The sequence below is a fragment of the Phyllobates terribilis genome, unplaced genomic scaffold, assembly GCF_046119375.1.
Source record: "Phyllobates terribilis strain yellow unplaced genomic scaffold, ASM4611937v1 Scaffold_3__8_contigs__length_932513732, whole genome shotgun sequence".
NCBI classification, from domain to species: Eukaryota; Metazoa; Chordata; class Amphibia; order Anura; family Dendrobatidae; genus Phyllobates; species Phyllobates terribilis.
In genome coordinates this window covers 20,359,626-20,420,573 of record NW_027362763.1, presented here as the reverse complement: position 1 = coordinate 20,420,573, position 60,948 = coordinate 20,359,626, and the positions used below count along the sequence as shown (strand labels likewise).

At 46.5% G+C, this 60,948-nt stretch overlaps 1 protein-coding gene across 1 annotated transcript; it reads left to right on the top strand.

The window, feature by feature from the left end:
- Nucleotides 1–731: 731 nt before the first annotated feature.
- On the top strand, nt 732–54,364 carry LOC141258708 (uncharacterized). The gene is made up of 9 exons (XM_073673730.1): nt 732–883; nt 6,973–7,134; nt 12,334–12,468; nt 23,772–23,844; nt 33,332–33,435; nt 33,802–33,877; nt 33,960–34,036; nt 34,149–34,257; nt 51,152–54,364. Exons 2-9 carry the CDS (start codon nt 7,057–7,059, stop codon nt 52,303–52,305), a joined length of 1,806 nt encoding a protein of 601 aa, XP_073529831.1. The 5' UTR covers nt 732–883; nt 6,973–7,056; the 3' UTR covers nt 52,306–54,364.
- The last annotated feature ends 6,584 nt before the right edge of the window (nt 54,365–60,948 follow it).

Here is a 60,948-nt window from a genome sequence, read left to right as displayed (position 1 = left end):
AGCAGACAGGGGGCGGGGGCGGGAGAGGAGCAGACAGGGGGCGGGGGCGGGAGAGGAGCAGACAGGGGGCGGGAGAGGAGCAGAAAGGGGGCGGGGGCGGGAGAGGAGCAGAAAGGGGGCGGGGACGGGAGAGGAGCAGACAGGGGGCGGGGGCGGGAGAGGAGCAGACAGGGGGCGGGGGCGGGAGAGGAGCAGACAGGGGGCGGGGGTAGGAGAGGAGCAGACAGGGGGTGGGGGCGGGAGAGGAGCAGACAGGGGGCGGGGGTAGGAGAGGAGCAGACAGGGGGTGGGGGCGGGAGAGGAGCAGACAGGGGGCGGGGGTAGGAGAGGAGCAGACAGGGGGTGGGGGCGGGAGAGGAGCAGACAGGGGGCGGAGAGGAGCAGACAGGGGGCGGGGACGGGAGAGGAGCAGACAGGGGGCGGAGAGGAGCAGACAGGGGGCGGGAGAGGAGCAGACAAGGGGCGGGAGAGGAGCAGACAAGGGGCGGGAGAGGAGCAGACAAGGGGCGCGGGCGGGAGAGGAGCAGACAGGGGGCGGGGACGGGAGAGGAGCAGACAGGGGGCGGGAGAGGAGCAGACAGGGGGCGGGAGAGGAGCAGACAGGGGGCGGGAGAGGAGCAGACAGGGGGCGGGAGAGGAGCAGAACAGTCAGTTATCTTCAGTCTCCTCATGTCATCGAGAAGCTCCGCCCTCGTGTCCCGGTCACATGGTACTGACGTCACATCAGGTCCTTGTTCACCACTTTTCTATGCTGAGCTCCGCCCCTTTTGGTCACATGGTGCTGGCGTCACCACACTTTCCGCTGTGGCTTCGCTGGCGGTGCGGGCTGTTGTCTCTGGTGTCAGCCGCTGTATACAGGACGCACGCGGCTCCGGTGATTGCGGTGAGGGGCGGGGGATGGGTCTATGTGCGGTGATGAGATCGGCCGATGGCGGCGGCGCCCGACCTGCTCCGTCTGTTCTGTCCCCAACAGCCAATCTGCGTGATTCCCCCCCCCCATAAACAGCCCCCCCCCCCGATCACTGCCCCCATATACAGCCCCCTCCCCGATCACTGCCCCATATACAGCCCCCTCCCCGATCACTGCCCCCATATACAGCCCCCTCCCCGATCACTGCCCCCATATACAGCCCCCTCCCCGATCACTGCCCCCCATATACAGCCCCCTCCCCGATCACTGCCCCCCATATACAGCCCCCTCCCCGATCACTGCCCCCATATACAGCCCCCTCCCCGATCACTGCCCCCATATACAGCCCCCTCCCCGATCACTGCCCCCATATACAGCCCCCTCCCCGATCACTGCCCCCCATATACAGCCCCCTCCCCGATCACTGCCCCCCATATGCAGCCCCCTCCCCGATCACTGCCCCCCATATACAGCCCCCTCCCCGATCACTGCCCCCATATACAGCCCCCTCCCCGATCACTGCCCCCCATATACAGCCCCCTCCCCGATCACTGCCCCCCATATACAGCCCCCTCCCCGATCACTGCCCCCATATACAGCCCCCTCCCCGATCACTGCCCCCATATACAGCCCCCTCCCCGATCACTGCCCCCCATATACAGCCCCCTCCCCGATCACTGCCCCCCATATACAGCCCCCTCCCCGATCACTGCCCCCCATATACAGCCCCCTCCCCGATCACTGCCCCCCATATACAGCCCCCTCCCCGATCACTGCCCCCCATATACAGCCCCCTCCCCGATCACTGCCCCCCATATACAGCCCCCTCCCCGATCACTGCCCCCCATATACAGCCCCCTCCCCGATCACTGCCCCCCATATACAGCCCCCTCCCCGATCACTGCCCCCCATATACAGCCCCCTCCCCGATCACTGCCCCCATATACAGCCCCCTCCCCGATCACTGCCCCCATATACAGCCCCCTTCCCGATCACTGCCCCCCATATATAGCCCCCTCCCCGATCACTGCCCCCATATACAGCCCCCTCCCCGATCACTGCCCCCATATACAGCCCCCTCCCCGATCACTGCCCCCATATACAGCCCCCTCCCCGATCACTGCCCCCCCATATATAGCCCCCTCCCCGATCACTGCCCCCCATATACAGCCCCCCCGATCACTGCCCCCCATATACAGCCCCCCTGATCACTGCCCCCCATATACAGCCCCCCCGATCACTGCCCCCCATATAAAGCCCCCTCCCCGATCACTGTCCCCATATACAGCCCCCTCCCCGATCACTGCCCCCATATACAGCCCCCTCCCCGATCACTGCCCCCCATATACAGCCCCCTCCCCGATCACTGCCCCCCATATACAGCCCCCTCCCCGATCACTGCCCCCCATATACAGCCCCCTCCCCGATCACTGCCCCCATATACAGCCCCCTCCCCGATCACTGCCCCCATATACAGCCCCCTCCCCGATCACTGCCCCCATATACAGCCCCCTCCCCGATCACTGCCCCCATATACAGCCCCCTCCCCGATCACTGCCCCCCATATATAGCCCCCTCCCCGATCACTGCCCCCCATATACAGCCCCCTCCCCGATCACTGCCCCCATATACAGCCCCCTCCCCGATCACTGCCCCCATATACAGCCCCCTCCCCGATCACTGCCCCCCATATACAGCCCCCTCCCCGATCACTGCCCCCCATATGCAGCCCCCTCCCCGATCACTGCCCCCCATATGCAGCCCCCTCCCCGATCACTGCCCCCATATACAGCCCCCTCCCCGATCACTGCCCCCCATATATAGCCCCCTCCCCGATCACTGCCCCCCATATACAGCCCCCTCCCCGATCACTGCCCCCATATACAGCCCCCTCCCCGATCACTGCCCCCATATACAGCCCCCTCCCCGATCACTGCCCCCCATATACAGCCCCCTCCCCGATCACTGCCCCCCATATACAGCCCCCTCCCCGATCACTGCCCCCATATACAGCCCCCTCCCCGATCACTGCCCCCCATATACAGCCCCCTCCCCGATCACTGCCCCCCATATACAGCCCCCTCCCCGATCACTGCCCCCCATATACAGCCCCCTCCCCGATCACTGCCCCCCATATACAGCCCCCTCCCCGATCACTGCCCCCCATATACAGCCCCCTCCCCGATCACTGCCCCCCATATACAGCCCCCTCCCCGATCACTGCCCCCATATACAGCCCCCTTCCCGATCACTGCCCCCCATATATAGCCCCCTCCCCGATCACTGCCCCCATATACAGCCCCCTCCCCGATCACTGCCCCCATATACAGCCCCCTCCCCGATCACTGCCCCCATATACAGCCCCCTCCCCGATCACTGCCCCCCCATATATAGCCCCCTCCCCGATCACTGCCCCCCATATACAGCCCCCCCGATCACTGCCCCCCATATACAGCCCCCCTGATCACTGCCCCCCATATACAGCCCCCCCGATCACTGCCCCCCATATATAGCCCCCTCCCCGATCACTGCCCCCATATACAGCCCCCTCCCCGATCACTGCCCCCCATATACAGCCCCCTCCCCGATCACTGCCCCCATATACAGCCCCCTCCCCGATCACTGCCCCCCATATACAGCCCCCTCCCCGATCACTGCCCCCCATATACAGCCCCCTCCCCGATCACTGCCCCCATATACAGCCCCCTCCCCGATCACTGCCCCCATATACAGCCCCCTCCCCGATCACTGCCCCCATATACAGCCCCCTCCCCGATCACTGCCCCCCATATATAGCCCCCTCCCCGATCACTGCCCCCCATATACAGCCCCCTCCCCGATCACTGCCCCCCATATACAGCCCCCTCCCCGATCACTGCCCCCCATATACAGCCCCCTCCCCGATCACTGCACCCCCCATATACAGCCCCCTCCCTGATCACTGCCCCCCATATACAGCCCCCTCCCCGATCACTGCCCCCATATACAGCCCCCTCCCCGATCACTGCCCCCCATATACAGCCCCCTCCCCGATCACTGCCCCCCATATACAGCCCTCCCCGATCACTGCCCCCCATATACAGCCCCCTCCCTGATCACTGCCCCCCATATACAGCCCCCTCCCCGATCACTGCCCCCATATACAGCCCCCTCCCCGATCACTGCCCCCATATACAGCCCCCTCCCCGATCACTGCCCCCATATACAGCCCCCTCCCCGATCACTGCCCCCATATACAGCCCCTTCCCCCGATCACTGCCCCCCATATACAGCCCCCTCCCCGATCACTGCCCCCCATATACAGCCCCCTCCCCGATCACTGCCCCCCATATACAGCCCCCTCCCCGATCACTGCCCCCCATATACAGCCCCCTCCCCGATCACTGCCCTCCATATACAGCCCCCTCCCCGATCACTGCCCCCCATATACAGCCCCCTCCCCGATCACTGCACCCCCCATATACAGCCCCCTCCCCGATCACTGCCCCCCATATACTGCCCCCCCCCCGATCACTGCCCCCCATATACAGCCCCCTCCCCAATCACTGCCCCCATATACAGCCCCCTCCCCGATCACTGCCCCCATAAACAGCCCCCTCCCCAATCACTGCCCTCATATACAGCCCCCTCCCCGATCACTGCCCCCCATATACAGCCCCCTCCCCGATCACTGCCCCCCATATACAGCCCCCCGATCACTGCCCCCATAAACAGCCCCCTCCCCAATCACTGCCCCCATATACAGCCCCCTCCCCGATCACTGCACCCCCCATATACAGCCCCCTCCCCAATCACTGCCCCCATATACAGCCCACCCCAATCACTGCCCCCCATATACAGCCCCCCTCTGATCACTGCCCCCCATATACAGCCCCCCCAATCACTGCCCCCACATACAGCCCCCCCCGATCACTGCCCCCCATATACAGCCCCCCCGATCACTGCCCCCCCCATCACTGCCCCCATATACAGTCCACCCCGATCACTGCCCCCCATATACAGCCCCCCTCTGATCACTGCCCCCCATATACAGCCCCCCTCTGATCACTGCCCCCATATACAGCCCACCCCGATCACTGCCCCCCATATACAGCCCACCCCGATCACTGCCCCCCATATACAGCCCCCCTCTGATCACTGCCCCCATATACAGCCCCCCCAATCACTGCCCCCATATACAGCCCCCCCGATCACTGCCCCCCATATACAGCCCACCCCGATCACTGCCCCCATATACAGCCCCCTCCCCGATCACTGCCCCCCATATACAGCCCCCTCTGATCACTGCCCCCCATATACAGCCCCCCTCTGATCACTGCCCCCCATATACAGCCCCCCCATCACTGCCCCCCATATACAGCCCCCCCATCACTGCCCCCCATATACAGCCCCCCCATCACTGCCCCCATATACAGCCCCCTCCCCGATCACTGCCCCCATATACAGCCCCCCATCACTGCCCCCATATACAGCCCCCCATCACTGCCCCCATATACAGCCCCCCTGATCACTCCCCCCCATCACTGCCCCCCCATATACAGCCCCCTCCCCGATCACTGCCCCCATATACAGCCCACCCCATCACTGCCCCCCCATATACAGCCCCCTCCCCGATCACTGTCCCCCATATACAACCCCCTCCCCGATCACTGCCCCCCATATACAGCCCCCTCCCCGATCACTGCCCCCCATATACAGCCCCCCATCACAGCCCCCATATACAGCCCCCCCATCACTGCCCCCATATACAGCCCCCTCCCCGATCACTGCCCCCATATACAGCCCCCCCGATCACTGCCCCCCTCTGATCACTGCCCCCCATATACAGCCCCCCTCTGATCACTGCCCCCCATATACAGCCCCCCCTATCACTGCCCCCCTTATACAGCCCCCCTCTGATCACTGCCCTCCATATACAGCCCCTCCCCGATCACTGCCCTCCATATGCAGCCTCCCCGATCACTGCCCCCCATATACAGCCCCCTCCCCGATCACTGCCCCCCATGTACAGCCCCCCCATCACTGCCCCCATATACAGCCCCTTCCCCGATCACTGCCCCCATATACAGCCCCCCTCTGATCACTGCACCCCTCTGATCACTGCCCCCCATATACAGCCCCCCTCTGATCACTGCCCCCCATATACAGCCCCCCCGATCACTGCCCTCCATATACAGCCACCCCCCGATCACTGCCCCACCCCCCATATACAGCCACCCCCCCCCCCCCGATCGATCACTGCCTCCTATATAAAACCACACACTGATTACAGCCCTGACTGCCGTGTGCGGGGGCCGCCGCTGTCCGGCCCTGACATCTTGGTGGCCCCCTATGCGTTTCAGCACTGCGGCCAGTGTGCGCTTCTTGGGGACTTTTCTTCTGGTCTCCGTCAGTCCTGGGCGCAGGTCGGACTCCTCGTATCATTAGCTTTTACTCCGGACCCCTCGGTGCACACGGGGTCCGATACGCTGGAAGCTTTTATCCCATGTTCTCATCTGGTGGCCGGTGTGTCCCCTGATTACGGGGGAGTCCTCGTGCCCTTGTCAGTGCAGCACCATCTGCTGCGCGGGAATTGCAGGGCTGTCCCTCATTTTTCTCATTAACCCTTTCTGAAGGCCATAAGTTTTCATGTTTCAGGAACTTTAGTGCAGGTCCGCCCTCGCTTCTTGGTGTTGGACGGAGGCTCCGCTGTATTCTGATGCTGGTTTTCACCGAGCAGCGGAAACGACTCAGCGCCGTCCTGAGAATTCTCATCTATTGTGGCTTTACTACTCTTTCCATAATAAAACCGTTTTTTCTGTTGCAGAATTGTTCCACTCTTCACTTTCCTCTCGCGGTTCCTTTCCCAGGGCCTGACACCGCGCTGATATGGGGGCACAGCTCGCTGCGTGAATAGTATTCCTTTGTCTTTATTTTCTGGGGAAATGTCCTCGTGTTACTCTTCTAATGTGGAAATTGTGGTTGGAAGCATCAAGATTTCCATCACATTGTAGAGATGAGTGAGTGAACACTCCGACAACCTGTCTGTATATTACTAATGATGTCCTCTCTGTGATCTCCAGCCTCTCCCACCATCCTAAAGACGCAGGACCAGCAGACCCCTCCACATCATCCAAAACACCCCCCTTCTGAATGACCCCCCAAGAATGAACAAAGATCAGAACGAGATCACCAGAAGAATCGTAGAGTGCGCCCTGGAGATCATCTCCTTGCTGAGCGGAGAGGTAAACCCCAATATATATCTATAATCTGCTGAGCGGAGAGGTAAACCCTAATATATATCTATTATCTGCTGAGCGGAGAGGTAAACCCCAATATATATCTATAATCTGCTGAGTGGAGAGGTAAACCCTAATATATATCTATAATCTGCTGAGTGGAGAGATAAACCCTAATATATATCTATAATCTGCTGAGTGGAGAGATAAACCCTAATATATTTCTATTATCTGCTGAGCGGAGATGTAAACTCTTCTATATTTCTATCATTATCTGCTGAATGGAGAGGTAAACTCTTCTATATTTCTATCATTATCTGCTGAATGGAGAGGTAAACTCTTCTATATTTCTATTATCTGCTGAGTGGAGAGGTAAATTCTTCTCTATTTCTATTATCTGCTGAGTGGAGAGGTAAACTCTTCTATATTTCCATTATCTGCTGAGTGGAGATGTAAACTCTTCTATATTTCTATTATCTGCTGAGTGGAGATGTAAACTCTTCTATATTTCTATAATCTATGGAAAATGCCTTCTCCACCTTTTGGGCAAATACTACGGGTTTTATCTGTATGATGAAATACCGGACTTTTTATTTAATGAATCAGTGAGAGCAGTTTTCACTATCTTTGTTTTTGGATTGATTTTCTATATTTTAATGCACACACAAAGTTCATACAGTACAGACCAAAAGTTTGGACACACCTTCTCATTTTTCTGTACCACATGTGGAATTATATACTTAACAAAAAAAGAGTGAAAACAACTGAAAATATGTCTTATATTCTAGGGTCTTCAAAGTAGCCCCCTTTTGCTTTGATGACTGCTTTGCACACTCTTGGCATTCTCTTGATGAGCTTCAAGAGGTAGTCACCGGAAATGGTTTTCACTTCACAGGTGTGCCCTGTCAGGTTTAATAAGTGGGGTTTCTTGCCTTATAAATGGGGTTGAGACCATCAGTTGTGTTGTGCAGAAGTCAGGTGGATACACAGCATCTTGCAGCAGCATGCTATTCCATCCGGTTTGCGTTTAGTTGGACCATCATTTATTTTTCAACAGGACAATGACCCCAAACACCTCCAGGCTGTGTAAGGGCTATTTGACCAAGAGGGAGAGTGATGGGGTGCTTCGCCAGATGACCTGGCCTCCACAGTCACCAGACCTGAACCCAATCGAGATGGTTTGGGGTGAGCTGGACCGCAGAGTGAAGGCAAAAGGGCCAACAAGTGCTAAGCATCTCTGGGAACTCCTTCAAGATTGTTGGAAGACCATTTCCGGTGACTACCTCTTGAAGCTCATCAAGAGAATGCCAAGAGTGTGCAAAGCAGTCATCAAAGCAAAATCTTTAAATGAGAAGGTGTGTCCAAACTTTTGGTCTGTACTGTACATATAGTGTATTCTGCCCAAGTTTATCAGGTGCGGTCATTAGCTGCCTAAAGGGTGGTGCAGGCATTCTCCATTGTTTCAGTCCATACTAGTCCTGGTCAGGAGACTACGGTCAGTATGGACATCACTGTCCATCACATACTCAGACCGTCTTTCATGGACGTATGAATTTGGTTTTTAAGTGATTTTTATGCAGGAGAGGTTGGGGCTTCAGAACTAGGAGCTAAATACTTGTGGCAAATATAGGGGGATGGGATAAGCCGCATTTAGGAGATACGTGGAAAGGGTTAATGTCATTTAAATAGCTGCAGTCAGGAGGTGGGTATGAAGGGGTTAAGGCTGTACAGACTGTAAGCTGGCTGTTATGAGATGGAAGGAAGGGGTTGTGTTTGGGGCGCAGGAGCCGCCGGCAGTTCTGAGACTACAGGCACAATATGGGAATGAGGACGCAGTCTGCAGCTCACCCCGGTGCTGTAAAGCCGTCTCTCCACATTTCCAGCCGTCAGTCTGTCCAAAGGTTCAGCCCCTCCTGGAGGACTGCACACAGCCCGGTTATCTGCACAGAAGACACACCCGGGCCCCAGTGTCATGTAAAGCTGATGGCACCCAGACCCCATGGAGCAGCACTGGCTGTACTTCCCGGCTCTGCGCCCTACAGACATAAGCCGTCCACTCCTGGCATGGCTACTTTGGCTTCTTGCAGTAGGAGTAATCTCTGTTCTGTGTATGGCAGCCTATCCTCCTGAATAGTGGTTGAGCAGGAGGTAAGAGCCTCGGGGGGTGTGCAGGAGGGACAGTGTTGGCCTCAGCCCACCCACACACAATGTCCTGACACTCAGCAAGAAGACGCCTGGATAGCCTGCTCCGTGCAGCCCCCTGAGTGATGCTTCAGACTGCCGCCTGTGATCAACAACCTGATAAAGATATGCACCCGACACTCAAGATCATAGAAAATATTATTTTTTATTATGACAATTAATAAAAACACGAAACGGCCCAGACATAAACAAATTAAAAAACATATAACACTGAAAACTTAAAAATGAAGCTCAAACGAGGGGAGCGAGGGGATACCAGAGGAGGCATGTCTCTATATTCTTGGTTATAATAAATCTCAGCTGTGTGTTTGACTGTAGTAGAACATGGTCAAAGGGATAAGGATATAAAAGTGCAAGTGCTTGATATACGATCATGAGTAATATAAACATGAGAATTACCAGACACAAAAAGTGCTAGTGCATAACTATGATATTGTAATGAATTAATCAAATGATTCATAGAATTCATGATAATATCCCTTATAGACATGATTAATCCATTGGTATGATCTCCATGGGATTTACTACATCAAGAGCCCCTTAGCGTGAATAGATATTATTACACACTATGATATGAACATGATCATAATAAATAAATGAAAAGATCAACTCCACATCCCACTGCCCCCTCTCACCACTCCAACGCCGTTTCGCAGCTAGCTTCCTCAGGGAGTGTGGTGGAGAGGGGGACAGGTGCATTCTTATACGGAGGACACAGCTCTGTGTACTTACAAACGAGATGCGCCTTGTTATCGGGCGCCACCACGTGTTCATGTGGTCCGACAAGAGCTTCCGGAGCGGGGGACCTGGAGCACATCACTGAAGGGCGTGTTGCCATTCCTGACGCGCTACCATGTCAGTCCATTCCGGGCCTGAGTCCGGGTGCATGGGCACTGTGGTGCATAGCCCATCCAACAGCCATTGCAAAAGCAGGAAAAAAAGCGATAATAACAAGACTCATTAGAAAAGAGGGAGGAGAAATCTCACAGCCATTGCAAGAGCCGCCTGTGATGAGTCTCTCTTCTCATCTCACCTCAGGGCATGTGCGGCCCTGATACATTCAGAAATATCAGCTGTCATCTTATCCATGGAAATAAAAATGGTCTATGTTGAGATCTATCCACCGCTATCAGGAAGCTGGCAGGAGAGTGGAGGGAGAGACCTGCAGCACTGAGAAGAAGCAGGCAGCTGCTGGGAAGTGTAGTTTTATCAGGTAAGAATAGGGCCGTCTGTTCTGCTCTGTGAAGCTGGATGAAAAAAGGCACAGAGGTAACTGGCGGGCTTGTTTAGTCAGATTAAGATGCCCAGCTTGTTGCTTTCTCAGGACCAGAATTGCAGGTTATTAGAAAGAAGTAGAGGATATGGATGTTACTATTTGTACAATGAGTCCCCACTCATGGGATATGCCTTTGCCATTAGTAGTGGATGCGGGCTGTACTATACAGCCGCAAGGGATGGTCAGAGATTCAAAGTGTCCCATGACATGGTCCTAGAGATGAGTCGGTCAATGCACAGGAGGATGTGGGTCGCGGGGCTCTTGTCCGGCCGCTACTGATGTGTCCACTGCCCCAGAGTCCTGTGAATTTAGTCGCTCATTTATTCTAGGCACCAATAGGTTTCTTGGCGGCCCGAGGCTTATCCGCAGCCCGAGGCTTATCCGCAGCCCGGGGCTTATCCGCAGCCCGGGGCTTATCCGCAGCCCGGGGCTTATCCGCAGCCCGGGGCTTATCCGCAGCCCCGGGCTTATACGCAGCCCCGGGCTAATCCGCAGCCCCATCACATCACACCTTACGGATACGCTGCAATTCTTACATGGGAAGCAGTGTTTGGTCTTGTAAATCTCTAGCTGCCAGGCCACACAGTTGAGAAAACCTTGTTTTCTGGATGGGACTTGAGTGTTTTTTATGGCTTCTATGAACTTAACCTGAGCGTGATAATTTTTCATCAGATCTGCTAATTCTGGGCAATGTCAGAGACCTGCAGCACATTTGATGTCGCCGTGATGGTTCCCACCGATAGAATCATGGTAACGTGTCATAATGTGTCATCAGTACAAGGTTTATCGTGGAAAAAAAGCTGAATTCCAGGAACTCACAAATTTGATCAAAGCTAATGGAATTCACCACAGATTTTACAAATAACATTTGATTCTCCTGGATTGCATGTTACTGAATTGCGTGGGGTTGGGAAGGGGTTAAAACAATAGATACCGCGCCGCTCACCTATCCCACTGTTTGGTCCTTCACTCCATCCGTCCTCTTCTTTCCTCCTCAGTAAAACGGCATCTTAAGCCATCTTCACTGTGTGCCGAGACTTCAGGCCTGTGCTGTTAGGACGCATATAATGTGTATGGTCCGAGGGGCAGAATATTCTCTCGTGATCCCTCAGATTTGGCCTAACCACGGAGACTAGGTCACACTGAATCCAATCAAGGTGTTGAGTTTTGCACTGGAATCTCAAGACATTAGACGAGCAGAGGTCAGGGCAGGCTGCAGACAAAAAGGAAAGTCTAGTACACGAGCTGATGGCAAATGGATGAGAAGTAAATGCTTTTACAGAGTTCAGGAACCAGAATGATCTTCATGTTCAGGCAAGGAAAGATGGAGGGAGGTTCTGCAGCGGCTGAGGGTAGGTGCGATGGGCTCATCCTGGAACACACTGAGACCTGAGAGGAACTCACCACAGATAAGACCGTAAGTCGTAACAGGTGCCATTAAATAATACAGCCATTTTCACTACAGGCACCTTCTTCCCAGAAAAAAAAATCAAAAACAGTTATAGAATCCTATCGTCCTAAAAGACAAAATAGACCCGGCCCTAATGAGGTTAACGAGGAGAGGCGGCCGTGAGGGCAGCTGTATCCTCCTTACTGAGATAGTTATGCCGCCAACTATCAATGCAGAAAAGATGGAAGAGAATAAAATGCGAGAGATGAGATCTCGAGAAAAAGATACCTGGATACATTGTGTATATAGAGATATCCATCAGCGTCTCCCCCCACAGGAATACACAGTAGTGAGGAAGACCCCGGGGGGCCCAAGACACCACACCAAGCCGCCCCCGATCTCACTGATACCGGAGAGGAAGGAGAGGATCCTGGAACTGACCACCAAGATCACCGAGCTGCTGACCGGAGAGGTGACTGCTGGGAGATTATACACTGGAGGATTCTGGGTGATGAGAGGAGACTGCTGGGAGATTATACAGTATACACTGGAGGATTCTGGGTGATGAGAGGAGACTGCTGGGAGATTATACAGTATACACTGGAGGAATCTGGGTGATGAGAGGAGAGGAGACTGCTGGGAGATTATACAGTATATACTGGAGGATTCTGGGTGATGAGAGGAGAGGAGACTGCTGGGAGATTATACAGTATACACTGGAGGATTCTGGGTTATGAGGAGACTGCTGGGAGATTATACAGCATACACTGGAGGATTCTGGGTGATGAGAGGAGACTGCTGGGAGATTATACAGTATACACTGAAGGATTCTGGGTGATGAGCGGAGAGTAGACTGCTGGGAGATTATACACTGAAGGATTCTGGGGGATGAGAGGAGACTTCTGGGAGATTATACAGTATACACTGGAGGATTCTGGGTGATGAGCGGAGAGGAGACTGCTGGGAGATTATACAGTATATACTGGAGGATTCTGGGTGATGAGCGGAGAGGAGACTGCTGGGAGATTATACACTGGAGGATTCTGGGTGATGAGCAGAGAGGAGACTGCTGGGAGATTATACAGTATATACTGGAGGATTCTGGGTGATGAGCGGAGAGGAGACTGCTGGGAGATTATACACTGGAGGATTCTGGGTGATGAGCAGAGAGGAGACTGCTGGGAGATTATACAGTATATACTGAGGATTCTGGGTGATGAGCGGAGACTGCTGGGAGATTATACAGTATATACTGGAGGATTCTGGGTGATGAGAGGAGACAGCTGGGAGATTATACAGTATACACTGGAGGATTCTGGGTGATGAGAGGAGACTGCTGGGAGATTATACAGTATTCACTGGAGGATTCTGGGTGATGAGAGGAGACTGCTGGGATATTATACACTGGAGGATTATGAGTGATGAGAGGAGACTGCTGGGAGATTATACAGTATACACTGGAGGATTCTGGGTGAGGAGAGGAGACTGCTGGGAGATTATACAGTATACACTGGAGGATTCTGGGTGATGAGCGGAGAGGAGACTGCTGGGAGATTATACAGTATACACTGGAGGATTCTGGGTGATGAGCGGAGAGGAGGCTGCTGGGAGATTATACACTGAAGGATTCTGGGGGATGAGAGGAGACTGCTGGGATATTATACAGTATATACTGGAGGATTCTGGGTAATGAGATGAGAGGAGACTGCTGGGAGATTATACACTGAAGGATTCTGGGGGATGAGAGGAGACTGCTGGGAGATTATACAGTACACACTGGGGGATTCTGGGTGATGAGCGGAGAGGAGACTGCTGGGAGATTATACACTGAAGGATTCTGGGGGATGAGAGGAGACTGCTGGGAGATTATACAGTATACACTGGAGGATTCTGGGTGATGAGCGGAGAGGAGACTGCTGGGAGATTATACAGTATACACTGGGGGATGAGAGGAGACTGCTGGGAGATTATACACTGGAGGATTCTGGGTGATGAGAGGAGACTGCTGGGAGATTATACAGTATACACTGAAGGATTCTGGGTGATGAGCAGAGAGGAGACTGCTGGGAGATTATACAGTCATGGCCAAAAGTATTGAGAATGAGACAAACAGTAATTTTTCCAAAGTTTACTGCTTCATTTTTTGTAATGGCAATTTGCATATACTCCTGAATGTCAAAAAGTGATCAGCTTAACAGCAATTACTGTACTTGCAAAGTCAATATTTGCCAAGAAAATGAACTTTAACCCCCAAAACACATTTCAACATCATTGCAGTCCTGCCTTAAAAGGAGCAGCTAACGTCGTTTTAGTGATTGATCCATTAACACAGGTGTGGGTGTTGATGAGGACAGGGCTGGCGATCAATCAGTCATGATTAAGTAAGAATGACATCACTGGACACTTTAAAAGGAGACTGGTTCTTGGTATCATTGTTTCTCTTCAGTTAACCATGGTTATCTGTAAAGAAACACGTGCAGCCATCATTGCACTGCACAAAAATGGCCTAACAGGGAAGAGTATCGCAGCTACAAAGATTGCACCTCAATCAACAATCTATCGCATCATCAAGAACTTCAAGGAGAGAGCTTCCATTGTTGTCAAAAAGGCTCCAGGTCGCCCAAGAAAGACCAGCAAGTGCCAGGACCGTATCTTAAAACTGTTTCAGCTGCGGGATCGGACTACCAGCAGTGCCGAGCTTGCTCAGGAATGGCAGCAGGCTGGTGTGAGTGCTTCTGCACGCACTGTGAGGCGGAGACTCTTTGAGCAAGGGCTGGATTCAAGGAGGGCAGCAAAGAAGCCACTTCTCTCCAGAAAAAACATCAGGGACCGACTGATATTCTGCAAAAGGTACAGGGAGTGGACTGCTGAGGACTGGGGCAAAGTCATTTTCTCTGATGAATCCCCTTTTCGATTGTTTGGGACATCTGGAAAACAGGTTATTCGGAGAAGAAGATGTGAGCGCTACCACCAGTCTTGTCTCATGCCAACTGTAAAGCATCCTGAAACCATTCATGTGAAAATATCATTTTGGTGTCATTCTCAAAACTTTTGGCCATGACTGTATACACTGGAGGATTCTGAGTGATGAGAGGAGACTGCTGGGAGATTATACAGTATACACTGGAGGATTCTGGGTGATGAGAGGAGACTGCTGGGAGATTATACAGTATACACTGGAGGATTCTGGGTGATGAGGGGAGACTTCTGGGAGATTATACAGTATACACTGGAGGATTCTGGGTGATGAGAGGAGACTGCTGGGAGATTATACAGTATACACTGGAGGATTCTGGGTGATGAGCGGAGAGGAGATTGCTGGGAGATTATACACTGAAGGATTCTGGGGGATGAGAGGAGGCTGCTAGGAGATTATACAGTATACACTGGAGGATTCTGGGTGATGAGCGGAGAGGAGACTGCTGGGAGATTATACAGTATACACAGGATGATTCTGGGTGATGAGAGGAGACTGCTGGGAGATTATACAGTATACACTGGAGGATTCTGGGTGATGAGAGAAGAGGAGACTGCTGGGAGATTATACAGTATACACTGGAGGATTCTGGGTGATGAGCGGAGACTGCTGGGAGATTATACAGTGTACACTGGAGGATTCTGGGTGATGAGCGGAGACTGCTGGGAGATTATACAGTATACACTGGAGGATTCTGGGTGATGAGAGGAGACTGCTGGGAGATTATACAGTGTACACTGGAGGATTCTGGGTGATGAGTGGAGACTGCTGGGAGATTATACAGTATACACTGGAGGATTCACGGGTGATGAGAGGAGACTGCTGGGAGATTATACAGTATACACTGGAGGATTCTGGGTGATGAGCGGAGTGGAGACTGCTGGGAGATTATACAGTTAACACTGGAGGATTCTGGGTGATGAGCGGGGAGGAGACTGCTGGGAGATTATACAGTATACACTGGAGGATTCTGGGTGATGAGAGGAGATGCTGGGAGATTATACAGTATATACTGGAGGATTCTGGGTGATGAGGAGAGGAGACTGCTGGGAGATTATGCACTGGAGGATTCTGGGTGATGAGAGGAGACTGCTGCGAGATTATACACTGGAGGATTCTGGGTGATGAGAGGAGAGGTGACTTCTGGGAGATTATACACTGGAGGATTCTGGGTGATGAGAGGAGACTGCTGGGAGATTATACACTGGAGGATTCTGGGTGATGAGAGGAGAGGTGACTGCTGGGAGATTATACACTGGAGGATTCTGGGTGATGAGAGGAGAGGAGACTGCTGGGAGATTATACAGTATACACTGGAGGATTCTGGGTGATGAGAGGAGACTGCTGGGAGATTATACAGTATACACTGGAGGATTCTGGGTGTTGAGATGAGACTGCTGGGAGATTATACAGTATACACTGGAGGATTCTGGGTGATGAGGAGAGGAGACTGCTGGGAGATTATGCACTGGAGGATTCTGGGTGATGAGAGGAGACTGCTGGGAGATTATACAGTATAAACTGGAAGATTCTGGGTGATGAGGAGAGGAGACTGCTGGGAGATTATGCACTGGAGGATTCTGGGTGATGAGAGGAGACTGCTGGGAGATTATACACTTGAGGATTCTGGGTGATGAGAGGAGAGGTGACTTCTGGGAGATTATACACTGGAGGATTCTGGGTGATGAGGGGAGACTGCTGGGAGATTATACACTGGAGGATTCTGGGTGATGAGAGGAGAGGTGACTGCTGGGAGATTATACACTGGAGGATTCTTGGTGATGAGAAGACACTGCTGGGAGATTATACGTATACACTGGAGGATTCTGGGTGATGAGAAGAGACTGCTGGGAGATTATGCAGTATACACTGGAGGATTCTGGGTGATGAGAGGAGACTGCTGGGAGATTATACAGTATACACTGGAGGATTCTGGGTGATGAGCGGAGACGAGACTGCTGGGAGATTATACAGTATACACTGGAGGATTCTGGGTGATGAGAGGAGACTGCTGGGAGATTATACAATATACACTGGAGGATTCTGGGTGATGAGAGGAGACTTCTGGGAGATTATACAGTGTATACTGGAGGATTCTGGGTGATGAGAGGAGACTGCTGGGAGATTATACAGTATACACTGGGGGATTCTGGGTGATAAGAGGAGACTGCTGGGAGATTATACAATATACACTGGAGGATTCTGGGTGATGAGAGGAGACTACTGGGAGATTATACAGTATACACTGGAGGATTCTGGGTGATGAGCGGTGACTTCTGGGAGATTATACAGTATACACTGGAGGATTCTGGGTGATGAGCGGAGAGGAGACTGCTGGGAGATTATACAGTATACACTGGAGGATTCTGGGTGATGAGAGGAGACTGCTGGGAGATTATACAGTATACACTGGAGGATTCTGGGTGATGAGCGGTGACTTCTGGGAGATTATACAGTATACACTGGAGGATTCTGAGTGAGGAGAGGTGACTGCTGGGAGATTATACAGTATACACTGGAGGATTCTGGGTGAGGAGAGGAGACTGCTGGAAGATTATACAGTATACACTGGAGGATTCTGGGTGATGAGCGGAGATGAGACTGCTGGGAGATTATACAGTACACACTGGAGGATTCTGGGTGATGAGAGGAGACTGCTGGGAGATTGTACAGTATACACTGGAGGATTCTGGGTGATGAGAGGAGACTGCTGGGAGATTATACAGTATACACTGGAGGATTCTGGGTGATGAGAGGAGACTGCTGGGAGATTATACAGTATACACTGGAGGATTCTGGGTGAGGAGAGGAGACTGCTAGGATATTATACAGTATACACTGGAGGATTCTGGGTGAGGAGAGGAGACTGCTAGGATATTATACAGTATATACTGGAGGATTCTCTGTGATGAGAGGAGACTGCTGGGAGATTATACACTGGAGGATTCTGGGTGATGAGCTGAGAGGAGACTGCTGGAGATTATACAGTATACACTGGAGGATTCTGGGTGAGGAGAGGAGACTGCTGGGAGATTATACAGTATACACTGGAGGATTCTGGGTGATGAGAGGAGACTGCTGGGAGATTATAAAGTATACACTGGAGGATTCTGGGTGAGGAGAGGAGACTGCTGGGAGATTATACAGTATACACTGGAGGATTCTGGGTGATGAGCGGAGAGGAGACTGCTGGGAGATTATACAGTATACACTGGAGGATTCTGGGTGATGAGAGGAGACTGCTGGGAGATTATACAGTATACACTGGAGGATTCTGGGTGATGAGCGGATAGGAGACTGCTGGGAGATTATACAGTATACACTGGAGGATTCTGGGTGATGAGGGGAGACTTCTGGGAGATTATACAGTATACACTGGAGGATTCTGGGTGATGAGAGGAGACTGCTGGGAGATTATACAGTATACACTGGAGGATTCTGGGTGATGAGCGGAGAGGAGACTGCTGGGAGATTATACAGTATACACTGGAGGATTCTGGGTGATGAACAGAGAGGAGATTGCTGGGAGATAATACACTGAAGGATTCTGGGGGATGAGAGGAGACTACTGGGAGATTATACAGTATACACTGGAGGATTCTGGGTGATGAGCGGAGAATAGACTGCTGGGAGATTATACACTGAAGGATTCTGGTGGATGAGAGGAGACTGCTGGGAGATTATACATTATACACTGGAGGATTCTGGGTGATGAGCGGAGAGGAGACTGCTGGGAGATTATACAGTATACACAGGAGGATTCTGGGTGATGAGAAGAGAGGAGACTGCTGGGAGATTATACAGTATACACTGGAGGATTGTGGGTGATGAGAGGAGACTGCTGGGAGATTATACAGTATACACTGGAGGATTCTGGGTGTTGAGAGGAGACTGCTGGGAGATTATACACTGGAGGATTCTGGGTGATGAGAGAAGAAGAGACTGCTGGGAGATTATACAGTATACACTGGAGGATTCTGGGTGATGAGCGGAGACTGCTGGGAGATTATACAGTGTACACTGGAGGATTCTGGGTGATGAGCGGAGACTGCTGGGAGATTATACAGTATACACTGGAGGATTCTGGGTGATGAGAGGAGACTGCTGGGAGTTTATACAGTGTACACTGGAGGATTCTGGGTGATGAGTGGAGACTGCTGGGAGATTATACAGTATACACTGGAGGATTCTGGGTGATGAGAGGAGACTGCTGGGAGATTATACAGTATACACTGGAGGATTCTGGGTGATGAGAGGAGACTGCTGGGAGATTATACAGTATACACTGGAGGATTCTGGGTGATGAGCGGAGACTGCTGGGAGATTATACAGTGTACACTGGAGGATTCTGGGTGATGAGCGGAGACTGCTGGGAGATTATACACTGAAGGATTCTGGTGGATGAGAGGAGACTGCTGGGAGATTATACATTATACATTGGAGGATTCTGGGTGATGAGCGGAGAGGAGACTGCTGGGAGATTATACAGTATACACAGGAGGATTCTGGGTGATGAGAAGAGAGGAGACTGCTGGGAGATTATACAGTATACACTGGAGAATTGTGGGTGATGAGAGGAGACTGCTGGGAGATTATACAGTATACACTGGAGGATTCTGGGTGTTGAGAGGAGACTGCTGGGAGATTATACACTGGAGGATTCTGGGTGATGAGAGAAGAGGAGACTGCTGGGAGATTATACAGTATACACTGGAGGATTCTGGGTGATGAGCGGAGACTGCTGGGAGATTATACAGTGTACACTGGAGGATTCTGGGTGATGAGCGGAGACTGCTGGGAGATTATACAGTATACACTGGAGGATTCTGGGTGATGAGAGGAGACTGCTGGTAGATTATACAGTGTACACTGGAGGATTCTGGGTGATGAGTGGAGACTGCTGGGAGATTATACAGTATACACTGGAGGATTCTGGGTGATGAGAGGAGACTGCTGGGAGATTATACAGTATACACTGGAGGATTCTGGGTGATGAGAGGAGACTGCTGGGAGATTATACAGGATATACTGGAGGATTCTCTGTGATGAGAGGAGACTGCTGGGAGATTATACACTGGAGGATTCTGGGTAATGAGAGAAGAGGAGACTGCTGGGAGATTATACAGTATACACTGGAGAATTCTGGGTGATGAGCGGAGACTGCTGGGAGATTATACAGTGTACACTGGAGGATTCTGGGTGATGAGCGGAGACTGCTGGGAGATTATACAGTATACACTGGAGGATTCTGGGTGATGAGAGGAGACTGCTGGGAGATTATACAGTGTACACTGGAGGATTCTGGGTGATGAGTGGAGACTGCTGGGAGATTATACAGTATACACTGGAGGATTCTGGGTGATGAGAGGAGACTGCTGGGAGATTATACAGTATACACTGGAGGATTCTGGGTGATGAGCGTAGTGGAGACTGCTGGGAGATTATACAGTTAACACTGGAGAATTCTGGGTGATGAGCGGGGAGGAGACTGCTGGGAGATTATACAGTATACACTGGAGGATTCTGGGTGATGAGAGGAGATGCTGGGAGATTTATACAGTATACACTGGAGGATTCTGGGTGATGAGGGGAGACTGCTGGGAGATTATACAGTATACCCTGGAGGAATCTGGGTGATGAGAGGAGACTGCTGGGAGATTATACAGTATACACTGGAGGATTCTGGGTGATGAGAGGAGAGTGCAGGGAGATTTTACAGTATACACTGGAGGATTCTGGGTGATGAGAGGAGACTGCTGGCAGATTACACAGTATATACTGGAGGATTCTGGGTGATGAGAGGAGACTGCTGGGAGATTATACAGTATACACTGGAGGATTCTGGGTGATGAGAGGAGACTGCTGGGAGATTATACAGTATATACTGGAGGATTCTGGGTGATGAGAGTAGACTGCTGGGAGATTATACAGTTAACACTGCAGGATTCTGGGTGATGAGAGGAGAGGAGACTGCTGGGAGATTATACAGTATACACTGGAGGATTCTGGGTGATGAGAGGAGAGGAGATTGCTGGGAGATTATACAGTATACACTGGAGGATTCTGGGTGATGAGCGGAGAGGAGACTGCGTGGAGATTATACAGTATACACTGGAGGATTCTGGGTGATGAGCGGAGAGGAGACTGCTGGGAGATTATACAGTATACACTGGAGGATTCTGGGTGATGAGAGGAGACTGCTGGGAGATTATACAGTATACACTGGAGGATTCTGGGTGATGAGCGGATAGGAGACTGCTGGGAGATTATACAGTATACACTGGAGGATTCTGGGTGATGAGCGGAGAGGAGATTGCTGGGAGATAATACACTGAAGGATTCTGGGGGATGAGAGGAGACTGCTGGGAGATTATACATTATACACTGGAGGATTCTGGGTGATGAGCGGAGAGGAGACTGCTGGGAGATTATACAGTATACACAGGAGGATTCTGGGTGATGAGAAGAGAGGAGACTGCTGGGAGATTATACAGTATACACTGGAGGATTCTGGGTGTTGAGAGGAGACTGCTGGGAGATTTTACACTGGAGGATTCTGGGTGATGAGAGAAGAGGAGACTGCTGGGAGATTATACAGTATACACTGGAGGATTCTGGGTGATGAGCGGAGACTGCTGGGAGATTATACAGTATACACTGGAGGATTCTGGGTGATGAGAGGAGACTGCAGGGAGATTATACAGTATACACTGGAGGATTCTGGGTGATGAGAAGAGAGGAGACTGCTGGGAGATTATACAGTATACACTGGAGGATTCTGGGTGTTGAGAGGAGACTGCTGGGAGATTTTACACTGGAGGATTCTGGGTGATGAGAGAAGAGGAGACTGCTGGGAGATTATACAGTATACACTGGAGGATTCTGGGTGATGAGCGGAGACTGCTGGGAGATTATACAGTATACACTGGAGGATTCTGGGTGATGAGAGGAGACTGCAGGGAGATTATACAGGATACACTGGAGGATTCTGGGTGATGTGAGGAGACTGCTGGGAGATTATACAGTATACACTGGAGGATTCTGGGTGATGAGAGGAGACTGCTGGGAGATTATACAGTATACACTGGAGGATTCTGAGTGATGAGAGGTGACTGCTGGGAGATTATACAGTATACACTGGAAGATTCTGGGTGATGAGAGGTGACTGCTGGGAGATTATACACTGGAGGATTCTGGGTGATGAGAGGAGAGGAGACTGCTGGGAGATTATACAGTATACACTGGAGGATTCTGGGTGATGAGATGAGACTGCTGGGAGATTATACAGTATACACTGGAGGAATCTGGGTGATGAGAGGAGACTGCTGGGAGATTATACACTGGAGGATTCTGGGTGATGAGAGGAGACTGCTGGCAGATTACACAGTATATACTGGAGGATTCTGGGTGATGAGAGGAGACTGCTGGGAGATTATACAGTATACACTGGAGGATTCTGGGTGATGAGAGGAGACTGCTCGGAGATTATACAGTATATACTGGAGGATTCTGGGTGATGAGAGGAGACTGCTGGGAGATTATACAGTTAACACTGCTGGATTCTGGGTGATGAGAGGAGAGGAGACTGCTGGGTGATTATACTGTATACACTGGAGGATTCTGGGTGATGAGAGGAGAGGAGACTGCTGGGAGATTATACAGTATACACTGGAGGATTCTGGGTGATGAGAGGGGACTGCTGGGAGATTATACAGTATACACTGGAGGATTCTGGGTGATGAGAGGAGACTGCTGGGAGATTATACAGTATACACTGGAGGATTCTGGGTGATGAGAGGAGACTGCTGGGAGATTATACAGTATACACTGGAGGATTCTGGGTGATGAGAGTAGACTGCTGGGAGATTATACCGTATACACTGGAGGATTCTGGGTGATGAGAGGAGACTGCTGGGAGATTATACAGTATACACTGGAGGATTCTGGGTGATGAGAGGAGACGGCTCGGAGATTATACAGTATATACTGGAGGATTCTGGGTGATGAGAGGAGAGGAGACTGCTGGGAGATTATACTGTATACACTGGAGGATTCTGGGTGATGAGAGGAGACTGCTGGGAGATTATACAGTATACACTGGAGGATTCTGGGTGATGAGCGGAGAGGAGACTGCTGGGAGATTATACAGTATACACTGGAGGATTCTGGGTGATGAGAGGAGACTGCTGGGAGATTATACAGTATACACTGGAGGATTCTGGGTGATGAGAGGGGACTGCTGGGAGATTATACAGTATACACTGGAGGATTCTGGGTGATGAGAGGAGACTGCTGGGAGATTATACATTATACACTGGAGGATTCTGGGTGATGAGAGGAGACTGCTGGGAGATTATACAGTATACACTGGAGGATTCTGGGTGATGAGAGGAGACTGCTGGGAGATTATGCACTGGAGGATTCTGGGTGATGAGAGGAGATTTCTGGGAGATTATACAGGATACACTGGAGGATTCTGGGTGATGAGAGGAGATGCTGGGAGATTATACAGTATACACTGGAGGATTCTGGGTGATGAGAGGAAAGGAGACTGCTGGGAGATTATACAGTATGCACTGGAGGATTCTGGGTGATGAGAGGAGAGGAGACTGCTGGGAGATTATACAGTATACACTGGAGGATTCTGGGTGATGAGAGGAGAGGAGACTGTTGGGAGATTATACAGTATACACTGGAGGATTCTGGGTGATTATACAGTGTACACTGGAGGATTCTGGGTGGTGTGGGTATCGTTGCTTGTCAGGTGTCCAGATGTCACGGTCTCTTTCTTGGTGCAGGAGTCGGAGTCTGTGGAAGCTCTCGGGGATCTGGAGGTGATGATGGCGGAGCACCGGCCTCCTGTATCGTCAGGTAAGAGGAGACATACTGGCTTATGGTGACTTGTATCAGGTTTCCTCTTGTCCTGGTGACTGTGATAAAGGTTCGGTGTTTTTTCCGCCTTTCTCCCGTCTGTTCTGTGATTTTTGTGCGCTCTTCACTCCTGAGCTTCATTGGTGTGAGTCTCAGGAGACCGACCTCCACCGATCTGTTTGCAGTGAAAAGAACAACATATATATGAGAGGTGAACGCTTAGTTGTTCGTTTTAAGCTTTTTTTTTTATTTTAAATGGTCCAAAAATGTTTCCTCTGAGGGTCAGTCAGTGGTTTGGTGTTTGTTCATGTAGTGAAGAAGCTGACTCATAAGAAGCAGTGACTCAGTATTATTTAAACCATTCCCTTTTGTCAAAATATATATTTTTTTATGGAGGAAAAACTTAATTTTTTTTTTACTTGTCAAGCACCAAATGTGCTGAGACAAAAGGTGATGAAACAATGGCTCGTTATCGGCCTCATACGACATCATGGAAGAATTCCTGGAGAGTCGCGCAGTAAAAAGCTTTTGTTGCTTTTGTATGAGAAAAACTATTTTGGAGGCGATGAGGACCACAAATAAGAAATATCATATTTTATTCTGGCTGTCCCCTGACAAGTTTATATTTTTTTTTGCCACAGTACGGTTCACTACAGATAGGGAAAGAAAACCTGTATTTTGGTTTCGGTGGCTGAGATGAGAGTGAAGAACCTCTGGCTTATTTTAGCCATGACCACAAAGTTGAACATTTCTTGGCAGCAATAACATTTTTGGTGTAAAAATGGTAAAATTTCTTGTCCATTGCACATAGGCAGTATGGCCCGTGAAGAAGCAATGGTGCTCAGTAGATTAGTTATACGCTCACGTTTAGGATGTTCACCACCATGTTCACTTGCTACAATGCCCTGTTGGGGTTTGGGAGATGTCCATTGAGGGTGTGCTGAAGATCTAGGAGGACGTGTACAAGCTTTGCCTGGTGTTGGAACCAGACCTAATGCCCAACTGTGGAGGCTTCACCACATGTCCTGGTTTCGTTGGTTCATCAATGCAGCTCGAAACAGTGACTTAGTGAGTATTAAATGACGTGTACCGTCCTTGTCCAGAATTGCTGCTCCATGTGTCTTCGCTGAAGGACCGACACTCTCCTGTTAGAGCACTGAGCGGGCACATCTTTATGTGAGAAATAATGGTTGCTGGTGATCTTCCAGTAAGGCTAAGCGCACGCCATCATTTCCTGAAAGGCAGTTTAATTCATTAAGTGGTTACGGCAGCAATTACTCCACCAGCAACGAGACCAGGTGGGAGTTGGCTCTCAAGTGGGCACATTCTTGGCCACACAATCAAGTATGGATATCTGATGGTGCGATGGTATCTTGACTTGATACTATTGACGGTTAAACTATTGCAATAGTCTATTTGTAATACTGAAGAAGATATTGAAAAAGTGGACTGTGACTGTAAGGGAACCCTAATTAAAGAGAATTATGATCAGGCACACGAGAAGTTAATGATTAAGAATGTATGTTCCTTCATACTTCAGGCGAAATTTCAATGAGATACAAGTGAGTGTCTGTACTTGGGCCGAGGAGAGACGGAGAAATAGGTTGAATCGGAATCTGAGAGACTGATTAAAGCTTTGCGCATAGAGAAGAGAGTGGACGAGACGGAATCAGATAATGTTCAGATAAAAGGGCACATGAACCATCAAGATCTGTACTAGGAGAACTAAGCCTCCAGGAGGGAACTGACACCTCAAATGAGAGTCCTAGCACATTGAGGGTCCCAGGACATCGAGGGTCCCAGGACATCGTGGGTCCCAGCACATCGTGGGTCCCAGCACATCGTGGGTCCCAGCACATCGTGGGTCCCAGCACATCGAGGATCCCAGCACATCGAGGGTCCCTGCACATCGAGGGTCCCTGCACATCGAGGGTCCCAGCACATCGAGGGTCCCAGCACATCGAGGGTCCCAGCACATCGAGGGTCCCAGCACATCGTGGGTCCCAGCACATCGTGGGTCCCTGCACATCGAGGGTCCCTGCACATCGAGGGTCCCTGCACATCGACGGTCCCTGCACATCGAGGGTCCCAGCACATCGAGGGTCCCAGCACATCGTTACAACAAAGTAGAAAAGAAAAAACCACAATAACAAGGGAACAAAGAAGACAAACAAGGAGAGCTCCTCTTATGCTCCCTCAAAAACCTTATTGATAACTGAGCAACATGTGATAGATACCTTTGTCCCAACTAGTAGGAACAATTTCATTTTGTCTCTGACTTTCATAAGTTTTGTCGCAACCTACGTGTGAGAAGATTTTTTTATTATGTAAGTAGGACGAAGAAAGGAGACTTTGATGAGATTCCTGTTAGATTAAAGAAGAAAAGTCAGTTTAATCCTGATGTTGACATTATTGAATCAAGCAGCAAGTGTTGAAGGCATCTCTGAAAAATGGGACGTGTGGAAGAAGAAGGGAGATGTGTGTATGTCCAAGGAAGAAGTCCGAGCGGCATGGAGACTCAGAGGACACCTCTACTATAATTGAGGAAGGCGGATGCGGAAGGAGCAGCCGTGGTGATGAGCAGAGATGCGTATAGGGGATGCTATGAGACATCCTAATGACGGTAATGTATGGAAGCTATTTGGTGGAGTCTATTCTCCAGGAAGCCTCCGTGTTAGGAATCATTTCCAAAAGATATTGACTGATGAAAATTCACGGGTACCGTCATTTTATTTCTTGCTTAAAGTTCACAAAAATGTAATTCCCCATGTTGTCCAATCAGCCTATTGCTACATACAGTGGGGAAAGTAAGTATTTGATACACTGCCGATTTTGGAAGTTTTCCCACCTACAAAGAATGGAGAGGTCTGTAATATTTATCGTAGGTCACTTCACCTGTGAGAGACAGAATCTAAGAATAAAGAACAGAAAATCACATTGTATGATTTTTTAATAATTAAATTGCATTTTATTGCATGAAATAAGTACCGTATTGTTTGTGCTATGAAACGCAGTGAACCATAAGACGCACCTAGGTTGTAGATGAGGAAAATAGAAAAAAAATGTGGTCATGATGCCCTCTTATGGGGGAGAGGGTCTGCTGCTCACACTGTTATAGGGGTAATGTCCCCCATCCTGGTATATATGTTGCCCCCATCCTGGTATGCATGGCACCCCTCATCCTGATATGCATGGCACCCCCTCATCCTGATGTGCGTGGCACCCCCTCATCCTGGTATCCATGGCATCCCCTCATCCTGGTATCCATGGCACCCCCTCATCCTGGTATCCATGGCACCCCCTCATCCTGGTATTCATGGCACCCCCTCATCTTGGTATGCATGGCACCCCTCATCCTGATATGCATGGCACCCCCCCATCCTGATACGCATGGCACCCCCTCATCCTGGTATGCATGGCACCCCTCATCCTGGTATGCATGTCACCCCCTCATCCTGTATTCATGGCACCCCTCATCCTGATATGCATGGCATCCCTCATCCTGGTATTCATGGCACCCCCTCATCCTGATATGCATGGCACCCCCTCATCCTGATATTCATGGCACCCCTCATACTGGTATTCATGGCACCCCTCATCCTGGTATTCATGGCACCCCCTCATCCTGATATGTATGGCACCCCTCATCCTGGTATTCATGGCACCCCCTCATCCTGGTATTCATGGCACCCCCTCATCTTGGTATGCATGGCACCCCCTCATCTTGGTATGCATGGCACCCCTCATCCTGATATGCATATCAATCACACTCCAACCTCTCCACTATGGCCAAGACCAAAGAGCTGTCTAAGGACACCAGGGACAAAATTGTAGACCTGCACAAGGCTGGGATGGGCTACAAGACAATAGGCAAGCAGCTTGGTGAGAAGACAACTGTTGGCACAATTATTAGAAAATGGAAGAAACACAAGATGACGTCAATCTTCCTCGGTCTGGGGCTTCAAGTAGGATCTCACCTCATGGGGTAAGGATGATTCTGAGAAAGGTCGGGAACCAGCCCAGAACTACACGGTAGGACCTGGTCAATGACCTGAAGAGAGCTGGGACCACAGTCTCAATCATTACTGTTAGTAACACATTACAACATCATGGATTAAAATCCTGGAGGGCACGCAAGGTCCCCCTGCTCACACCAGCAGCTGTCCAGGCCCATTTGAAGTCTGTCAATGACCATCTGAATGATCCCGAGGAGGCATGGGAGAAGGTCATGTGGTCAGATGAGACCAAATTGAACTTTTTATATTCAATCTGTTTTATTAAACATTAACCAAATATTAATTATTATACATTTTGCAAATCAAAAAATATATTGAGTTAGAAGAAAACCTAACACTATAGAAAATGTCCACAGTTTCAATGAGATCTCCTCTTTCTATATCAATTCACATTGTAATACCTTGAACATCATATTGTTTATGTAATAATCACCAATAAGAGGTTCTTATGTTGAGGTAACTTCTATATTATGTCTGAAGAAATCATATAAAGAGACAAAAGAAAAAGAGAGAGAAAAGACCTAAGGAAGAGGGATGGGGGGAGGGGGTCCTTATGCCCATGTAGCTGATTATGAGCACAATCACATAAATCTGTTGAAACTATTAAAACAGGATATGAAAATCATGTGAATCCTGAAACAGAATCCATCCGCTCCAAACCCTTCTGAATTTATCGTTGGTTCCATTACATTCTGCAGAAAGTTCTTCCATTCTACATAGATTCACCATTTCCTTGTACCAATCCAATATGCTAGGTGGGTTTTTAAGTTTCCAAAATCGCGGGATTGCCGTCCGTGCCGCTGTTAAGCAAAATCAAAGTAGATCTTTGTTTTGAGAACCTATTGAAGAAGGGAGAATTGACAGGAGAGCTATTTGGGGAGACCTTGTTACTCTGTTACCTGTGATACGTTCTTAATTATCGAATACCTTCTCCCAAAATGGTTTAATTCTAGAACACTCCCACCAGATACGGATCATGGGCAAAATAGAACTTTTTAGTATCAACTCCACTCACCATGTTTGGAGGGACAAGAAGGATGAGTACAACCCCAAGAACACCATCCCAACCATAAATCATGGTGGGGGGAAAATCATACTTTGGGGGTGCTTTTCTGCAAAGGGGACAGGACGACTGCACCGTATTGAAGGGAGGGGGGATGAGGTCATGTATCGTGAGATTTTGGCCAACAACCTCCTTCCCTCAGTAAGTGCATTGAAGATGGGTCATGTCTGGGTCTTCCAGCATGACCATGATCCGAAACACACAGGACAACTAATGACTGGCCCTATAAGAAACATTTCAAAGTCCTGGAGTGGCCTAGTCAGCCTCCAGACCTGAACCCAATAGAAAATCATTGGAGGGAGATGAAATTCAATGTTGCCCAGCGGCAGCCCTGAAACCTGAAAGATCTGGAGAAGATCTGTATGGAGGAGGGGGCCAAAATCCCTGCTGCAGTGTGTGCAAACCTGGTGAAGAACTACAGGAAACGTCTGACCTCTGTAATTGTTACAAAGGTTTCTGTACCAAATATTAAGTTCTGTTTTTCTATTGTATCAAATACTTATTTCATGAAACAAAATGAAAATTAATTATGTAACAATCCTACAATGTGATTTTTTTTGGTTATAATTTTTAGATTCTGTCTCTCACAGGTGAAGTGACCTACGATAAAAATTACAGACCTCTCCATTCTTTGTAGGTGGGAAAACTTGCAAAATCGACAATGTATCAAATACTTATTTTCCCCACTGTGTGTTGATAGTTTTCTACAGAAAATTGTTCACGGGACTTTCCTGATCGGGTCGGATCGGCCTCAGGAACAGATGTTACACTTTTGAAATAAAGTCTCTATACTAATATCCTACTGATGAGGGGATTCTTGTAATCCGGGACAAGATGTATGAAGATCCATCTCACAAACCTCTTTTGACTAAGTTATTAGAAGTAGTTCTACTAATAATACCTACACATTGTTACTTACTTTGATGGGATCCTCTGCAACCCCAGCTGTAGTTAACATTTTTGTGCCTTATTTTTGGTGACCTGTTTGTAGCGCGTAGCCGTAAGTCAGGCCACATCGTGGCAAAAATACGTGGATGATATTTTTGTATTGTGGATGGGTCCTGAAGGCACTTCATGTGAAAGTGAAGTGATATGCCACTACTTTACAAATAACCATTTTCTTTATAAAGGGTTGTATATTGTATCCATGTTCTTGATGTTGAAGTGAAGATTGAAAATGATCATTTGGAGAAAAGTTTATACTGGAAACTAACTGATCGTAATAACTTGTTGTGAGAACATAGCTTTCATGCCCCCCTAGGAGCCATTTCACCAGAGATTACCGTGTGATAACCGAAAGGATAGTGAATACGTTTATCTAAAGGGGATGAAGAAAGATTATGTACTGGCAATAGGAGACGAAATAGGTAGAAAGTCCAGGGAAGAAATGAGGAGTGTAGGAGAGATAAAGATGGAAGCGGTTTGTTCATCCCGACCTCTGATCCTCCTCCTGGTTCCTTTAAGGCAATAATTCTGAAATATTAGATGGCACAAGACATGGAAAAATGGGATGGATAATGAATTTAACCCAAATTAGCAACACCCCAAGATAGGACTTATGAATCCACATAGTAGGGACAACCGAAGCAAGATAGAAATGGAAAACGAAAAGAACAAGAAACTTCGGAAAGACGTCCCAAATGATGAAAATGCAAAATCTTTATTGAAAAACATTAATTAAATATAAACAATGAGGATCACTCAGAAGCACACAATATAAAAAACAATCGAAGAGCATGACAACGAGGAGCAATATCCATTCATCATTTGGAGAAAATGTGCACTGCCCAATATGAGTGCATTACCTATAAGCACAATAAAGCACCACAATGCAAACCATGAAAGGATAACTCATGAGGAGGTTAATGGAGAAACCACATAGTTATGAAAACTCTGTCCAGTGTGGAATCTAGTATAAAGGCATTTGCCCAGAGCAACAAGTTAATATAAACATGGCACCTTGACTATGAGCGGAGACGCTCACTCTCAAAATGAGGTCTCCAAACACCAGCTCATACAATAAGTAATGTATCCGGATCATGTACTTACACCCACAGTGGTCGGATAACAGCTCCTCGCTCGTGCTCGACCCGACGCGCGTTTCGGCATGGCTGCCTTCGTCAGAAAGTGTTACAGAATGATGTGAAGTGTGAAACATTGCTTAGAGAGCTTCCAAGATTCATGTATAAAAAAGGGTCAGTCACCCGGTGATTGTCTAACAACGTACCGATATAAAAACGTAAAAAATGTCCAGACGGATGTTTCTATGCAGGAGAAGGAATGTGACTCCTCCATGTTCGGGATGTCAGCACTTTTCTGCAGTCATCAGAAGGGAGCGCTTGAGACGTCTGTCGCCGGGACATGAAATTCTGGTTAGAGGATTCTTTCTCTCGTAGTAGCCGCAGTATTGTCTAAGTGTCCCTGCCGTAACGTCTATGTGGGACAAACATTACGTCAAATCAGAGCCAGGTGGACTGGACATCGTTTGGCCATTAATGAAAGAAGAATAAGAGTGACCAGAAAGAAAAGACCAATCACAAATAAAGAGAACATTTGGGGAGATGACAGTGGAACGTTATGTTTCTGAAGCGGGACATGGAGTATGTGATCTCCCATGGAGGCTTCTAGGGGAGAATTGTCGGTGAGATGAATAACAAATTATTATCTGTTTATTCTGGCTCGAAACATACCGGGTTTATAGGCCGGACATACTGACCCCCGAGGGTCTTGGTGAAGCCTTCAGCCTCAATGCATTTCTGGATAGATGTAGTGGATTTATTATCAATATATTGTAGCGCAGCTATACTGTGATTTATTACATATAGAATATATGTATGTACTCCGCTATTTAAAGGTACAAGCGTTTCCTTTAACACTGAATTAACTTATCTTTTGGTACCAAGTAATGATGTCATATCTAGTGTAAGGAATAATGCCTTTTTTACATACAGTGCTCAGCATAAATGAGTACACCCCAACAGATTTGTCAGAATCCTTTTGTTTCCTGTATTCATTACACTGGTGTCCAGCAGACAGGTGATTTATAAGTCCACAAAGAAAGCTGTTCCCAGGCACCAAAAAGCTACCTAAAATGTGCCAGGGCCTATGCTGAAAAATATGAAGACTACTGGGACTCTGTACTCCGGAGTGATGAGACCAAGATAAAGGTTATAGGAACTGATAGCTTCAAAACTGCTTGGCATCATAAAGGTGCAGAATACAAAGACAAATGCATGGTACGATGAGACCTGGTGGTGGCAGGTACGGTGAGACCTGGTGGTGGCAGGTACGGTGAGACCTGGTGGTGGCCTTTTACAGTGAGACCTGGTGGTGGCCTTTTACAGTGAGACTTGGTGGTGGCAGGTACAGTGAGACCTGGTGGTGGCAGGTACAGTGAGACCTGGTGGTGGCCTTTTACAGTGAGACCTGGTGGTGGCCTTTTACAGTGAGACCTGGTGGTGGCAGGTACGGTGAGACCTGGTGGTGGCAGGTACAGTGAGACCTGGTGGTGGCAGGTACGGTGAGACCTGGTGGTGGCCTTTTACAGTGAGACCTGGTGGTGGCAGTGTCCTTATGTGGAGCTGTATGAGCTGCTGGTGTTATGGGTCTACAGGTCATTGATGGGATCATGAATTCACAGACGCGCTGCTCTGTAATGAGAGAGAGAAGATGCCGTCATCACTTTTACAACACAACAATGATGTAAAATTGTAAAATACACATCTGTTGTATTTCTGAAGTAGAACAGGGTGACTGTGAGTCAGTGGTCATGTGTCTCCTGATCTGACAACCTTACACCTATGGGGATAGATATACGAATGTCGTGTACTCAGTCACTGTCTGGTATATAGTGTAAGGTGGCTCATGGACACATAGTGGATGGGAGGTATGTATTACAGAGATGGCTGTCCTCTGTGATGTAATCATGGAATGTTGCTCTAGTGCACGTAAGCACTAAGAGGATTGTTTGGTGCACCTGGGCCAGGTTTTATGGGTAGCCGGAGAGATGGGCGGGTCTGGCTGCCCACTTACCTCACCTCTGGGTGTGGTTAACAAGTTAAAATGGAGGTCGTTGTTTTGCACAAGGTCTCTGTGTGAGGAGGAAGAAGGCTCCAAACTGAGCCGGTGTACTGGATGCTATCCAGCCTCTGTGACTAAGACCCGTTCTCAAGAGACTTTGAGAAAAGAACTGTTTACTTTGTTTTCTTGAACTAAGGCCATTTATTTTCCTTTGCTTATGGCTGGTTTATGACACGGCAATAAACCAGAATGGACCTTTTAAAGGGAAACGCTTCCTGTTTTGCCTCCTGACGTACTCAAGTGAGTAGATGTACGAGGGTCGTGTAATCACTGTGTCTGGTATGTAGATATACAGGGGTCCTGTAATCAGTCACTGTGTCTCCCACAGATGGATTCAGGAGGAGAAGTTCCCCGAATATGTGTGCGGCTCCTCTGTGTACCCAGGACAGCCCAGAGGACAATGTCCCGGAGAATCATCAGGTAGATGACAATGTGAGTGAAATACGCTCTCCTCTATGCCTTTCGACTTCAAATTAATAAGGTATGTTTTACGAGAGCTGGGGAAATCACTACAGCACAGCCTTGTATGGTGGACCTAGGATTTCTGGTTTATCAGCACATGTCGGTTCTCTAGAGCCACAGACAAAGGAAAAGTTCCCTCTGAAATATGAGCTAATAGGAACTTTATGGGCGTGAATAGAAATGTGAAACCTCCCCGCCCGTCAGTGTTATGCGATCACTATGACACGGGGGTTACAACACGAGCTGGATACGACTTACTCAAAAGGGATTCTTTCTCTCACACCGTATACAACAATACATCTCTGATGGCTTATTTCTCATTTTCTTGTATTTTAGGGTGAAAATCTGATTAATATTAAGGTTGAGGTCGCAGATGATGAAGAGGAGACTGAGTTCACGGCCGAGCAGCAGTGTAAGGAGGGGGACGTTCATGTCACCTAGATACTTCTCCCATCACCCCATGTAACAATCTCTTGTCCGGCTGTTTCCTACAGATGGACTCAGTGTAAGAAATCCCCCGGAGAGATGTCCGGCTCCTCCGTATTCCCAGGACTGTCCGGAGAGTCACCAGGTAGATGAAGCTGCGCCTCCACCACATCTATATGGGGGCGCGCTCAGAAACTTAGGGGCTTCTGGTGATGTGTCTGTTGTATTGTACTGAGCTGTTATACATGTGACATCAGGGTGGACATCTGACGATCATTAAAGTGGAGTATGAAGAAGAACAGGTGATGGACGATCAGCCGTGTATGAGGGACGTGAAGGAGGAGACTCCAGGAGATGATACCGCAGGTACGTATTAATACATTCAAAGTCATTTGGGCCATATGTCCAAGCAGCAGATTATGACTGTAAAAGGCTTGTGGGTTTTTTCTCCTGCGTGCCTTGTAAAAATGAAAAATTTTGAGCTGAAACTGTGTGTTCTTGAGAAAATGTGATTTTTATTTTTTTGTGTACACCACCCAAGTCTAAAACTCTTTGAAAACGTCTGAGAGTCACCACCTCCCTTGATAATGCCTTCAATTCAGAATAATATCCCTATACCCCAGATACTCTCGCATAGTCATCACTATCACACCAGTGACCAGAACTTTCAGCCATATTTGAGCCTTTATGCCTCAGAGCAGTCTCAGCTTCATCTGCTCCCAAGATGAATGCAGTAGAAGCAGATCCTTCCCTGGAAAGTTTGGCTCTTTTGGGTGATTGTCCGCCTGCTCTTTATCATTGGCACCACCACTAACAGCTCGGCTTTTGTGATGTTGTCCTCCATCACCCCCGACTCTTCATAGTCCAAACACTCAACTGTTCTCATCCAATGAAACCAATAAAGAGAAGAAGTCAGGGCAATGTGTAGTGTGGAAATCCTTAATCAGTAGAGTTGGTGAAGGCTGACTTGTCACCACGTAATGTGGGACGTCCTGAGATGTTGTGCCTGCTCCAAATTAAAGTGTAAAATCCGAGTACGTATAGGAGAAAAGTACCACGCAGACACACGTATAAACAACCCCTGGCAAAAATTATGGAATCACCGGGCTCGGAGGATGTTCATTCAGTTGTTTAATGTTGTTAAAAAAAATCAGATCACAGACATGGCACAAAACTAAAGTCATTTCAAATGGCAACTTTATGGCTTTAACCCCTTTACCCCCGAGGGTGGTTTGCACGTTAATGACCAGGCCAATTTTTACAATTCTGACCACTGTCACTTTATGAGGTAATTACTCTGGAGCTTCAGCGGATCCCCCTGATTCTGAGATTGTTTTTCGTGACATATTGTACTTCATGATTGTGGTAAAATTTCTTTGATATCACTTGCGTTTATTTGTGAAAAAAACAGAAATTTGGCGAAAATTTTGAAAATTTTGCAATTTTCAAAATTTGAATTTTTATGCCCTTAAATCATAGAGATTTGTCACACAAAATAGTTAATAAATAACATTTCCCACATGTCTACTTTACATCAGCACAATTTTGGAACCAAAATTTTTTTTTGTTATGGAGCTATAAGGGTTAAAAGTTGACCAGCGATTTCTCATTTTTCCAACAAAATTTACAAAACCATTTTTTTAGGGACCACATCACATTTGAAGTCACTTTGAGGGGTCTTTATGACAGAAAATACCCAAAAGTGACACCATTGTAAAAACTGCACCCCTCAAGATGCTCAAAACCACATTCAAGAACTTTATTAACCCTTCAGGTGCTTCACAGGAATTTTTGGAATGTGGATGAAAAAAATGAACATTTAACTTTTTTCACAAAAATGTTAATTTAGACCCAATTTTTTTTATTTTCGCAGGGGTAAGAGGAAAAAATGGACCCCAAAATTTGTTGTACAATTTCCCCTGGTCACGCAGATACCCCATATGTGGGGAAAAACCACTGTTTGGGCGCATGGCAGGGCTCGGAAAGGAAGGAGCGCCATTTGAATTTTCGATTGTAAAATTTGCTTGAATAATTAGCGGACGCCATGTTGCGTTTGGAGAGCCCCTGATGTGCCTGAACAGTGGAAACCCCCCACAAGTGACCCCATTTTGGAAACTAGACCCCCCTGGGAACTTATCTAGATGGTTGGTGAGCATTTTGAACCCCCAGGTGCTTCACAAATTAATCCGTAAAAATGAAAAAGTATTTTTTTTTCCACTTTTTCATTTTTACGAATCAATTTGTGAAGCACCTGGGGGTTCCAAGTGCTCACTATGCATCTAGATAGGTGCCTTGGGGGGTCTAGTTTCCAAAATGGGGTCACTTGTGGGGGAGCTCCAATGTTTAGGCACACAGGGGCTCTCCAAACGCAACATGGTGTCTGCTAACAATTTGAGCTGATTTTCCATTCAATTTGTTAGCGGACACCATGTCGCGTTTGGAGAGCCCCTGTGTGCCTAAACAGTGGAAACACCCACAAGTGACCCCATTTTGGAAACTAGACCCCTCAAGGATTTTATCAAGGGGTATAGTGAACATTTTGAACCCAGAGGTACGACACAGAATTTGATAACATTAGGTTATCATATTGAATAAGTTGTCATTAGTCTTGAGTGCAAGTGCTCGCTACTTGAGTTTGCATCGGGTACTCAGGTATGCACCATGTACTGCGTGTGCTCGAGTGACATGCTCGAGTCCCTGCCCCGCATGTTTCACGGTTATTAGACACCCAAAAAAAACCATGCGGGGATCGCTCGTGCATGGCAGGCTATCCCCGCAAAGTTTTTTTGGCCGCAAAGCATATGGGGCGGAGACTCGAGCATGTCACTCAAATACCCACGATACTCAATGCATACTAGAGCACCCGATGCAAACTCAAGTAGCGAGCACTTGCGCTCAACACTAGTCGCCATATCGTCATCTTTTTTTCTTACTTTTGAAAAAAATCACAACCCCATCACAACCCTAACCCCAACCCTGCCCCAACCCTAGCACAATCCTAACCCTAGCACAACCCTAACCCTAGCACAACCCTAACCCTAGCACAACCCTAACCCAAGAGTTTATTTTTGACGCCGTTCCTCGTGTGGTATAAGTGATTAGACTACTTTATTCTTTGGGTCGGTGCGATTACAGAGATACCAGAATCATATCGGGTTTTTATGACTGACAGCTGTCACACACTAAAAGACGCATTTTTTGTAAAATCTAGTTTTTGCATCGCCATATTTTGAGAGCTATAATTTTTCCAGATTTTGGCAGACAGTCATGTGATGGCTTGTTTTTTGCGGGATGAGTTGACGTTGTTATTGGTGCCATTTTCGGGCACGTGACATTTTTTTATCGCTTTCTATTCCGATTTTTGTGAGGCAGAATAAACAAAAACCAGAAATACAGGAATTGTTTTTTTTTTATTCTGCTCCGGGTGTGGTAAAATTGATAAGACAGCTTTATTCTTCGGGTCAGTACGTTTACAGCGGTACCACATTTATATCGTTTTTCTATGTTTTGGCACTTTTACACAATAAAAGATATTTTCTAGAAAAAATTATTTTTTAGCATCGCTTTATTCTGAGAGCTATAACAATTTTATTTTTCGGCTGATGGAGCTGTATGGCGGCTTGTTTTTTGCGGGACAAGATGACGTTTTCAGCGGTACCGTTTTTATTTATATTTGTCTTTTTGATCACGTGTTATTCCATTTTTTGTTTGGCGGTATGATGATAAAGCATTGTTTTTTGCTTTGTTTTTTATCTTTATTTTTTACCGTGTTCACTGAAGGGGTTAACTAGTGGGACAATTTTATAGGTCAGATCGTTCCGGACGCGACGATACTAAATATGTGTACTTTTATTGTTTGTTTGCTTTTTTTTCATAATAATATTTATTGATGGGTACATTATATTTTTCTTTTTAGTGGATTATTTTTTTTATTTATTTTTTAATATTTTTACAATTTTTTTTTTTTTTCACTTTCTGACAGTTTTTACACTTTTTTACTTTGTCCCACTATGGGACTTTCACTTTTTTTATTCTGATCGCCTGCATAGCATAGGGATGGAGCACCATCCCTGTGCCATGCAGGCAGTCAGCGCTGCACAGTGAAAACATTGTTTGGTCGTGCACTGCGCATGACCAAGCAATGTTCCTGCTGCCTGGTGACCTGGATGTTGTCATGACGACATCGGGTCGTCATGGCAACACCCGGGAAGCCGCGGCAGACAGCGCTGGAGGCCGGAAGAGGAGGTGAGTATTACGATCACCTCCCCTTGCCACCGCAATGCTGCGATCGACTTCGATCGCAGCATTGCGGGGGTTAATGTGCCGGGAGCGGTGCGGGACCGCTCCCTGCACATAGTACCGGGTGTCAGCTGTGACAATCAGCTGACACCCGGCGGCGATTGCCCGCACAGCCTGTGTGCGCGCGCGATCGCGATGACGTACTAATACGGGTCAGGCTCTTAAAGCCCAGGGCACAGACGCGTATTAGTACGTAATGGGCTTTAAAGGGGTTAAGAAACACTAAAAGAAATCAAGATTAAAAATGTGGTACTCAGTAAGGGTAATTTTTTTCAGACCAAGCAGAGGGAAAAATTATGGAATCACTCAATTCTGAGGAAAAAATTATGGAATCACCCTGTAGATTTTCATTTCCAAAACGAACACCTGCATCAAATTAGATCTGCTCGTTAGTCTGCATCTAAAAAGGAGTGATCACACCTTGGAGAGCTGTTGCACCAAGTGGACTGACATGAATCATGGCTCTAACACTAGAGATGTCAATTGAAACAAAGGAGAGGATTATCAAACTCTTAAAAGAAGGTAAATCATCACGCAATGTTGCAAAAGATGTTGGTTGTTCACAGTCAGCTGTGTCTAAAATCTGGACCAAATACAAACAACATGGGAAGGTTGTTAAAGGCAAACATAGTGGTAGACCAAGGAAGACATCAAAGCTTCAAGACCGGAAACTTAAAGCAATATGTCTCCAAAACAGGAAATGCACAACAAAACAAATGAGGAACGAATGGGAGGAAACTGGAGTCAATGTCTGTGACCGAACTGTAAGAAACCGCCTAAAGGAAATGGGATTTACATACAGAAAAGCTAAACATAAGCCATCATTAACACCTAAACAGAAAAAAACAAGGTTACAATGGGCTAAGGAAAAGCAATCGTGGACTGTGGATGACTGGATGAAAGTCATATTCAGTGATGAATCGCGCATCTGCATTGGGCAAGGTGATGATGCTGGAGCTTTTGTTTGGTGCAGTTCCAATGTGATTTATAAAGATGACTGCCTGAAGAGAACATGCAAATTTCCACAGTCATTGATGATATGGGGCTGCATGTCAGGTAAAGGCACTGGGGTGATGGCTGTCATTACATCTTCAATAAATGCCCAAGTTTACATTGATATTTTGGACAGTTTTCTTATCTCATCAATTGAAAGGATGTTTGGGGATGATGACATCATTTTTCAAGATGATAATGCATCCTGCCATAGAGCAAAAACTGTGAAAACATTCCTTGAAAGAAGACACATAAGGTCAATGTCATGGCCTGCAAATAGTCCGGATCTCAATCCAATTGAAAATCTTTGGTGGAAGTTGAAGAAAATGGTCCATGACAAGGCTCCAACCTGCAAAGCTGATCTGGCAAAAGCAATCAGAGAAAGTTGGAGCCAGGTTGATGAAGAGTACTGTTTGTCACTCATTAAGTCCATGCCTCAGAGACTGCAAGCTGTTATTAAAGCTACAAAATACTAGTGATGTATTGGAGTGTTCTTTTGTGTGTTTGTTTTTCATGATTCCATAATTTTTTCCTCAGAATTGAATGATTCAATAATTTTTTCCCTCTGCTTGGTCTGAAAAAAATTACCCTTATTGAGTACCACATTTTTAATCTTGATTTCTTTTAGTGTTTCTTAAAGCCATAAAGTTGCCATTTGAAATGACTTTAGTTTTGTGCCATGTCTGTGATCTGCTTTATTTCAACAACATTAAACAACTGAATGAACATCCTCCGAGCCCGGTGATTCCATAATTTTTGCCAGGGGTTGTATAAGCAGATCTCTTTATTACATCATCGGTCAGGGTTTATATAGGTTGTTACTGGACGTACATGGTAACAATATAATTGTCTCAGGTTAGCTACATATGCGTTGGCATTCGCATACATACATCTAAAGGTTAACACTATGGACGCCCAGCTTTAGGGTCTAGGTGTGGATCTACTTCTTTACTTTCCATTCCTGAGAACGCTTCATCTCACGTCATACACAGACTACATTTTGGAAAACAAGGAGATGCACGTGGAATAACCAAAATGGAGTCCGGATAGACAGATGACTCCTGCTCTCACAGCTGTCAGGGATGGGCAAATATCCGGCACAAGCAATCCAGAGATGGAGTCAATCAGCGGCTCCAGATGAAGGTGCGGATCAATGGCGCTGCCGAGTACGACAGACGGGCAGGCAGCGTATTCATCAGAACCTGTTTACAGTGAATGAATACCGAGCGACGCGTTTCACGATCAGACAGATGTCTTCCCCAGGCCAGACAAGCATGTTAGCGGAGCAACGCAGTATAATACAGAACAGGCCGGAAAAGGTCACGCAGTGACATCGCAGGGTTAAAGGTCAGTGCAAACAAATGTAATCCAGGTAGGTAATAGCTAATGCTCAAACATGGAGGTGAACAGTATAGTAATATGAAAACGCTAAAAGGGTTACACATTGTCCTCAAGGGCCAGCGCAGAGAAATGAGACGCGGGTAAAATGACATAATAGAAAATAAACGCAATAATGTATGATAGAGATGAGACTAGTAGTGCAGGGACACGTGCTGGGACTTGTGGTACCAGCTAAGCAAGCATGTTTACGAGGTTACCAGTCAGTGGAAAACAATCCTACCTTGTGAGTAGGTGAAATGTCTGCTCCAAGATAAAATGCTGAGACATCCATGCAGACAACTAGAATGGAAAGTGGTAAAAGCCGTCCTGTCTTTCATGTAGCGCACTGCTGGTGATGGATGAAGGTGATGGTGATGGATGATGGTGATGGATGATGGTGATGGATGAAGGTGATGGTGGTGGATGAAGGTGATGGTGATGGATGAAGGTGATGGTGATGGATGAAGGTGATGGATGATGGTGATTGGTGATGGGTGATGGATGATGGTGATGGATGAAGGTGATGGTGATGGATGAAGGTGATGGATGATGGTGATGGATGAAAGTGATGGTGATGGATGAAGGTGATGGTGATGGATGATTGTGATGGATGATGGTGGTGGATGAAGGTGATGGTGATGGATGAAGGTGATGGTGATGGATGAAGGTGATGGTGATGGATGAAGGTGATGGATGATGGTGATTGGTGATGGATGAAGGTGATGGATGATGGTGATGGATGAAGGTGATGGATGATGGTGATTGGTGATGGATGAAGGTGATGGTGATGGGTGATGGATGAAGGTGATGGATGATGGTGATGGATGAAGGTGATGGATGATGGTGATGGTGATGGATGATGGTGATGGATGAAGGTGATGGTGGTGGATGAAGATGATGGTGATGGATGAAGGTGATGGTGATGGATGAAGGTGATGGTGATGGATGAAGGTGATGGTGATGGATGGATGACGGTGATTGGTGATGGATGAAGGTGATGGTGATGGGTGATGGATGATGGTGATGGATGAAGGTGATGGTGATGGATGAAGGTGAAGGTGATGGTGATGGATGAAGGTGATGGTGATGGATGATGGTGGTGGATGAAGGTGATGGTGATGGATGAAGGTGATGGATGAAGGTGATGGTGATGGATGAAGGTGATGGATGATGGTGATTGGTGATGGATGAAGGTGATGGATGATGGTGATGGATGATGGTGATGGATGAAGGTGATGGATGATGGTGATGGATGAAGGTGATGGTGATGGATGAAGGTGATGGATGATGGTGATGGATGAAGGTGATGGTGATGGATGATGGTGATGGATGAAGGTGATGGTGGTGGATGAAGGTGATGGTGATGGATGAAGGTGATGGATGATGGTGATTGGTGATGGATGAAGGTGATGGTGATGGATGATGGTGATGGATGAAGGTGATGGATGATGGTGATGGATGAAGGTGATGGTGATGGATGAAGGTGATGGTGATGGTGATGGATGATGGTGATGGATGAAGGTGATGGATGATGGTGATGGTGATGGATGATGGTGATGGATGAAGGTGATGGTGGTGGATGAAGGTGATGGTGATGGATGAAGGTGATGGTGATGGATGAAGGTGATGGATGATGGTGATTGGTGATGGATGAAGGTGATGGTGATGGATGATGGTGATGGATGAAGGTGATGGTGATGGATGAAGGTGATGGATGATGGTGATGGATGAAGGTGATGGTGATGGATGAAGGTGATGGGTGATGGTGATGGATGAAGGTGATGGTGATGGATGATGGTGATGGATGATGGTGGTGGATGAAGGTGATGGTGATGGATGAAGGTGATGGTGATGGATGAAGGTGATGGTGATGGATGAAGGTGATGGATGATGGTGATTGGTGATGGATGAAGGTGATGGTGATGGATGATGGTGATGGATGAAGGTGATGGATGATGGTGATGGATGAAGGTGATGGTGATGGATGATGGTGATGGATGAAGGTGATGGTGGTGGATGAAGGTGATGGTGATGGATGAAGGTGATGGTGATGGATGAAGGTGATGGATGATGGTGATTGGTGATGGATGAAGGTGATGGTGATGGATGATGGTGATGGATGAAGGTGATGGATGATGGTGATGGTGATGGATGAAGGTGATGGATGAAGGTGATGGTGATGGATGAAGGTGATGGTGATGGATGAAGGTGATGGTGATGGATGATGGTGGTGGATGAAGGTGATGGATGAAGGTGATGGTGATGGATGAAGGTGATGGTGATGGATGAAGGTGATGGTGATGGATGAAGGTGATGGATGATGGTGATTGGTGATGGATGAAGGTGATGGTGATGGATGAAGGTGATGGTGATGGATGATAGTGATGGATGATAGTGATGGATGATAGTGATGGATGAAGGTGATGGATGAAGGTGATGGATGAAGGTGATGGATGAAGGTGATGGTGATGGATGAAGGTGATGGATGATCGATGGATGAAGGTGATGGTGATAGGTGAAGGTGATGGATGAAGGTGATGGATGATGGATGAAGGTGATGGTGATGGATGAAGGTGATGGTGATGGATGAAGGTGATGGTGATGGATGATAGATGGAGGTGATGGATGATGGTGATGGATGAAGGTGATGGATGATGGTGATGGATGAAGGTGATGGTGATGGATGAAGGTGATGGTGATGGATGAAGGTGATGGTGATGGATGACGCTAACTGTACCTGCTTTTTGGGCTCCTTCTAGAAAAGCCTGTAACAGAAGAAAGGATGCTTGCCATGACATTTCTCGTTTGACTGTTTGTATCCTTGTTACGGACCGTTCATCTGCCGCTGGGGCCAGATTCTTTCCAGTCTGTCAAGTAGCAAACATGCTGATGCATCTCCTTACAGCCTAGAATTTGCTTGATTTCATACTCCCAGTCTGGATGAGAAGCAGAAGCCGTCTTGGCCGGAGGAGACAATTTATTCACGACCAGAAGGCATGGAAAGGCTACATGAAGAGCATTTGGAATTTTTAGCATGGGAGGTAAATTCAGTCTTAAAGTGACTGGATTGATTTGTTGAATTATCTGGAATGGATTGCTGAACCTTGGAAACCGTTTCTTACGAGGCTTTAAACAAGTGTTTTTAATGGAATGCCAAACTTTATCCCCAGGAGATATGCTTGGGAATAGGTTGTCAATGTTTATCTGATTATATGATCTGGCTGCGCCTACCTATAGCCAGGTAGAGACAGGTGGAAGATACAGCAGAGCTAGGAGAGCAGCGTGAGGTGACTCAGCTAGGCGGCCTGACACGGGGAGGGGCAGAGCAGCGAGCACATTGAGTAGCACGGCGCTTAGCAGGTGTATGACTTACCACTGTGACACTGACTACTCAGACTCTAATGTCATGAGCAAATTCTGGCCAAGGAAGCAAATCTGAACAAAAATCTTGATGAAAATGTAAGGTATTGCTCAATTGACTGATTATTTCAGTTTGCTCTTTAGGCTGCTAGGCAAAGAATAAGTCTAAGATTTACACTCTTCAATATTGAAATCGCAACACCCAAAAAGAAAAGTTGTGGAATTATGGAAATCACTGGATGGATATACATGTTAATAATATGCAAATGATGAAAAAAGGAACAAAATCTTCACAGCTTCTCGATCAATTCACTGCACACCACGGCCAGACACTATATGAGCAGAAAAACTGTGGAACCAGAAAATTCTTATGAAGAACACTTGGGCCAACTTTGGAGCAGATGGAAGTCCTAGTAAAGGAAAATATTGGAGAATCAATTAGGTCAAACCGCAAGAAGAAGAGTGACCATCGTGCTCAATTCAGTGCAGAGTGAAGATAATCTGGGTTTTTATAGTCCATATAGATGATCACTAGAAACGTAGCTCCTTCCATTAGATGACACTCTTCTTTCAGAGTTAATTTGATGGTTAAGAGTGAAGAATTCACGATCACCAATGGAGTAATACTGGTCGGTTAGAGAGAATTTCTTGGAGAAGAAACTGCAGAAAGAATTTTTAGATTCTGAAGAATTTTGTGATAGAACTGCTATTACATCAATAGTAGAGGCATCCACTTCTAAAAAAACAGCCTGTCAACATCAGGGTTGTAGTAGTGGTAGAGTGGAGAAACAAGATTTAAGCTGCTTGAAAGATTGAACTGCAGAATCTGATCAGTTCCAAGACGTTGTTTTTCTTCCGAGTCAGGGCCATAAGAGGAGCCACCACTTGGTTTGCAAAGACTAGAAATATTTGGAGAGCTTTAAGACCAACAGGTTGTAACTAGTCCAGAATAACAGAAACTCCAAAAGTGATGAAATAACCGAGCCTTGGTAGTTGGTGGCACTCGGAGACATTCTTCCAGTTTGACTTAGATATGGTTCTGTCAGAGTCTCTTCAAAACAGAGCAGTCTTTAAGACTATGGCCCCTATTCAGCAGAGCAATTAAACCAGAATTATGATGCAAATCACTTTGAAAAGTCAGAAACATTTTGTACAACTTTCACAAACATTTTGTGACTTTTTCACATTTCGGCCAGCTCTATCAAAATCGGTGGGATAAGGATGTGACACCACAGCTTGTCTTATTCATGACAATTTGTTTCATGCCTTACACCACAAATTGTACTTCAGTCTCCGGAGGAATACGCCACTTTTTAGACGCATCTGATTCATTAAGAGGATGGTGCCTTTGACTCCAGCATGCCCCCTCCTCAAGAGAGGCATGAACACCGTCCGCCTGACGATGAATCGGGCCATCCAGATTGGCTAGGATGTACTGATACATGACATCGTAAAACATTTAAAGGGCATCTGTCCCCCCTGGGACCTATCAGACCTCTAATATGGGCGTACAGCTTATAGAAATGTGAATCTATACCTACCTGTGTGTCCCATATTAGCTTTCTTGTGGCTGTGAAATTGCTTTTTATAAAATCCTTTTTCCTAGGCTTGGTGTCCTGGGAATACCAAGAAATGCCCGCCTATATGCTTAATTTAAATATTCCCCCCTTCCCGTCACAGGGCCCTGTCACTTGCAGTCTAGGGCTGCACATCCCGTGCATGCGCAATGCGCCTATAGCTTAGGGCGCTTTTTTTTTTTCTCCCTGCCCTATTTTACTGATTTGCTCTAATGCGCAGGCGCCGGGAGTCACTGTGACGTCTGATCCAGTGACCTCCGCGGTGCGCACCAATGAAGTTTGGTCCCCACTTCCTCCCTGCATCTTGATAGTTAGCAACGATCCATGAGGAAGTGTGGAGCAAACTCAGTGAAGTGGATTCTTTAAGCTGCAGGTCCTTATGTGAAACACAGACTAGAGGCGATGGTGCAGCAGAGCGGGTCTTGATGACTGACACGTAGATCAGCGAGGGCCAGGAAAACTGACAGATAAGCTGAGCAGGTAACACAGATGAAGCAGAGTCAGGTGTGTGGACACAGGAACAGTAGCAGTATTGGAAACTGGTACTTTGCAGCAGGTAACCAGTTAATCCAAGTCTGGTTTCTTCCAGCAGGATAATGGTGAATAGCAGCAATGTAACAGAGATCTAGTTATTGCAGTCTGGTATCTTTCCTTGAGGCAATGATTAATAGCAGAAATGCAGTGAAGTATAGATAAACTGGAAAGATGCATTACCAAAATTGTGCAGGTCAGGTGTGAATAGTTGTGAGAAGTTGGTAACTTGATGATAGATTGGCGTGGACAAAGCCTAAGTAAACTTGACTGAGCCTGAAAATATTTCTGGTTCTAGCATATAAAAGGTTTTTTATTTCACTATTATCAGATGACTCTGATCCAGAGTGGACAAACACAAAAAGGAATGAAAAAAATGTATAAAATGAGAATGTTTGAATGAAAACAATGGAGGCCTATTAGCATGCACTACTGCTAGCAGTCCAACTCCCTCACTGCCTAATAGAGAGCCAGGCGCAGCCTTTAGGTGCTCTCCTATCTATCCCTAGCAGATAAATCTGTATTACGCTCTTCTCCAGACTGACACACTATTCCATACTGCCTAACAGAGAGTCAGGCGCAGCCTTTACGTGCTCTCCTACCTACCCTTAGCAGGTAAATCTGTATTACGCTCTACTCCAGACTGACACACTATTCCTCACTGCCTAACAGTCAGGCGCAGCCTTTACGTGCTCTCCTATCTATCCTTAGCAGATAAATCTGTATTACGCTCTTCTCCAGACTGACACACTATTCCATACTGCCTAACAGAGAGTCAGGCGCAGCCTTTACGTGCTCTCCTACCTACCCTTAGCAGGTAAATCTGTATTACGCTCTACTCCAGACTGACACACTATTCCTCACTGCCTAACAGTCATGCGCAGCCTTTACGTGCTCTCCTATCTACCCTTAGTAGATAAATCTGTATTACGCTTATTACGCTCTTCTTCAGGCTCACACTCTATTCCTCACTGCCTAACAGTCAGGCGCAGCCTTTAGGTGCTCTCCTATCTATCCTTAGCAGATAAATCTGTATTACGCTCTTCTCCAGACTGACACACTATTCCTCACTGCCTAACAGAGAGTCATGCGCAGCCTTTACGTGCTCTCCTATCTACCCTTAGCAGATAAATCTGTATTACCCTCTTCTCCAGACTGACACACTATTCCTCACTGCCTAACAGAGAGTCATGCGCAGCCTTTACGTGCTCTCCTATCTACCCTTAGCAGATAAATCTGTATTATGCTCTTCTTCAGGCTCACACTATTCCTCACTGCCTAACAGAGAGTCAGGCGCAGCCTTCACCTGCTCTCCTATCTACCCTTAGCAGATAAATCTGTATTACGCTCTTCTCCAGCATGACACACTTCCTCACTGCCTAACAGAGAGTCAGGCGCAGCCTTTACGTGCTCTCCTATCTACCCTTAGCACATAAATCTGTATTATGCTCTTCTCCAGACTGACACACTATTCCTCACTGCCTAACAGTCAGGCGCAGCCTTTACGTGCTCTCCTATCTATCCTTAGCAGATAAATCTGTATTACACTCTTCTCCAGACTGACACACTATTCCATACTGCCTAACAGAGAGTCAGGCGCAGCCTTTACGTGCTCTCCTACCTACCCTTAGCAGGTAAATCTGTATTACGCTCTACTCCAGACTGACACACTATTCCTCACTGCCTAACAGTCATGCGCAGCCTTTACGTGCTCTCCTATCTACCCTTAGTAGATAAATCTGTATTACGCTCTTCTTCAGGCTCACACTCTATTCCTCACTGCCTAACAGTCAGGCGCAGCCTTTAGGTGCTCTCCTATCTATCCTTAGCAGATAAATCTGTATTACGCTCTTCTCCAGACTGACACACTATTCCTCACTGCCTAACAGAGAGTCATGCGCAGCCTTTACGTGCTCTCCTATCTACCCTTAGCAGATAAATCTGTATTACCCTCTTCTCCAGACTGACACACTATTCCTCACTGCCTAACAGAGAGTCATGCGCAGCCTTTACGTGCTCTCCTATCTACCCTTAGCAGATAAATCTGTATTATGCTCTTCTTCAGGCTCACACTATTCCTCACTGCCTAACAGAGAGTCAGGCGCAGCCTTCACCTGCTCTCCTATCTACCCTTAGCAGATAAATCTGTATTACGCTCTTCTCCAGCATGACACACTTCCTCACTGCCTAACAGAGAGTCAGGCGCAGCCTTTACGTGCTCTCCTATCTACCCTTAGCACATAAATCTGTATTATGCTCTTCTCCAGACTGACACACTTCCTCACTGCCTAACAGAGTCAGGCGCAGCATTTACGTGCTCTCCTATCTATCCCTAGCACATAAATCTGTATTATTCTCTTCTCCAGACTGACACACTATTCCTCACTGCCTAACAGAGAGTCAGGGGCAGCCTTTACGTGCTCTCCTATCTATCCCTAGCAGATAAATCTGTATTACGCTCTTCTTCAGGCTCACACACTATTCCTCACTGCTTGCACTCACTGTGCAGTATATTCTATGTATTACGTGTCTCTTCCTAGGACATTATAATCTGAGGTTACTTATGACATCTTCATTCTCTACCTGTATACGGGCTGTGGCTGATTGGCTGTAATCCACCTGAAGCCATGTGATGTTGTTTGTCCATCTTCTCCTATCTCTAGCATGGTGGCAGCCATTTTAGGCTATTCTTGAAAAGCAGATGACAGAGTATTCAATTTTGCCAGCTTTGATAGGTCTTTCAAAGTTTAACGTGAATTTGATTTGCTAGTCTCTACCCAAGGACCCTGCAACTACAACATGGCGCCCGGAAACCATTCCAGCAGTCTGAGCTCCAGTGGGTGTAGGACAATCCGTCCCTTTGGCCCTGCCATGTGTCAGACAGTGGATAAGCGGCCAGCTGTCATGTGCCCCTAACAGCCGCGGGTGGGATCGCGATCCATGCACAGCTGTTAACTAGTCAAATGCCGCTCTCAATCTCTGACAGCGGCATTTATCTCACGCTTCTGGGAGGCGCGATGTTGGCTCCGCCCATCGGCAACCCCGTCACATGATCGCAGGTCACCGATGGGTTGGCACGAGACCCCTGTGGTTATCATTGCCGATCTGTTATGAGCGCCACCCAGTGGTCGATATTCATAGCAGATGAGCACTTAAGTTACACACAGCAGGGCTGCAGTCGTATGTGTAACACAGGTGATCGGACGATCGCAGCTTTTGAAGACATGGAGACTATTGAAGTCAGTGAAAAGTAAAAAAAAATGTTTTTAAAAGTATTAAAAAATATATAAAAGTTTAAATCACCCCCCCCCCTTCGCCCCATTCAAAATTAATCAATAAAAAAAAACTACATACACATATTTGGTATCGCCGCGTTCAGAATCGCCCGATCTATCAATATAAAAAAAGAATTAATCCGATCTGTAAACGGCGGAACAAGAAAAAAATTGTAAACACCAGAATTACGTTTTTTTGGTTGTCACAACATTGAAATAAAATGCAATAACGGGCGATCAAAACATCGGATTTATCCCAAAATGGTATCAATAAAAACGTCAGCTCGGCGCGCAAAAAATAAGCCGTCACACGGCCATAAAATAAAATAAAAAAAAGTTATGGCTCTGGGAAGAAGGGGAGCAAAAAACAAAAACGGAGTAGGGCTGCGTCATGAAAGGGTTAATATTTTGACACCTGTAAAGCCCCTGTAATCACAATTAAATGAAGTCAAAATTGCCAAATTTGGCGTGAAATGTCACGTGGTTGGATTTTTCCTATTTGTGTCCAAGAAGTAGATCACGGGCACAGTCCATGGAGGGCTCGTCTCCATTGAGCACTGAAATGGTAGAATTGTGAAAAGTTTGTCATTTTTAGTCTGCACCATCCAGAACCAATTAAGTTATTGAAGACACCCCTAATTTGCAAACTGGGGTCACTTCTTGTGGGTTTCCCCTGAGCTGGTACCCGGGGACTTTGTAGATATGATCTGGTCCCTGAAAATGGTTCCAATAAAACCTGTGGTCCAAAACCCCAATGTTCTGTGCCCATCTAGGCCCACACGGCACTATGGGGCCACACTTTCCGCAAGAAGCTATGGGGCGGTTTTTGCCTATTGTTCCTTGGGAACATTCGGGGGAGACAGTGCTTTACTGAAGAAAGTTTCATTTCTCATCTCATGGTGCAATTCTATTGGTCACAACACCCCAACATGAATTCTTTGAGGGTAGTTTCCAACATGGGGGATTCTGGGAGGTGTTTCTTTGTTTCCTATAATTCTATAATAAAAAAAAGTGTTATGAAAATGCTGAATAGATCTTAAGGCGTCCTCTGACGTCAGTGATCAGTGTTTCATCAGTGATTCTTTTCAAATGTCAAAGAAAAAGTGCAAAGCTTTGTCTACGCATTGCAATGTTCTAATCGCACGGCACACGGGTAGCAATATGGGTTGTCTCTTGTATGAGTAATGTTACAAAGGAAGCGTCTGAGACTACTTAGGTCTCCTCCTCAGGCATGGTATAATAAATTATCCGAAGAAAACACATTATACACACACTAACAAGCAGAGATATGGTGGTATGAACGGACATTTTAAAAAATAAAATAACAAAGAATGAGCTTGGAGAGTAAATCATTAATTATTGAAGGTAAGTGGCATGAGCATTGTCCTTAAATTGCAGTAGGATTCTGACCTGATGTCCTCGCTGTCCTTGGCCAGATTCCTCAGATGTTGTAGAATGACAAAACTTTGCGACAGACTTAGTCCTGTGATACGTGTATCAATGACTGTCACAGATTTATGTTCTCACACCCTTCCGTGTCTTACTGATGTGAAGCTGCTTTTTGGTAGAACACTTTTCTGGATTATGTTGTGTCCAGGAGCTCAGAAATGTTTGGCCACAGGGAGATGGTCTTTTGCTTGTACTTGTTTGGTTCTGAGACATCACCTTTGCTTTCCTGTTTTGTCCTGGTTAAGGTCTCATATCTGCAAGATTACTTTGTTTGTCTTACTGAGGGCAATCAGTCTTCACTCAGATGGTGAACACTGTACCAAAAAATTGGAATAGGAATGTTATGAATTTCAATAATATATGATAACAAAAAACTGAAATTTTATATCCAAACAGAATTTGTTGGCGATAGCCCTGAGGAAATCTTCATGTCATCAGTAAATTATAAACCAGAAGATGACGATGACGTCATGAAGCACTCTACTGGAGAAAACCACCACACAGATAATGTACATCCAAAACATTACAGTTCAGACTTATTATACAATCCTTCTAAACATGAAGAACCTTCTTTGGACCGACCACAGATTTTTCCCCCAAGTAAAGATCAAAAAGATGGTAAAAGATTTCAATGTGGTGAATGCGGAAAGCACTTCACAAAAGGCTCAGGTCTTGTTATACATAAAAGAATTCACACAGGAGAGAAGCCGTACTCCTGCCCAGAATGTGGGAAATGTTTTACCCGTAAATCAGGTCTTTATCAACATGAGAAAAGTCATGCAGGAGAAAAGCGATTTTCATGTTCAGATTGTGGGAAATGTTTTACCGACAAAGCACATCTTATTAGACATGAGAGAATTCACACAGGGGTGAAGCCGTATTCATGTTCACAATGTGGAAAGTGTTTTAGAAATAAATCAGACCTTGTTAAACATCAGAGAATTCACACAGGAGAGAAGCCGTACTCATGCTCAGAATGTGGGAAATGTTTTACAAATAAATCACATCTTATTACACATAGGAGAAGTCACACAGGGGAGAAGCCATTCAATTGTTCAGAATGTGGGAAATGTTTTACGAATAAATCTAATCTTATTACACATGAGAGAAGTCACACAGGAGAGAGACCATTTACATGTTTAGAATGTGGGAAATCTTTCACAAGTAAATCAGATCTCATTACACATCAGAGAAGTCACACAGGAGAGAAGCCGTATTCATGTTCAGAATGTGGGAAATGTTTTATCACTAAAGCTAAACTTAGGGATCATCTAAGAATTCACACAGGAGAGAAACCATTTACATGTTCCGAATGTGGAAAATGTTTTATATACAAGTCAGATCTTGCTACACATGAGAGAAGTCACACAGGGGAGAGGCCGTATTCCTGCTCTGCTTGTGGGAAATGTTTTACAAATAAATCCCATCTTGTTACACATGAGAGAATTCACACAGGAAAAAAGCCGTATTCATGTTCACAATGTGGGAAATGTTTTACCATTAAATCAGGTCTTGTTAGACATCAGAAAATTCACAAACAGGAGAAGTGATTTTCATGTGCCAATTGGCGTAAATGTTTTATCACTAAAGCGGAGCTTGGGGATCATCAGAGAAGTCACTCAGAGCAGAAGCCTTTTTGATCTTCTGTATTTGAGGCGTGGAAAATATTTTACAAGAAAGTCTAATTTGATAACTTATCACAGAATTTCCATAGAGAATGTTTTTGTTTTATAAGATTCATCACTTTCCAAGCAAATTATTAGGTTATTCAGACATTAACCAGCCTATCAGAGTGTTTATTTTTTGGGCGTGGGGTAGAGTGTGACGGGATCTGGCAAACGCCCGAGATCAGTTGTGGCTGAGCTATGGAGAATAAGCCTTGTGGTTATATGGCCTTGTTCACACTGCATTTGTGGGCTCCCTGTAAATCCCTTTAAGCAGGATTCGGACCAACCCCTGACCGAGCCGTAGACTGCAGTGACACAAATTCAAATGAACTCCATTTGTGTATTTTTTTCTGAACATGTGCGTCGTTTCAGCCCGGCCTGTGCCCATCTAAAAACACTTTTTGAACTAAGCACGAATGGAGTTAGTTTGAACTCGATTAGTGTCACAATAGTCTATGCCCCATTAGATGGTTCATCCGAATCCCATTTTTAGGTGGATTCAGACAGAACCCCTTAACACACTGCAGAAACACAGTGTGAACAGGTCCTTAGGAAGTAAAGAAGAACTTCCAAGCCTTGAAGCGGAGTTTTTATTATGAACCTTACTTTTTATTACTGTATTCATGAAGTCACCCACATTGCTGAGTGGATCCGTAAAAAGTAAGAACACCCCCTGTAAACTGGTTTAACATGTGGACATATTAATATTAGATCCTTAGTTAAATGGTGTGTGAAGATAAAGGTGATACAATTGGTCAGAAAGAATAAAATTGAATATTAAATTGTTACAGAATTGATCGGTCACTTTCGCCTGTAGTTCGAATGACTGGATTTTTCTCTTTGTTATCCGAGGCCTTCTTCTCATATGTTTAATATGTGCAAATCTTCCCATTATTCTCTCTGATTATTTTCTGTTTCCACTATTAGATTATAAATACAAATGCAAAATATTGGCCAAAATATGCAAATGTGAATGAGGCCTCACTGCCTACCATTACCATTGCTATTCAATATAAGCTCCGGTCCGCTAACGTGAGTTATATCGGGCCAGAAACCAACCCCGGTAGCATGGGAATTAAACCGAACAATGGACATGTGGATTCATGGATCGAGATAAAAGAGCAGTACCAAGGTTAAATTATATTTTTAATCGCCTTAACCCCTTTACCCCCGAGGGTGGTTTGCAAGTTAATGACTAGGCCAATTTTTATAGTTCTGAGCACTGTCACTTTATGAGGTAATTACTCTGAAAAGCTTCAAAGTATCCCCGATTCTGAGATTGTTTTTTCGGGACATATTGTACTTCATGATAGTGGTAAAATTTATTCGATATCACTTGCATTTATTTGTGAAAAAAATGGAAATTTGGCAAAAATTTCGCAATTTTCAAACTTTGAATTTTCATGCCCTTAAATCAGAGAGATATGTTGCACAAAATAGTTAATAAATAACATTTCCAAAATGTCTACTTTTTACATCAGCACAATTTTGGAACCAAAATTTTTTTTTGTTAGGGAGCTATAAGGGTTAAAAGTTGACAAGCGATTTCTCATTTTTCCAACAAAATTTACAAAACCATTTCTTTAGGGACCACATCAAATGTGAAGTAACTTTGAGGGGCCTTTATGACAGAAAATACCCCAAATTGACACCCTTCTAAAAACTGCACCCCTCAAGGTGCTCAAAACCACATTCAAGAAGTTTATTAACCCTTCAGGTGCTTCATAGGAATTTTTCGAACGTGGAAGAAAAAAATGAACATTTATTTTTTCACAAAAATGTTACTTTAGACCCAATTTTTTTTATTTTTGCAAGGGTATCATTAAAAAATAGACCCCAAAATTTGTTGTGCAATTTCCCCTGAGCACGCAGATACCCAATATGTGGGGGAAAACCACTGTTTGGGCGCACGGCAGGGTTCGGAAGGGAAGGAGCACCATTTGACTTTTTGAATGTAAAATAATTAGCAGATGCCATGTTGCGTTTGGGAAGCCCCTGATGTGCCTAAACAGTGGAAACCCCCCACAAGTGACACCATTTTGGAAACTAGATTCCTCAGGGAACTTATCTAGATGTGTGGTGAGCACCTTGAACCCCCAGGTGCTTCACAGAAGTTTATAACATTGAGCCGTAAAAATAAAATTTTCACATTTTTCCCACAAAAATGTTTTCCAGTCTCCAATTTTGCATTTTCATAAGGATAATGGGAGAAATTGCACCATGCAGTTTGTTGTGCAATTTCTCCTGAGTAAGCCGATACCCAATATGTGGGGGAAAACCACTGCTTGGGTGCACGGTAGGGTTCGGAAGGGAAGGAGTGCCAATTTGACTTTTTGAATGTAAAATTTGCTTGAATAATTAGCAGACGCCATGTTGTGTTTGGAGAGCCCCTGATGCGCCTAAACAGTGGAAACCCCCCCTCCCCCAAAATGACCCCATTTTGGAAACTACACCCCTCAAGGATTTTGTCAAGGGGTATAGTGAACATTTTGAACCCCAGAGGTATGACACAGAATTTGATAACATTAGGTTATTGAATAAGTTGTCATTAGTCTTGAGTGCAAGTGCTCGCTACTTGAGTTTGCATCGGGTACTCGGGTATGCACCATGTATCGCGCGTGCTCGAGTGACATGCTCGAGTCCCCGCCCGCATGTTTCATGGTTATTAGACACCCCAAAAAAAAACATGCGGGGATCGCTCGTGCATGGCAGGCAATCCCCGCGAGGTTTTTTTGGCTGTATAACAGCTGCAAAACTTATGGGGAAGAGACTCGAGCATGTCACTCAAGAACCCGCATACCCGAGCACCCAATGCAAACTCAAGTAGTGAGCACTTGCGCTCAACACTGGTCGCCATATCGTCGTCATTTTTTTTCTTTACTTCTGAAAAAATCACAACCCCAACCCTAACCTTAGCCTAACCCTAGCACGACCCTAACCCTAGCACGACCCTAACCCTAGCCCAGCCCTAACCCTACCACAACCCTAATCCTAGCCCAACCCTAACCTTAGCCCAACCCTAACCCTAGCACAACCCTAACTCTAACACGACCCTAACCCTAGCCCAACCCTAATCCTAGAGTTTATTTTTTACGCCGTTCCTCGTGCGGTATAAGTGATTAGACGACTTTATTCTTCGGGTCGGTGCGATTACAGAGATTGACAGCTGTCACGCGCTAAAAAAACTTCTTTTTTTTTGCCAAGACTAGTTTTTGCATCGCCATATTTTGAGAGCTATAATTTTTCCATATTTTGGCAGACAGAGTCATGTGACGGCTTGTTTTTTGCGGGACAAGTTGACATTTTTATTGGTGTCATTTTCAGGCACGTGACATTTTTTGATCGCTTTCTATTCCGATTTTTGGGAGGCAGAATAGACAAAAAACAACAATTCAGGATTTATTTTTCTTTTTTTGGGGGGGGGGGGTGAATACCGTTCCGCTTGTGGTAAAATTGATAAGGCAGCTTTATTCTTTGGGTCAGTACATTTACAGCGGTACCACATTTATATTGTTTTTTTTATGTTTTGGCGCTTTTACACAAAAAAAAATATTTTATATTTATAGAAAAAAGAATTGTTTTTGCATCGCTTTATTGTGAGAGCTATAACTTTTTTATTTTTCAGCTGATGGAGCTGTATGGTGGCTTGTTTTTTGCGGAACAAGATGACGTTTTCAGCTGTGCCATTTTTATTTACTTTCGTCTTTTTGATCGCATTTTATTCTGTTTTTTGTATGGCGGTATGATGATAAAGCATTGTTTTTTGCTTGTTTTTTTTTCTTTTTTACAGTGTTCACTAAACTAAAGGGGTTATCTTGTGGGACAGTTTTATAGGTCAGGTCGTTCTGGACGCGGCGATACCAAATATGTGTACTTTTATTGCTTTTTTTTATTATTTATTTATGCGTACAATATATTTTTATTTTTTGGGGATTTTTTTTTTTTTTCTTTTACTCACTTTGACACTTTTCTTACTTTTACACATTGTCCCACTATGGGACTTTCACTTTTTACATTCTGATCGGCTGTATAGCAAAGGAATGCAGCACCATCCCTGTGCTATACAGCCTGTCAGTGCTGCACAATGAGAATTTACTTTGGTCACGCACTGCGCATGACCAAAGTAACTTATTACCTCCTGGTGACCCGGATGTTGTCATGATGACATCGGGTCACGATGACAACATCCGAGACCCGACACAGACACCGCGGGATGCCGGAGGAGGAGGTAAGTATCGGCACTTACCTCCCCCTTGCTCCCGCAATGCTGCGATCGATTTCAATCGCAGCATTTCGGGGGTTAATGTGCCGGGAGCGGTGCAGGACCGCTCCCTGCATATAGCACCGGGTGTCAGCTGTGACAATCAGCTGACACCCGGCGGCGATCGTGCCCGCACAGCTTGTGTATCTGGCCCATAAGGCCTAGGGCGCAGATACGTATTAGTACGCTTTGGGCCAGAAAGGGGTTAAGGGCACACTAGACAATACACTATATACACAAGGGTTATAAATACATAATGGTCAGAGATGCAAATGCAACAGTAGTAGGACAAAAGATATAAGCAGATGAATCATGTAAATTTACCGGTGACGTTTGACCAAGTGTACGCTGGGCATCATGGGGGCCTGAGCTTCCAGTGGGTTCCTTGGTCCTTTGCTGCGCGTTACTCAACGTGAGTTCCCCTGTTTGAAGTGGCAGCATGCATCAGAGAGAGCCAGATCACCTTATTCTAGCTTATATCTCCTATGGTTACCTGCCCTCTGGGTTGAACATGAGTCCCATCCCCGTGCCCCTGGCAGATAACTCCAAAATTTCAGATGGGTCATAACTCCTTAATGGACAGTCCTAGGGTGGCGGTTCTGGTGTCATCTGATCCAGCCGGGCCCCTGCTAGGCGTGGAGACTAAACACAGCTGTGCTATCTGTTTCCTAATAGCTTTCCTATGTATCTCTCTATCCATATGTGCTAGAATGGGTCGAGGCCCAGGCTAACATTCACCATGTCCTGGGAATCTCAGAAATATATTTGATGTACGGCTAGGACATATAGTATTTCCATAACTTGTTATGAAATTCCTATCTGTCTGAACAAAGGGGAGTGCATGGCTTGCATCCACAGGGAATCTTCCTGTAGGAGCTTACCAGCTAGCTGGTGGGGGTGTAAATCCTTTGTTTGAAGCTGGCCAGGTGTCTGGTTACAACTATACATGCTTACATGATGATTGTAAGCTGCCATTACATCCCCCCCATCCTTCACAGAGCAGATCTGTATTCTTCTAGCTAGGGCCATGGTCCCTTAAGCTGGCATCCTGTAGAGTTTCTGTCTGTATCCCTCTTAATGGAGCCATGGTGTCCTGGCTGCTGTTTTGTAAAAATCTTCTTGCAGATGCATGGAGGTCCCTTTTATACCCAGATCTGTCCTCCAGGTCATCATTCAGAGGTCAGGGGGAAGGTGGGATGAGGTCAACTCTCATTGCGTATTTAATCAATCTGCATTGTTTGGCCTTCACTGTTTTGCAGGTCAACAAGTTATATGGACTTATTTAATGGGTAGTCAGCATATTAGCGAACATCAAATGTTCAGTAACCCTGCGTCCCTATCTCCCAAAGATAGCAGACAATAAGTTACAACAAACATCCACTCAAGAGTCAGCGTTCAAGCTCATGAACAATGGCTCAGGTCTCTTGACTTACTGAAGAAAAATATGCCTATCCTAACTAAGATTAAATGCTGTGTCGTCACAAGCCCACTCAGCCAGTTTCACATATTCGGCTCACGCATCTTGATGGGATTGTACACCTGTTTCTTTTTTTCTCCAACCATTTCTTACCGGGTTTACTGGTAGACTTAGGCCCTTTGCTATGTTGCATGGTCTGCTTTGAGCTGAGCTTCACTCTTTCACAGTAATTTCACATTATCCCCAATCGGCTCAGGAACAATAAAGAATATAGAGTAGCTCCTATAACAACAAGCTGCCCAGGCCTCGTTGTAGTGAAGCTGTCCCAGCCCAACAAATCTGCACCAGCATACCCTGAAGATTTGGTTGCGTACACTTCACTTTGGTTGCAGAAACGTCTGTTACATTCATCAGAATGGGGCTTGCGTAAATGATGTGCATGGTTTAGACACGACCCCATGAAGTTGTAGAGAACAGATTTGCCGTTTCAGAAAGCTGCCATCAATCTGTTGCATGTGACTGAAGTTCTGCAGGAGTGAGAGGCCTGCGGCATCGTGCCGATCTCTAAGGTTTCCAGATAATCATTTATCCTACATTAACGATGATTTTATTCTTACTGCTGTAAGTAACGAGAAGCTGCCTGTCTCTTTCTGAGCCTCTACCCTATCACTCTTCTAAGCTGCCGCTCAGATGCACCCGATTCCCATTGTGGAAGTGAATAGTGTGATTTCTCTTCTAGTGCTTGTACCTTTACTGTTTTTATCCATTTCTATCGTGTTTATATTTTCATACGCTTTGAAGGATGATCAAGTATTGTAAGTGCACATATGTTAAAGGCTTGGAATCCAAAAATTTGAGGGACCCCATTTTACATCAGCTTCAAGACCCTGGAAAAGAGGAATTTGCGTATTAAAGAGGTCAATCACGGATGAGAAACTATAAAAAGCAGCCAAGGGCTATTCATTGGGTGAAAAGAAGAACTGTGTAGGGTCTCCTAGTCTGAGTCTTAGGCCTCATTCACATGTTTTTTTTCTATGTTTGAGAAAACAGACTATGCGTCTGTTTTTACCATCAGTGCTGCTTCTCATACCCGTTAAAAGCCGGACCCCACTCAGATGACAGAAGAGTGGCGTCCATATGCAGTTTTTTTCTCATGCCTATTGATTTGCATTTGCAAATTTGAATTGGACCAAACACTGACATGTATCTGTTTTTGTTTTTCTGCAAAAAAGACATAGAAAACATAGACATGTGAACAGCCCCATAAGCTATAATGGGTACGTGTTCTGTGCACGAAAAACATGGAGGTATGAATGAGGCCATAAACTCTGAAGGCTTCATACACAAGTGTAGGATGATTATGCTGTAGGAAACACTGCGGTGATGTTTTCCTATAGATTTGTTTTACCTTCCACCGCTTTCAGTTTTACATGGATGACCCTTCTTGCCTATCGATCTGTCATCCTGCTCTGAATGTTTTTTTAATAAACTATTTTCTCTTACTCTTTGTGCTACAGTTTTATATTATCATCAGATCATAAAGGGGCCGTCGCTCTTTGTTCACAAGGATGGGCTGTAAGGTGATATCTCATTGGCCACCTGGTAAACATCGGTGTCAGGAAAATATTGGTATTAGGAAAATGTTCTTCCATATCTGCCTGACATAGATGTTCACCCCCTCCCTTATTCCCCTTTTGCTCAGCATAAAAGCCCCAATTAGCACACGCCTGGGAAATAGCTTATGCAAATGTATTTCCTCTTAACACAGACCTGAGATAGATTAACACCTTCTCCCAGGCCAGAGTTTGGAGGAAAGAGGAAATGGTTCCTTAAGTTCAAAGGCACTCACAACAATTCCCGGCCACCAGCCATAGCCAGATCGACTCCGATATGAACTATGAAATATTATGAGTTCCATACGTCCGACAGTAACGGGACCCATATGTGTAGTGACCAAATCAGCGCAGGAATGTATAGGTAGTTTTCCAGGGCTGTAACCAAAATTAGGGAGCTGTAGCACAAAAACACCAGAATGGCAGACTGCAGCTATGTGACGTGTGATATCTAAATAAAGATAAAATCATAAGGGAAAAAATGGCGGGGTTTGCAAGCTTCTGCGATCAATGAGCGATGAGTTATCGCAGAAGTTAGCGTTTTTAATAAAACTGTACAGGCTGGAGACCGGCCCACATGATGTCACCACAAGGGGCGTGTGGCCAGATCTCCCCTTAGGTATAAGAGAAACCAGGGATTGAAGCTTGAAGAGGACAATTTGCATATTCCAGGTGCCTTCTAGGAAAAGCGAAGAGTCTCCTTCAGCTAGAAGATCGTTAGGTACAGCCGGGACCAGCTGCTTGGAAAGCATAGCCAAACCAGGGATTGAAGCTTGAAGAGGACAATTTGCATATTCCAGGTGCCTTCTGGGAAAAATGAAGAGTCTCCTTAAGCTAGAAGATCGTTGGGTACAGCTGGGACCAGCAGCTTGGAAAGCATCGCCAATTTGTTTATCCTAGGGTATCACAAGAAAGAAGGCAGACATCAAGTCAGCAGGGACAAGGAGCAGCATGGCAGATGTGACAACCTACATGGTGAGCTGCAACATGTGCTACATGTTCACAGATCGACCAGAAGCTGAAACCAACTTCACATGCCAGAAGTGTAGACTACTGGCTCTTTTAGAAGAAAAGGTGCGGGGACTGGAAGAAAGAATTGCGACATTAAAATTCATCAAGGAAAATGAAGACTTCCTGGACAGAACAGAAGCGTCACTACTGGTCACGGAAAGTGAAGGAAGCGTCAGAGAACCTCCAGATGCAGACAAGTGGAGGCAAGTGACCAAAAGAAGCAA

Excerpts from the sequence above, each read along its gene's own strand:
- LOC141258708 (XM_073673730.1), top strand. The coding sequence starts at position 7,057 with ATGAACAAAGATCAGAACGAGATCACCAGAAGAATCGTAGAGTGCGCC. Across the intron at positions 33,436-33,801 it reads ATCATCAGGTAGATGACAAT|GGTGAAAATCTGATTAATAT; the intron begins GTGAGTGAAATA and ends CTTGTATTTTAG. Across the intron at positions 34,258-51,151 it reads TCCAGGAGATGATACCGCAG|AATTTGTTGGCGATAGCCCT; the intron begins GTACGTATTAAT and ends ATATCCAAACAG.